At 40.3% G+C, this 60,948-nt stretch overlaps 7 protein-coding genes across 11 annotated transcripts; 5 read left to right on the plus strand and 2 right to left on the minus strand.

The window, feature by feature from the left end:
• Window positions 1-3,758: 3,758 nt before the first annotated feature.
• On the plus strand, window positions 3,759-9,206 carry LOC110982394 (uncharacterized). 2 transcript variants are annotated; one of them, XM_087131418.1, is made up of 4 exons: window positions 3,771-3,930; window positions 4,128-4,203; window positions 6,627-6,739; window positions 7,639-9,206. In XM_087131418.1, exons 2-4 carry the CDS (start codon window positions 4,161-4,163, stop codon window positions 7,858-7,860), a joined length of 378 nt encoding a protein of 125 aa, XP_086987544.1. In that variant the 5' UTR covers window positions 3,771-3,930; window positions 4,128-4,160; the 3' UTR covers window positions 7,861-9,206. The 2 variants fall into 2 exon arrangements, with proteins under 2 accessions (XP_086987545.1, XP_086987544.1); XM_087131419.1 differs by lacking the exons at window positions 6,627-6,739; window positions 7,639-9,206 and adding an exon at window positions 5,847-6,620 and having other exon boundaries at window positions 3,759-3,930.
• Window positions 9,207-11,266: 2,060 nt separating this feature from the next.
• Window positions 11,267-17,115, plus strand: LOC110982335 (uncharacterized). The gene is made up of 4 exons (XM_087131420.1): window positions 11,267-11,424; window positions 11,645-11,718; window positions 14,816-14,928; window positions 15,322-17,115. The coding sequence occupies exons 2-4, from the start codon at window positions 11,676-11,678 to the stop codon at window positions 15,541-15,543; spliced, it is 378 nt and encodes a 125-aa protein (XP_086987546.1). The 5' UTR covers window positions 11,267-11,424; window positions 11,645-11,675; the 3' UTR covers window positions 15,544-17,115.
• Window positions 17,116-21,487: 4,372 nt separating this feature from the next.
• LOC110982408 (uncharacterized) lies at window positions 21,488-29,662 on the plus strand. Its single transcript, XM_022240778.2, has 4 exons — window positions 21,488-21,626; window positions 23,121-23,201; window positions 27,450-27,562; window positions 28,680-29,662. The coding sequence occupies exons 2-4, from the start codon at window positions 23,159-23,161 to the stop codon at window positions 28,905-28,907; spliced, it is 384 nt and encodes a 127-aa protein (XP_022096470.1). The 5' UTR covers window positions 21,488-21,626; window positions 23,121-23,158; the 3' UTR covers window positions 28,908-29,662.
• Window positions 29,663-31,172: 1,510 nt separating this feature from the next.
• On the plus strand, window positions 31,173-41,914 carry LOC110982390 (uncharacterized). Of its 2 annotated transcripts, XR_015423635.1 has the most exons (8): window positions 31,173-31,780; window positions 31,918-32,024; window positions 32,554-32,707; window positions 33,215-36,326; window positions 38,310-38,391; window positions 39,897-39,984; window positions 40,217-40,329; window positions 40,591-41,914. XR_015423635.1 is itself a non-coding variant. In XM_087131102.1 (4 exons), the coding sequence occupies exons 2-4, from the start codon at window positions 38,349-38,351 to the stop codon at window positions 40,816-40,818; spliced, it is 384 nt and encodes a 127-aa protein (XP_086987228.1). In that variant the 5' UTR covers window positions 36,177-36,326; window positions 38,312-38,348; the 3' UTR covers window positions 40,819-41,914. The 2 variants fall into 2 exon arrangements, 1 of the variants encoding a protein (XP_086987228.1); XM_087131102.1 differs by lacking the exons at window positions 31,173-31,780; window positions 31,918-32,024; window positions 32,554-32,707; window positions 39,897-39,984 and having other exon boundaries at window positions 36,177-36,326; window positions 38,312-38,391.
• Window positions 41,915-42,082: 168 nt separating this feature from the next.
• Window positions 42,083-47,040, minus strand: LOC110982389 (uncharacterized). The gene is made up of 4 exons (XM_022240758.2): window positions 46,880-47,040; window positions 46,272-46,346; window positions 45,508-45,647; window positions 42,083-43,058 (listed from the first exon to the last, which is right to left on the minus strand). Exons 2-4 carry the CDS (start codon window positions 46,312-46,314, stop codon window positions 42,849-42,851), a joined length of 393 nt encoding a protein of 130 aa, XP_022096450.1. The 5' UTR covers window positions 46,315-46,346; window positions 46,880-47,040; the 3' UTR covers window positions 42,083-42,848.
• Window positions 43,300-60,657, plus strand: LOC110982388 (di-N-acetylchitobiase-like). Of its 2 annotated transcripts, none has more exons than XM_022240757.2 (7): window positions 43,300-43,996; window positions 55,845-55,986; window positions 56,530-56,732; window positions 56,934-57,105; window positions 57,398-57,498; window positions 58,272-58,436; window positions 59,034-60,657. In XM_022240757.2, the coding sequence occupies exons 2-7, from the start codon at window positions 55,914-55,916 to the stop codon at window positions 59,232-59,234; spliced, it is 915 nt and encodes a 304-aa protein (XP_022096449.1). In that variant the 5' UTR covers window positions 43,300-43,996; window positions 55,845-55,913; the 3' UTR covers window positions 59,235-60,657. The 2 variants fall into 2 exon arrangements, with proteins under 2 accessions (XP_022096449.1, XP_022096447.1); XM_022240755.2 differs by lacking the exon at window positions 43,300-43,996 and adding an exon at window positions 55,337-55,608.
• On the minus strand, window positions 47,719-55,182 carry LOC110982387 (di-N-acetylchitobiase-like). Of its 2 annotated transcripts, none has more exons than XM_022240754.2 (7): window positions 54,941-55,182; window positions 53,266-53,404; window positions 52,259-52,461; window positions 51,603-51,774; window positions 51,205-51,302; window positions 50,208-50,369; window positions 47,719-49,544 (listed from the first exon to the last, which is right to left on the minus strand). In XM_022240754.2, the coding sequence occupies exons 1-7, from the start codon at window positions 55,097-55,099 to the stop codon at window positions 49,347-49,349; spliced, it is 1,131 nt and encodes a 376-aa protein (XP_022096446.2). In that variant the 5' UTR covers window positions 55,100-55,182; the 3' UTR covers window positions 47,719-49,346. The 2 variants fall into 2 exon arrangements, with proteins under 2 accessions (XP_022096446.2, XP_022096445.2); XM_022240753.2 differs by having other exon boundaries at window positions 50,202-50,369.
• Window positions 60,658-60,948: the final 291 nt, after the last annotated feature.

Genomic DNA, 60,948 nt, shown 5'->3' on the forward strand with positions numbered 1-60,948 from the left:
TATTTTTGAGATATCACAGTACTGGTTCATTATTGTCATCACTCCTGAAAATGAAACAATATAATCCCGTTTCTGTGTGTAAACCCTGCCCCAGCAGTTGTATTCCTCATCAATTGGCGGTGCTATTGTAGTCTAAGTTATTGTTCATGAATACTAATTAAGTTGCGACAAACCGCACTTACAGCCAGTTTTCACTGATGAGTCTGCCAACAGTTTTTCAGCAGATCCGATTCAGCGCGCCGGCTTCTCGTATTTATCCAAGCAGCGGTTCATCAAACTCTATAGTTGACACGGACTACGCGCCACCGGTGTGCTGTGCATCACGGCTAGTTGCCTCCTTGTGCAGTGCAGTTTTGCATCAAACAACTCAGCGTATCTGCATAATGCAAGGTCGATGCAAATTTACCCATTCACGGACGCCCCGGTTACAAATCGGCTCTGTCAGCTGGCAGATTTTCACCGCATGAGGGCAGCATTCAAACAGCCACTACAAAAATTTCCAAAAGTCGCCTGCAGGTGACCTTTGGAGAGTCGAATTTTTCGACATACTTTTATTGATCTCTAATCCACGGGGACATTTCAGACGAAATAATTTCACACACAGGGTGATTACTACTATTACCATCTTTATACCAGTTATGCTTTTGGATAAAAATCACACAATTTCTTTTCTTTGGGATAACCAAAGTATGACCCTACTTTTATCTCCCACATGGCTTATTTCATATGCATATGTATACATATCATACTGGGCTTGCTACCAACATTAGACGGACCGATTACATAAACATTTGTTTATGGGGCATGTTGGTGTATAAAAAGTCAATTGAGCGTATATCAACAACGACCACTGTCTCGTTCATTGAAGAGGGTGTTTACATTATTCTAGAAAGAAGATTTACCATAAAAGCATCGGTAAAAGATAGTTAATAGATTTGTTCTTGAACAGTTATGTATAATTTGTCTTTAAGAATCACATTAAAAGGGATATAAATACAAGATATGAAAGAAACTGGCACAAATCAAATATTGGCATCCCTATATTTAAAATGGATGATTCTATTTTGTAGGTGAGCTACTATTGGCCCTCTCCGTAGAAACATATCAATATGCAGTATAGTTGTTGCATGCATGATATATCCTTCCAAAATCAGGTTGATCAAGTCGTTCGACGGGCACAGTGGGGTCGTTGACAGTAGTCTTGGTTTCAAGACCTTCCAGTAGTTATACCTCGACACAAACCACAAACGTACGCTGTTAGAGGGCGCTATCACCACACGAATCGTTATCGCAGTGAGATCTTGAATATTTTGTTTTCATTTCTTATGATTTTCATTGTTTTCCCTCGACGTTCCAAGGGAGCCAAGCAACAGCTTCGTTTGAGCCTTATATTGAATTATTCATATAAATTCATGACGTCTCTCAACCAAAAATTGAAAACATAAATGGCGTCAAGATCTCTAGGTCCGACAATATCTGCAGAAAATGCCATCTTGAGGTGGTTGTAACATGCCTTTAAGATGCGCCAAGAGTTTATTTTTTATAACAACTTTACATATTCAGCTATTAGTTGATCCGTTACCCTATAAATTTCCAGGTTTGGGAAAAAATGGACCAAATTTGCAGTGCTAAAGCGAGCAGGGACATCGTGCATCGTGACCTGCCGTGATGGGACATGCCAAAAATTGAAAAAAACTAAATTTCTTTTGTTATAATGCGCGCTCATGGCAACTTTTTGGCTGCTGCCCCGGGATATAGAAGCATATTTGGCGAGTACTTACAGCTGTGAACATTCATAAACGTGTTCACTCTGATGTTGGCATATGTTTAAATAAGAAAACGTAGCTTTTGAACATAAAGCATATGTTGAAAGGCATTTGCGTAACTTGCACCGATTATACGTCAAGTGATATGAATAATGCAAATCCTACCTTTATTACCATATCTGTTGCCGCCCAAAACCTTACAAAATATCCAAGACCTTCCTGTGATAACGATTCGTGAAGTGATAGCGCTCTATATATGTATGTGTACATACATGTATGTACAGTACGTGTGATGGACCAACTGGAACGTCTTGGAACCAAGACTAGGTCGTGGGTCGACGTACGTCGAAACCCAGTACTGAACAGCCCTCGACTAAGGGTCGTATCCAGGCTGAATCAGCGGGGCGCGCTGGATTGCGGGCAACGGCGAACAGTCAGCTCAGCACTCAGCATGCTGGCTCATATCGGTTGTTCTGGATGACAAACACGACCGACTACCGACTTGATTTTAAGTCTACTGGCAGCGTTGACACCTGATCCGACTACCCACCGCTGCTTATAAGCGAGGCCTGTGCAGCAAAATAGCCACGCTCTAACTGTGATGCTAAAACTTCAAAGCGTAAAGATATATTCCCCAACTGTAGAATCCCTACAGTGGCTCCTAAGTAGGCGCTTTTATGATATTCCTGAATTGTTTGTTTTCTTTCCTAAGCCAACAGTGTCTGAAATGTTTGTTCTGTTTTTCAATATCGTCTACAAATTCGAGAACAATAGCAAGTTCATTTTATAATTTGGATGGAAAATAGAAATGTTATTCTCTGAAATAGATTGAAAATTCCCCGTCTAAAATTGATCCAAAGGAGGTAAGGTCTGGTTAATGCGCCCGAGGAACTGCACTCTAAAAAGTTCCGGGTCATATTGACCCAGAATCGGGTCCCATTCGGTACGTATAACCATTTTCTGGGTCAAAATATGACCCCTTTTCGGGTCATACATCACCCTTTTGCGGTCATATTTGACCTGCCTGAGATGGTCTTCCTCTTGACTGTTAGTTTGTCTCTCTGCACAACCTCTGGGTAGGAGGTCGCAGTAAACTGGTTAGCCGTCTCTACCATGAGAGATTGTCTAATAATAATTAATTAAGACTATTTAGGCTGCATCCGGAAATACTTACATTTCTTGATATGGCGTCGTATTCTATTGAGTGTATTGTGTAACTCCCCACACTCATTATCAAGGAGGCAGGATTACGCGAAGCCTAATTCAGACACGTCAGCATCTACTGATGACAAACTGTTATCCAAGGAACAAAATCAAAACTGCACAAGAAAATAAAGTAGGTGTAATACATACGGTCTGTTGGCAGGTATATCAGAAAGTGCTTACAGAGTCCACCGACTCGGACGGTTCAGCAAGCTTGGAAAAACATATTAGCAATGCTGTGAATGGCGATCGATGTGGAAGGGGCATACCTTCAAACGCTCAGGCTGCACTCATACGGATTATCAAGCAAAAAAATGCATGAACGAAACAGAATCCAGACTATCGTAAAATTCATATCTATTAGACAAAACATAGGCATTATTTATGAATGCTAACCTTGTACTTCAATCTGTTTGTACATTTAACCCGCATAATATGCACGTACTACGGGCAAAGGGCGTCAATGAAAATGCAGTAAACAAATGGTGGGTGCATTCTGTACTCGAGTTCAAGGTCAGGATTCCTTTGACGATTACGAAGCAAAACTGAGAAAGTCTTTTACAGGAGCATTTAGAGACAAAAAACTCGTGTACGTACATGAGTTAAAACAGAAGCTGAAAATAATAATTTAGAAAATTTCAAGAAATTTCGTCTTAAATGGGACTTTCCGTTTATAATGATTTTGCACACCCCTCTTCTAAAGAGTGGAACAGACACACAGACAGTCGTATACACATGGCCCTTCCACCAGCTCCATAAACACTCTTGAATGACGTAGAATAGCCTCATTAATATTCATCCTTGACAATGCTAAACCGCATCAAGTGATAAAAGCATTCAAATCATAGGTGTTTATGCCATATGTGTCAGCGTTTGCGTTTAGGACTAATAGGGCGCTTCCCGAGAGTGATTGAGCAGTGCCAGTCGAGTCTTGAGATACCACAAACGGTGAAACGTTTAGGTGAGAATTTCAAATAATTAGCAATAACTTTATTGTGGTCCAAATGCAAGCACGTTTCCGTATGGCATATGACAAATTCCTCTAGATCGATTACAGCGTCATCATGCATGCATAATTCTACACTAATGGGTGCGGCATATTTTGTGCATGATGTTGATAATCAAAACTGGGTTGATCATTTTCTGTACTTTTTCAAGATTATACCATTACAAAAACTCAGTCCTGCGGCCATGAAGTGGAGTTTGGCAACCATCTCTCTTCTTGTTTGCCTGGGTAAGTAATGATTATTGTGATTTACGTGTCCCCTTACCAAACTGAAGAAACCTGTGGAGGGGAGACAGTTTCAGTTTTAGAGGTGGAAGAAACATTCTTGATAACCAGAATAGCTGGGCGAGACCCACCGCAATATGGAACGGGTTGGAAATCGAACCCAGGCGGTAGGGACTAGGTGAAAGGATGGTGGACATTTATGGTTAGAAACGAAAAACACATTCAACAGTCCCTAGACTGTTCCGTGTGAGTTTGGTTAAATGACGTGAGTTATTCCTAACATGAATACATGCCGAATGTTGCAGGTTTGCGGTTTTTATATTGCCGGCGGCGTCATTTATTTAGATTTTTTCTTCCGAACTTTGGCATTCGAAATTATGTGTGCCTTTTTTGTAAGTTGGTTCATTCTACCAATTTTTTTTTTCAATTTTCGATCCATTAGTTCGTTTTTTGCCTTCAGCTGTGTTTTTGCCCTTGTGTGAATTCAATTGTTACGCGGTTAAAATTTCCATTTGCCTAAGGTTGTGATCTAGACAGTCTGCACTTAATTTCATTTTACGACCTTGTGGAGCCAATTTCACACACTAAAAGGCTTCGTTTTTTGAAAAAGTAGACTGATAATGGGGTAAATGATTCAGCACTGATCCAGTTCAGGTGTTGTGCCATACAAACATTCATGCATCGATGCCTTTCCCACAGAATCAGTTGAGCAGTTTCCTTTGAAAATTCCCTGCCAATTAAATTCTACCTGGTCACTGAAAGAGCAGATGCCTGTGACTAATAACACTGGCAATGAAGTTGTCAATATCGACAGCTGCTACATTTCGCAATGAAAACATATAAAAGGAAACAGCTTTGTTGGCATTAGCTTGCATTACGTTATGTTGATGTCAAGTCAACACATTGGTGGTAGGTACGGAAGCCCTGTAGTGCCATCAGGTATATATTTTCAAAAATGAAGTAGAATTTTTTCGAAGTTCGTTTATAGGGGATTTTTTTTCAGACTTTGTTTGTACGAGGTATATTTTTTTCCAAAGTTCGTTTTTTCTAGACATGATTTCCCCAGTTCGTTCTAATGAGATCTATATTGGGAAACATTGTTTCTATGTTTGGAAACAATTGTTTGTACGAGATATATTTTTTTTATTTTCAGGGGATTTAGGTTTTCGAAAAATGAACTTGGCAAAAAGTATCTCGTAAAAAAAAATGTTTTCAAAAATAGGAACATTACTTATAGATCTTACAGGAGCGAATAGGAGAAAATATTATATCGAGTTAACGAACTTGCGAAATAATATAACAATACTGTCCATTTTCCTCCTTGATTATACCTACTGATCCAAAGCATCCAAAACGTCGGCTTATACTCTTTAAGATCAACAACTCCTTGACCTGCAAATTAGTGTTACCAGCCTCGTATAATAATTCAAGATTCCAAGAGAGTACAAACATACTCACAGACCCACACCGACCATCTCACTATTGTTTGCGTCATTGCCGTACTTAACCCATGCTTTTGCTTGAGCGTAATCGAAACATAAGTAGAACGGTCACGACGAACCGGTGCGTTTGCTGACAGAGAGCAGCACAAAAGCTGCAGACTTGTCCACGATACATCTGGGACTAGTTCTTTGTTCCATACACAGGGACAGGCTGACAAGCCACCTCGAGGAGAAGCACCCCCTCATCGGTTGAAAAGAGCCGCGTTACTCAGGAGTGTTCGATCAGTTGGAAGCGATAAAACGTGACCGTGGCGCGTGCATTTCTTTGTCGTGCTAGGACCAGTGAAGTTCAGCTCCGATCGAATGGCCTCCGTTGCTAGGAAACGGACCGTCCTCTCCTGGTTCAACTCAAGGCCCACAGATGTGGCTGTAGATCTGGAAACCCATTTTGGGCATGGTCAAAGTCTTCCAATAAGCAGTGGTTATAGAGGCTTTTGTTTGAGTTTATGTATTTTCAATACGGGATATTCACACTGCAATGCGCCACCAAGATATTGTCATAGAGAGGCTTTTACGCACTGCATTATGGGATAAATAGTCGACAAAGTCTCATTCGCTAACTGCACTGCTCGGAGGAAACCTGAATTTTTGAACTAAAGTGTTGGTTTACCTTGGTTGAAAAGCCTGAAATTTGCTCAGTGCGAATGGGTATTAGGTAGTCACAGTGACGGTTTTATGTGATGCTGGGAATGCCGTAACCAATATTCCCAAATTACGTGGGAGGTGTCGTTAATCGCAGCAGTGCTATATTCGTAAACTTGTGAGTAACCTGTCTGCGGGAACCTCCTTGTGGCGCGCTGTATAGTGAGTCACCCGTATTGATAACTAACTTGGAAATAAAAATTGCAAGGACATTGTAATATGTATCAAATGGTTAGCTTACCTGAAATTTAAGGACACCGTTTTCAAACTGCCTTCGATCAGGTGTGAGCCTTGCTCTGAATTGCTACGAGTGTGATATCGGAACATGCAATGACCCATTCAACAAAGCTCAGGCAAACAACACAGATTGCGGGTCTGTAAACGACGCATGCCTGGTACGTAAGCTTACATTTTACACCTGGGCAAAAAAGTATTTCAGCCTGACACAGATTGCCATTACGACTGGATTTTTTCTTGCTCATTCGACTTAAGTTGTGAAGAAACATCCCCCATCGATTAAACGCCATTTTGAATGCAATTGATAATCATTTGTGAACGAGCAGTTCCCACCAAAAGAGCCATCGTTTAGGAAAAAATGCGACCTCTAGTTTCTGCTCTAGTTGGATTAATGCCAGGAAGGACGAGAAACTCACGCCACGGGGAACATATTTACGTCCTTTAGTATTTTTATACATGTTATGAATTTAACGCTCGTGTCGTGAATACATATCAGCCCCGTACAACAATCAAACTCGATCTCATGCTATTTTACTGGCTGTTATCTTGCCTCGTTACTCGACCGTTGGCAATGTTAACAAGTGGCACTCCACATTTATGGTACAAAATTCGTGGGTCAGCCTTATTGTAAGTTAAATGCGAGATTAACACTTCATTTTCATTGAAGCTGAGACAAAAAAAAGAGAGCAACATAATTCACATTTATGACAAATATTGGTACCTGCCTACCCTTCTGAATAATTACAAATTAGTGCTTAAGCTAACTTTAATGTTTTCAGTCGATTACTAAAATAAAGGGGGAGCTTGGAAGCACGCCACTCTCAATCTAGTCTACGGTGCTGTTCCGCTATCAGATCACAATTTAGCACTTACTGCTCAGTCCATATCACTGGATCAATCCAAGAACATTTAGATGAAGACAATATTACCGTGAAATAAGTCAAGTGTGATGTTTATTTTTCTGATTTATTCAAATTAAACATGTGAGCAATATTTAAGCACAACATAAGTTACCATAAGCAGACAAACAGTTTCAACGTTTTTTCTATCCTTACAGAAAATCAAAGTTGGAAACTTTGTGCAGCGCCAATGTACTGTCTCTATTGGCTGCCTTGGCGCGTTGACCGGTGGGCCGAACAGCTGTAAGACCACTTCTATTTCAGGAGTAGACACAACAACCTGCTGTTGCACCTCGGCTCTTTGCAACAGCGCCACCACTCGTCGGGTCAACTACGCCGTGGTGTCTGCCACGTTGCTTTTGATCAAAGCTGCTTTTTAAACATCATAGGCAACTCTACTTGCCTATGGTATCTGAAGTAAACATGTAACAAGAATAGAACAGATCCTACACAGCTAGAAAGACAAATTCCAAATTACGCTGTTTTGATATTCCTCCCAGTAAATTTCCTTCAAAATTCTTGAAATAAATACGTAGTTCAATCTGCAGTCTTCGATTTGGTATAAAATTAAGGGGGAAAAGCTAACTGAATAATTTCTCAAATTTCTTTAATGCTTCCTTTTAATGCATTGTTCACCCTCATGATGAGGAATGGGACGCGTAGGACTTACTACAGGAGTGAAATAAAAAGAATGGAGACTCAAGTCATCGTGTGATTTTTTGGTCGGACCACTGAATTAAAAGTTCAAAGCTTACTGAAAATATAAAACCTTTGTAGACTCCCTGGTTGTTCCTAAATAGGTGTGTTTCTGATATCTCCCCTTAAACTACATTCCTAATTCATCTGGGGTTTTTTTGACTGTGACATTCCATTATGTTTCACACAGTTTCTGGAAGTTAACCTTTAATTGTCTATTTCTTCATAAAGGTCTTAGCCCAACTGCTAATTGATTCACTTTGTCATGTTAAAAACTGATCAAAAAGAAACTTTGCTCATTCCTTTATACTCGTGAGGAACTGACTAATGAAAGCCTATGACCAACTGGCATTATCAATCCGAAATCAAGTAATTTCAATAACTCTGCATGCAAGCACGTTTGAGCCATTTTGGTACGGTGAAAAGCGCATGCCCGAAAGGAAGCGCTTGTAAGGTCATTTTGGAACAGCAATACGCACGTGCCAGGTCTGCCCAAACAGCGCGGCCGTATGTCGACAGGCGCTCGAGGTTTGTTCTCGAATGACCTTGCCTTTTTGAAATATTGAACTGGCGGAATGCCCCTCAAACAACAAAATGAAACGCATTGAAATGATTCATATCAACATCGACTAAGTACTTTTAAGTAATGTTAATACTTTAATTTTTATAAAGGCTTGGTATTACTGAAGTTAAACAATTTTGTAGAATCCAGGAGACACGCACAACCCTTACAATCTACGAAAACCGAGTCTGATAACTGAAGTGTACGATTAGAATATTGCATTATAATGTCGAGTTCGAGGCTGGATCGTGGTCAGGTGCCAGACTCAGTTCCTTATGCAGACAATCGATGGCTAAAGTAATTATTGTGTTTTTCTATTCTCAAGGAAAGGAGCATTGATTGGAAAGGTAGTAAAACACATTTATATAACATCTTGTTTGATTCTTGAGAAATGGTTTTGTATCTCAAGATTCTGAAAACATTTTTCCAAGGCGATAACTTGGTGGAATAAAACAAAAAGCCTGTTCATATTGTGTCTAACATTTGGTGCTTTTATTTTCTTTTCATTATCTCAAACATCTGTGGGCATTGTCATCTTTGTATTCTAAAAACCCTAATTGCTGCAAGATTCACCCACCCCCCTCTTTTCTTAATCATTCTGTCACTAATGATCCCCACATATTAACACCAAGATTTTAAGATATCCACAAGACCTGGCTCCGCCTCTTCCAAATCAGCACCTCATAATTAAATAGCTCTGATTGGCTTATAGAAGTTCTGAAGCATAAGTTGTCCCAATCAGCCCAATCCCTCGCTGCTCTCCACCGAAAAATTGCTCTTTACAAAATTCTTTATAGGAAGCAAAAATTATTATTCTTTTCAAATTTTGTCCTTATGGACAGGCCACACACACACAAAAAGCCCAAACAAGCTTTCGGCCAGTTATATTCTTCTGAAACATCCAGATTTACTCCAATGATATCTATATCTGGGGAGGGACAGGAAATAGCCCCTTGAGAGTTTTTCGTTTGGCTCATAATGAGAAATCCCTATTATTATTTTATCCTTCTGTTAAAGCTCAATTAAAACGCATCTCTTCAGACACAAGGGGGCGCTGTTATTACAAGCGTCCGGAGCGGTATGTTGAGAGAGTAGCGCAGACTTCAGATTTTGGAACCTACATAGCTTTTCATTTTATGCGCAGTAAAGCTTAAGGTATTGCACCAAGAGAAGGCGCAAGTTTCCTAGCAACGGAGACTCCTTTGGTGGGAACTGCACTTCGCTGGTTCACGACCAACTAAAAATTCATAGGTTATGATCGCACCGCTACCAACTACATAAAAAAAAACATTCCCCACCAACAAGGCTTTTTTTTAAACCGATGAGAGAATGTGCACATGCCAGATTGTTTCCAGAGCGTAGACCAGTTCACTAATAAATTCTCATTCAAATGACCATGCGCACAAATCGCAACTGGAGGCAAGAAGCTTGAGCGGTCCATTCAAAATGTACAGGGGCAAATAATTTCAATGTCATTTTCTCTCTTCCCTTTTCCACTTTTCCCGTAAGAAAAACCCTCTAAAACTGGAAAGACATCTTTAAATCCGGAATCATAATGTGAAGTTTGAGGCTGGATTGTGGTCACATGCCACACTCAGTTCCCCAGGCAGACAATCGGGGTCTTGTGTAATTATTGTGGCCCTTTCATTCTTGGGGTTTAGAGTAATTACCTGGAAGCCAGGAGGAACGTTTATAACATTATGTTTCTGTCAGAGCCTATTGTCTTGCAAATTTATTTGAATGACTCAAATGTCGCAAATCATTTTCCCTTTTAATACAGGTTTTTGAAGTGATGTTTTAACAAAATAAAAAAGAGAAAACTGCATGTTTAGAAATAGGCGCTTTTATTTTCTTTTTCCTCATTACCGCAAATGAGTTTTAGTACACGTTGCACTGCTATTTGAAATTCTTTAGCTTCAGATTTTATCTTTCTGCTTTCTTTTCATACATCCTGGTACATACCAAAGCTAATGGTCACCCTGCTGCTAATGAACTCAAACCGTAATATTTCCCAGTCAGGAAAAGATCCAGCTTGAATACTCACACTTGAGCAACGCACGATGTCACAATTCCCCTATCAGCGAGTGTGAAAGGCATCATTGGGTCACACGAAATGTATAAATGGGTCCATCCCTTTCTACGGAAACACATTAGTGCCAGGCATGAAATATTTCAGATTGAAAATTGCAAAATAACGCAGTTTGAATGCAAAAATAATATAACAAAATCCTTTCGTAAATTCACGCAGTGCTTTTGTAAATTACAAACGATATCCCGACCCCGGGGTTTACATCCATGTCTAGAATCATCTACAAAAAACAGTTTTGTGTACATATTTGAGTTAGAACAGACCTTCAAATCATCCTACGAAATAAATTCAAGCTTTTACTCTCAATAGGGGACTTTTTGTTTGTTACAACTTTGCACACCCCTCTTAAAAAGAGTGGAACAGGCACATCGATTGTCGCACGTTTACATTTCTCCTTTCAGGGCCCACTCAACGTGTACGTGACATTGGAAAGCCGTTATTTAGCCTCAAAGCTACATCACGTGATAAAGTCTGTCCAATCATAGGTGCTTACGCACATTGTGACGGCCCATATGTTGGTACTGATAGGGCGTTTCCCGAGAGCGATTGCGCAGTTCCAGTGGAGTCTTCAGACACTGCAAACGGTGAAACTTTCAGGTAAGATTTCGATGGTTGGCGATCAGCTTTTGCGCTCTGAAATACAAACACGAATGAAGAAAATTCCGTCTTGATTTTTATAAGCGATGAAGCCCGCACAATGAAATGAATTCTGAGTCTACATGACCATACATGCACATAGCCCTTTTTCTGCATGATTCCCGTGATCAAAACTACGTCGATCATTGGTCTTACTTCACACTCTGTTTTGAATTCGTAGATAGTACCTTTGCGAATATTCTCCTCCAGTCATGAAGTGGACTTTGGCGGCCATCTCTCTTCTTGTTTCCCTGGGTAAGTTGTGACCGCTTTCCTCTGCCAAAACGGAAGAAAAATGCCGAGAGGAGACAGTAACAAGCAGTCTCGGTTTTAGAAATGGGAGAAAACATTTTGGATAAACCAGAAAAGTCTGAGTAAGACACTCTGAAATATGGAAACGGGTTGGGAATCAAACCGAGGCTGCAGGGGCTGGGTAAAAACATGGAAGACTGCCAAGAAGTGTAGATTTTATCTTTTGAGACAGAAAGCCACATTTTACACTCATGAAAGGGTCTGGGATGAGTCCTACCTTCTGCACATTTCTTCCGGTGTTTTGCAAATGTGTTTTCTTTCATTGTAAAAATGGTGTCTTCTGGTAATTTAAACGTCAAATGCATGAAAGTCAGGCCCCTGCCTTTGCCATTTTTCTAGAGACATGTTGTCCAAAAACTGCACGTTTCTACCAATGCACTGTCATACCTGTGCTATGTCGTTGCGGCGGTGTTATTAGAGGACAGTAGCCAGTCTTTGAGTGCACATGCTCAATGTATCGGTCGCCATTCGTAAAAAACTAAACTAGAAACATTAAACACTCTCTGTACGTGTTGGCGTAAATTTAAACTTTGACCTTTTCTAGAAGATTCAGTCACAAAAGACTGGCAATAAAACAGCCAACACCTTGCCAGACCGGTTGTGTGCGTGGGGACCTTCCGGTAACTCCCTTTTTGCCATTCAACAAAGATCCAAATGAGGCCCCCAATCAGATGAGGCAATTATCTAGCTTCTGACACCAACATTCTCGTGGTATATTTAGAACTTCTTTTCAGTTGCACATGCGTATAAGGGTGAGTGTCGGGGATGACCACGAGTAAGGTTCTTACTATTCCTAACATGAACAAACTTTGTCCAATAAACAAATGCATATAGGACTGCCTCATGTATGCACCCAAATTGGACGAAGAGGAGTTGCTTGAAAATATAAAAAAGACACATACTCCAAAGAGTAAAAGGCCTTTCTTGTGAAATCCATATGAATACTATTAAAATGAATGGTATATTGTATTTCCTAGACTGTTCTGAGTATGTTTTCTTGATACTGACGTACATTATTCCTATTAAACCTGAATATATGATGAATGTTGGAGGCCGAAGTTTTTATATTTCTAGCCGAGTTGTTTACTTTGATCTTTTTTCCAAATTTGATATTGGTTCTGTCATTTGACATTGTGTGGGTATTTCATTAAACGTTGACTCACATGACCAGTACTTTTCCTAAATTGTGATCAATTCGTTAGTTTCTGACATTTAGCTGGGTTTTTTTTCCTGCTGTGAATTCAATTGTTCCACAGTTACTATGACGGCTGAAAAATTCCATTTGCCCTAGGTTGTGATCTAGACACAATATAGCACCAACGTCACGTACAAAAAGGTTGTTTTGGGAGATTGGTTTTTGGTGTGTTTTTTTGCAAAGTAGACTGACAATGGAGTTACCCATTCATGAACTGACCCACGTCATGTGCCACTGAAACTTCAAGGCCTTTTGCATTGAGTCGGTTGTGCACTTTGCTTCGAAAATTCCGGGCAAATTTAAAGTTCCATTTCCTTCCTTAAAGAGCTGGTGTGTATTACAAAGAACACTGAAAAAGTTCCTCATATTGAAAGCTGCTACTTTTCACACTGCGCAAAGAAAAAGTGAAAACTTTGTTCAGTCGAAGCGTTTTGTCAGTGTTAAGCTGAGTGGAAACATTGGCCTGTGTAAACTTTGTGTGTTTGGCTAGGCCTTCCTGATTTTTTTCCCACGATGATTAGGGGTAATTATAATAAAAGCTGACATATAAAATCGGCGTATCTTAACCGTTGCGCGTGTGTTTTTCGTCTGGGAAAGTTGGGGTGCAATTATTGTAAACACGTAACACAAACACAAACTTTTAAGTATACAACAAAACTGGCCCTCTGGTCGATGTGCACGGTAGCTCTATTAGGAGAGTATTGTACTTAGAACCAACGAGCCAAGCGGTCAAGTCTCTATGTAGTACTTTTTTCTAGGTGGGAAATTCGTTGGTTGGAAGATGTTTGTATTATTTGAAAGTAAAGCCTGACATTTACCTTGGCACTGAAGTTTTTAAGTGTTCACCAAATTGGTCGAGCTTGCAGTTAACCACGCCCATACCTGAAAATTTCCCCTAACCCTCGTAGGAAAGAAAATTACGCGGCTTACGCGGCTTAAGGAATGGATTTTTGGTTGGCAGATTTGGGACCGCGTTTTGAAGACAAATATTGTACCCCAAACGTTTTGGGTCATCACAAAGTAGGTGCCAAGACGAGAGTAACTCTGCATAACTACGGTACAAGTATTGGTCGTCAGAGAGGCTCTCATCTCGTTGCACAGTGCACAGAGTTGATAGGTAGTCTGTTTCTTAGACCGACAGATTTCAACTGATAAATATTTGCAACGCATTCGTTCCAACATGGGATTGGACGACGAACAATCCATGAAATTTGTGCAAGAAAGTAATGGGGAAGTGAACCAGTCAACACAAAGCGACGTCTTTCTCCAGAATCTCCTAAGTATCTCGTTCACGTCACAGATGCATATACAGATTACACGATTGAAGACAGACGATTATTCGTGACTATTGTTATCCTGAATATTACTGTTCATCGTTGAGCAAGACGAGGACGACAAATTCTTTGTCATTCGTGTCTTTATTTAAGCATTTACAAACAAAACAGAAGCAAGTTGATATCTAAACTTAAGTCATGGATATCAAGGACACAAGATTAAAAATGAATAACAATGTGGAGAGATATTAATTTTAAAGCAAGCAAAAAAAACTCTTGCACATGTAGTGTGGATACGAATTGCAAATCCGTCGCAAATATTTATCAGGTGAAATCTGTTGGTCTAGAAATTAGACTAGTTATCAACTCTGTGCACTGTGCAACGAGATAAGAGCCTCTGACTGCTAATACTTGTACCGTGGTTATGCAGGGTGCTTTTTTTTCTTTTCTTTTTTTTGGATAATGCTACACTGACTTGGGAATAAAAAGGGCAACAACACTGTGATGTGAATCAAATTTTTAGCTTAATACCTGAATTTCAGGACACCCTTTTCAAATTGCTTTTGATTAGGTGCAGTGCATGCTCTGAATTGCTACGAGTGTGCTGCAGGAACATGCAATGACCCGTTCAACAGAGCCGACGGCACCGAAAGGGATTGTGGGTCTGCAGGCGACGCATGCTTAGTAAGTAGGCTTACATTCTACTCTTAGATGAAACTAATTAAAATCCCATCAGTAACACAGTCTAGCTCCATCCACATTATCAGATTGCAAAAGATTTGGGGAATACTATCGAAAAATGACTTCCACGGCTCACGCCTTTGAACGGTTGATCCTGAGTACAATGCTTAATTAACTAAAGTGATAATTGCAGTCGTCAATTTGTCATGCTGCCAAAGATTTACTGTTGCACTCATGAAAAAAATCAATCCAAGGACACCTCGCCGAGGAAAATATTATCCAGAAAAAAGTTAAGTTCTAACCTGTTTTGGCCAAAATTTTCATCTCAATTTAACAAGTGCGCTAATTTCAGCACAAGTAACAAGAAGCTAGTTCAATGATTTTTTACCCTGACAGAAAATCAAAGCCAAAGACGTTGTTCAGCGCCAATGTGGGGCTACCGCTGGCTGCCTTGACGCATTGACCGGTGGGATGAACAGCTGCAAGACTATTTCTGTTTTAGGAATCGACACAACAACTTGCTGTTGCACCTCTGCCCTTTGCAACAGCGCCACCACTCGTCGGGTCAGCTACGCCGTGGTGTCTGCCATGTTGCTTTTGATCAAAGCTGTTTTGTAAACGTCACAGGCAACTCTATTTGCTATGACATCTACATTAAAGTCAAAGCGTACACAGATTTCGAAAACAGAGTTTCAACAGCTCATAATTTGCAGGAGAGATTAGTCAAATTTCGTTCTTGTATTATTAGCTTTTCATCTCAATTTTCCTTCTGATTTCTTGCCAAAAGTCAGTGGTTCGGTCCACACTCGTCGAATTTTTATTGACTTCAGGAAAAAGAAAAAAATTTCTCAAACGTCGCTCCTGTTCCGTGTGATTTGCATGTATTGATTATTCTCATTTGAAATTCATTAACTTATGATTTGCACATGTGTACCAGTTTATTGCATGTTTGTGCTTTTTGTCATTTTGTCAACAACCAACACCCCGCTTTTCTTGGTGTTCCCAAGATCTTGCCTCTTTTGTAAAAGTGTAATATCATGAAGAAATCTGCGTGTAGGACAGTGCAACAGGGAAAAGATGACAAATAAACACTACGCTTCATCTCCTTTTTGTCGAACCACTGATTAAAAGCTTCCCAGCGTCCCAAAAAGTTAGCAATTGTGGAATCCCTAGTGCCCCTAAGCATGTCCTTTTCTGACATTCCTTTTAAAACAATATTCCTTGTTTTCCTGGGAGCTTCATTGACATTCAAATGTGCTCCAAACACGTTCAGGTTAATCTTTAAATTTCTTCCTCACGGTCTTACAACAACGGTTACTTTATCCACCTCGTCATGATGGAAACGTCGCTCTTTCATGCTTGTAACAGGTTGCAGATCCACTGTGTAAAACCCATCCAAAACTTTAATGCGGGTTCTTTCCTTCGTATACGCGTGAAGAACTGATTAATGAAAGCCTATGACAAACTGGCATTATCAATCCGAAATCAAGTTATTCCAATAATCCTGCATGTGAGTATGTTTAAATAATAAGCCTTTGTTTCGGCATTCGGACAGCGCATGCCCTAACTGTGGCGCGTACAAGGTCATTTGGGAACAATACACATTTGCGAGGTATGAACAATCAGACCGGCCATACGCCGACTTGTGGGCGTGCTTTGTTCTCCAATGACCTTGGCCAATTGGAACCCACTCTGCAAACGATTATGTAAAGTCCTGGGGACTCACGTAGCCTCGACAAGGGGGGGGTGATTTTTGACCATCTTGTAGACCAGTACATTTGTTTCTTACGGTATATGCACAAAGGAAGTTTCCTGTGGGACATAAAAACTGGCCAGCAAGATGGCTACCATGCAAAGCCTCGATTTACACAACTGAAGCTAATAAGGGCAGATGAGCATTCAGATCTTTAGAACCTTAAATCATAATGTCAAGTTTGAGGCTTGAATGTGGTCATATGCCGCACTCAGTTCCTTGTGCAGACAATCCACAGCTGGTATATTCATCGTGTCTTTTTTTTCTGGGCGTTTGGAGCCCATTCAGAAAATTACTGAAACTGCACTATTTTAACCAATAATACCGTGACTGTAAGAAACCATTCGTGGTGTGAACATCACATATTTCTTTGTATCTAGAACTGGTGAAATACATTTTTCTGAGGTGATCTTTAATAAAATATAACGAGAAACACACTTCAACATTTTATCAAAAATTAGTGCTTTATTTTCTGTGTCCTCATCTCAAATATCGCTGAGTGTTGTTTTCATGGTTTTTTTAAAATTTTTATATAAATATCTTTACAAAAGGATTAATGCCAAGATTGCAGATTGCAACGAGACCCAGCTGGCCCCTTATAAATGAGCCACTCTTGAGGTGAGAGCTGTCATTGGCTAACGGAGCGTCTTAACCCTGATCTGTACCAGCCAGTGAAACAGGTCCTGACATAAGAACTTAAGAACTTATTATTTAGCTGATAGAGAGAGATCCCTATAAAATGTCCTGTCCTCCATAGTTTCGGACACAAGGTGGCGCTGTTCATTACAAGCGCCCAGAGAGAGTTGCAACATGAGTTGTCTCAGTTGCTGGAACCAAAAGATGAATTACGCGCCAGTGCACATCCGCAATCAGCACACAACCCTTCACATAGTGAAATTTGTCGTTTTATGCTATGTGCATCAACGTCATCAGGATATTGTGCTACGTTCAAAACTGTTTAATCATTTCATGATGTCTGTAGCTTGAGCAATGACTCTAAAGAAGCTACTAAAAGCGGCTGGCCTTATTTTGAGAAATCAAGCTTTAAGGTTCCTTGTAACCATTTCAATGACATTACACAAAATGGCTGGCTGAAAAATTGCTAATTAAACTTCTAATTGCATCAAACAAGAATCATTCGGCCAATGGCATTAACTTGTTTTGAATAAAGGTTTTGAGAATATTTTGCCAATTATCTCCAAAACGAGTTCGGCGACATGCCTTGAGTTTTCAAAGGTCGCATCACATATCGAGACACTTTCGGTGTCCCTTTCCCTTCGCCACTGGGACACTTACGTTTCCCTGTTTAATTTAACCTGAAAAATGAGATGGAAAAATTATAGACTAAAGTTTTGTCCGCCACCCAAAAAAGTGTCTTGATGAATTTTGGATTCAAATTGAGAGTTAGCCCTCTTGAGTGCATTTTCATTTCATTTAAGTTATTTTAAACCGAAAATGTCTAAAAGATATGTTTTGGAACAATTCCCTTGAACGTTAAGCCCAATTTTGAAGTTAAACACCCACTAGGTGTAGCATGATCAAGATTTGTAGCAATTTCAATCGTCCCGAGATCGTGGTGTTAGATTCCTCTCGCTCGATGCTTGGCGTTGTATTGAAAAGGTTAGCATGAATATTAAAAGTTAAAGTAATGCCAATTCGATTATCAAATCGTTCTTTCGAAACAATAACATTCTGGGAATAAACTCAAGACATTTTTATCGAATAGTTTGGGCATATTAATATGAAATACCCTATGAATATGAAAATCTACAGAATAAGTATTGGTTTTCAGTACATTTTCAGATACATGTACTAACAAACTGTTTTTAATACGTGGGGTCATTTCTCGAACCTTAAATCAAAACGTTAGTTGTCGCTCGTTGTATTACGGTTGCATTTTTTCACAAGTCCCTTTATGCTTAGAAAATCCACTTGTACGTAAGCAAATATGAAGCCACAGAACTTGGAATGCATGCAGGCAAAGATTGTTTGCCAGTTATTGGTCACATTGAATTATTAATCAAACTCTTCCTAGGTCTTTGACGACTGGAAACATATTTTGAATAAATGCATTACACCGGTCAACAATTTTCAAATGTTTTCTGCCCTGGAGATAAAATATGGTACTTTTGATGACGTTTGCTGTCATCAATTCTAAAGAATTTAGGGGGAGGGACAGCAACTAGCCCCTAGCGAGCTTTATATTTATCTAATAAAGAGGAATCCTTATAAATACCTTATAAATCCTTCTGGTAAGGCTCAAATAAAATTCATCGATTCGGACACAAGGTGGCGCTGTTTATTATACGTGTCCAGGGCTGTTTGAAGAAAGAGTAGTAACATGAATGTGTCAGTTGTTGGAACCAAACTGGCCGATTATGCGTCAGTACCATGCGCGTCTATCCCAGGGGTGGGAGTATATATGCCCCACACACTTTTCATGTGATGAGCAAAAACAAAGCGGATTGTGAAGAATTTAGAGGATTTCCTAACTATTAACATGTTTGCAATATCACTAAAAAAGGAAAGCAATATTAATATTAATTAAAAATCCATAAATATACCTTCTGATGTAAGATTTTGGATGAATTTGAAATACATTACAGATGAACATCTTTATCATGAACCTCTCCCTCTATATAGTCTATATGGTGTCCCCCCCGCTTTTAAAATTTTTTGTGGCCGGCCAAGTGACCCCCCCCCCACACGCAGCCACCTACAAGTGAGTAAACGCCTTTAATTTCGTGGACTCCCTATTGTTCCTCTTTTGTTCAGACCTCCCATATGTTTTGTACACGTTTTCCATCCGTGGACTCTTCGGCAACCGTGGACCCTATTGTCCCCTATTGTTATAAGTCCAGATTTGAATATATATACAAACTCACTCACACCTTTCCCCACCCCCACCCCCCGTTTCCAACACAGATTTAGCTCACAGTAGATGCAGGATGTACCGCACACACGATGTACAGATATTTTAGATCTACACTTGCGCCACTTTCTCTTTCTCTCTCTCTCTGTATCCATCTCTGCGCCTTCTTTTTCTAATCGAGCAGCGGGAAATCGATCCAAGAACACCGTTCTTGGATCACGATCACACACCGCTTCCTTATCAGGGTTTTAAAGGAACACACGGGAAAACTCTTGAGAGTTTGATTTCTGAGAATGCTCACGAAGTCGGAGAATATGCGAACTTTAGCAAATTAACATTAGTAATTTTTCTAACAGAGAAATAAATTTAAATAAATAGAAATTCAGCCCAGTTATCCAAACATTAACCCTCAAAGGACGTACATGGACGTCGCCGCGTTGCATGTTGCTTGCCACTCACTGTCAGCGATAACTGGCTGTACGTTCCCAATGTTCGAGCGGCCGACCCACGAACAACTAATCGGGCTCTTTATAACAAACGAGAACAAGCCGCCCGAACTCAGTTTTGTGTCCAGAGCTTCATACGCACAGCTCCTCTACTCAGAGTGAGTGGAGGCAATAGGACGCCATCACTCGGCAGTCAACCACACGCAGTTATTTTCAAATTGGTGCTTTACTGGTCAAATCGTCTATGGCTTTATTTTCACAGGTTGCAAAAGGTGATATTTTCGCTGCACAAGGACACCATCGGCGAACCAGCGAATCCCAAGCACCATCACAATGATGATTACATCGTTGAAAACAAACACTTGTAGTGTGGGATTGCCTAGATCTTAGAGCGGTCAAGGGCAGATCCAAACGGTGCAGCTGCATCTTGTGGATAACAGTTCTCATAGTAACTTCGTTCTAATCTCACACCAAAATCTTTAAATCCTGTGCAATTACATGCCCAGCTTGTCCAAATTGTTTTCTTTCTTGTAGTCATACATATATGTGATGGCCAAAAACAAACAACTAAGCAAACAAGATTTGATCTGACTGTCCGTAGCCTCCAGTGTATGCCCTTTTGAACTGTACACAACGAGTGTGTAAGTGACCTCGTTGCTGGCTTTGTAAGTTATCATAAACTGTATAACCATGCAGCGTGCCAATTAAAGGTTTCACAAGACCGTCTTACGGTTTCAGTTTCATTCATTCGTGCGTTCGCTCAAACTTTCTTTCCGGTCGTGTGACTTTCTGATACATGATTGTCCAATGTATGATAAATGGCTATTCATTATTTCAAAGGTTCTCACCAACGTCAATTCTACGGACCTAAATCTATTTAGGGAACGGTTATCTCGAACAGCGTGAACCAATCATGTGAAAACGCGTAGATGACGTAGGGTCATTGTTTCTTTTCATCCTTATTTCCGTCGTCGCTTAGAGAATTCACGTCTCGTGATAGGTGCGCACACTTGACCTTTAAGCTGGGGGTGTTTCCAGAGAGCAATTGCACAATTCCGGTCATTCGTCAGAGCACGAGGTGCTTTAGGGGTAAGAATTTCAAACAGTTGTCAATGTGGGGTCCCCCCCCCAGTCAAAATGGCTTTAACGCCATTTATCCACCTGAAGCAAATTTCGTTTTGTTTTTGGCAATGTATTGGAAACTACATGGCTTGATAAAAATCTGGCCCATTTACCTCGTCTGTGTTGAAGGTACAACCTATCCTAAAACCGTCCTTCACTTCGGATAGCCCCAAACACTATCGCCAAAATAAATCTTGAATAAGCAGCGTCAGCCAATAGCAGAGGAATGACGTCAGCTATTCACATAATGCTGATCTTGACCGAGTAGTTTTCTTTTTATGTTTTTATTATTCGTTATTTACCCATTCCCTTATCTGATATCCGGTCCTTATTCGGAACAAACATCACGTGATCACTTTGGTCCAATCACGAAGGATTGAACTCGGATCCAGGCCTTTTAGCATTGGGTCTGAATGGGCGTTTCTCACAGTTCCAGTCGAGTCTTCAGGTAATCCGGACGCTGTCGCTCTGTTGCTTTTCAGTTGGTGCCTAAATCCCAACTTTTGAGGTAAGAATCATAGTGTCCAAGATTCATAAACCGGTTGCGGAACTTCACTTTGGCGTTCCTATATACCACGACCCCCCCTCCACACTTTGCCACTGCGACACTTGCATTTCCCGGTTCATTTATCCTTTGCATGACAAAATAGTTGATGGAAAATTGTCAACTAGACTGCATTTTCATTTTATTCATATCAGGATTTTCAAAACCTATGCCACACGGAATTCCTTATAATGATCTTTCCATTTCGTCCTCAAGTATCGTTGAACTGTAATTCCAATGTCGATTTCAGACAGTTACCATTAGATTTCATTTGAAGGTACGTAATGATTAAAATCTGTTGCAATTTGATTCGTCATAACTGCAGTGTTCAAATTCGTCTTACTTTGAGACCGGCGTTATGTTGAAAACGTTAAAACGAATAAGAACTGATTATTATCTGTTATTAGTTATTTGTAACTACAGTGATGAAAATTTGACTATCGAATTGCTCTTTCAGAGGAAACTGAAGGCAGTTTCTATGGAAAAGTTCATTCATGTCAACATGAATCTTCAATTACCCGGGAAAATCTACGGGAAAATGTGCTACAAAATGTACTATAAAAACTCTTTTCGGGGGGGTCATTTCTTGAACATGTTAGTTGTTGGTCAGTTGCACTGTCTCACATTCTGCTTACAAAATCCACTTTTACATATATATGTAAACACGAATCGTACCAAAGAACTTTGAATGCAATGAGGCAAAATCTTTTGTCATTTATTGGTCACATTGAATTCTTAACCGAATTCTTCCTAGGTCTTTAACAAAATATCATCTGAATTTATGTATTACACCGGTCAACAATTTTCAAAAGTTTGCTGCTTAATTAAGATGAATTTTGATGAGACGAATTCAAATAATATGACAAAATTGGTTGTTGTTTGAAAAATATTTGAGTTTACTTCTTGGGTACCATTATGAATTTTCTAATGAATTGAAAATTTAGGTATTTCACATACGTTCACAAATGTACGTGTAAATACTGGCAAAGTACCATATCTTGGATAACTGATCCAGTCGTTACTTTTGAGCATCCTTTCAAGTCTAAGTGGCAAGAATTGGTCAATTTTGACATTTTTTTCAAAATAGTTTTGCCTGTAGGGTGGTCTTAGGAAAAACCACGAAAAAACACCCCGATTTTTTATGACTAAATACTAAATGCCGAATGAGCAAGATGTTAAACTAAAAACAAACTTCTTGGTGAAAGGGTCAAAAAGTATATTGAGGGCCAAGATTCATCCTGCAGTTTGAATTTATACCATATGAAATGTGTTCGTGCTTAGTACAGTCTTGTATCGGTGTTTGCTGTCTTGTCTAGTTTATTCTTGTCTTGATTTCTGTTGTTTTTTTTGTTTTTTTGCTTCAGTCTGCTTTTCTTTTGTTTTTCACCTTTTATTGCGTTAAATAATTAGGCAATCCTTTTTAACAAAGAGACCCACTATCTTTTACGACTGCCACAGAGTTCTCAACGTGTGAGGAAACTTTTGCTTCGCCAGCCATGAAGTGGACTTTGCTGTTCGTCTCCTTTCTAGTTTGCCTGGGTAAGTAAAAGTACATTTATTTTTGTTTCAATTTGAAGCACGATTTAATGTCATAGAACATTCTTATAACTGTTGTCAACGTAACATCATTGTTAGATATCCTTGATTACATCGCTGCATACCACTAAATCAGGGAAGAAAACCAGGGTAATTCCTGCTTCGTGTTCTCTGTCGCAGTCTTACTTATTTCTCAATCTTCAGATTATAGGGGTGTAAAATGGTCCCATTTTACAAATTTCTCGGACAAACTTGATCCAAAATAGGATGATATATATAGACATATGTATAGACGAATGATATCGACATTTTCCTATGAAAAATCAGGGTTGTGGATAAGGATTGATTATGAGACATATGTACGATTTGACTCCATCTTTGCAAGCCCTAAAACTAGGAAATGTGTCCACATTCATATCTTATTAACTCAGTTTGAATGCCTGTTTACTGGACCATATATCTGGATCTCAAATGAAATGAAATGGACAGTTACATTGTTCTCTTTAAAACCACTAACTTAAAAATACTCTCAGTTTACATTTAATGTGACACGTGAAAGTTATTTCCTTGCACAATATTAGAGGGACAGAATTTGTATTTTATCTTGCCATTCTTGAGAAAGGAGACTTCTTTGGAAATCCATACAACTAGTCTTTGCTAACAGGGTACATATACGGTAGGGGAGTAAGGACATGTGTTTAAAGATTTCTATTCTAGTTTTGTTTGACTAGTGTGTTCTAGTTTTGGAACGGCCCTGACCCAAAACAACTTTGCCTTACCTCTGATGCCGTTTAGGGCCACGGTCACACTTGTTTTCTAGAAATACAAGTGTTTTATTGAAAAGTCAACACTGCCTGTTTATTGATATTAAAATTCCACTTTAGGAAGCGAGTGATAAATTGACATTTCCGCGAGATAAAATATTGGTTTACTTTTGTACCATTTTATACTGAGAGATTACGAACTGCGCAGTTGAGCGACGAATCGCTAGAGCGTTCTTGCCATATGGTGGCCTCACAGGGTATGACTTATTGGATTAACAGGCATAGATGCAAGTTACCCCATCGTCCTTGCGTTGGTTCCGTCGAAGAATCAGAACTTTGCTTGTTTATAATAATAATAATATGAATTATTTAAAAACGCTTTCCATGTCAACGACATCACAAAGCACTGTACACTAAATACCATTTTTAAAAATTGAAAAGAAAGACAATTACTTACAATATCATAAGCTAAAAGCAGATACGTAAGAAATACAAAACTTTCAAATTATACAATTAGATGTACAATCAAATCAAATAAAAGGCTTCCTAGTTAGCAAAATCAGACTATATTGCTGAAAAGTAATTCTGGAAGAGGTGAGTTTTGAAGCTGGTTTTAAAATGATTTAAACTTCCAGCGGATCGAACTGCCTTTGGAAGCGCATTCCATACACGAGGGGCATGCACTGAAAAAGATTTGTCGCCATAATAATTTGTTTTAGTGAGTGGCTGTTGTAAGCAGACCACACCTGACATGTATAGACGTGAGACATCGCCAAAACTGCTTCCTGTTATCAGTCGTCTGTGTCAATATGCCCTTCGGCTTTTCACTAAGCAGTTCCACCGTAACTTCTCACGTATGTTCGGTGCCCATAAATTGCGCATGCATTTAACTTGTGTATCCGCGCATGCACAATAGTGGCATAATGGTCATCGGCCTGAAAAATTATTCTAGCGTCGACACATATCGGTGGTGACCAATGTGAGGGGTTTGTACTGCCATTTACCTTGCAGATCTCGTGTGTAAAGAAATTGCCAAGAGTCTATCAAACTGTTATATTCAATAGCTTCTGGTAAGAAAGATCGCCGGGAAATAACCAAAGAAAGTGAAAAATGTCAATTTAACGACAAAGTGTAATTATAAAGGATTATCGCTTTTTACATAGCTTTGTGTCTAATTTTCACAATTTTGCTGAGTTAACCTTCATATAACTTTGATGCCACATGAAATGCTAGTAACTCTTATATACAAAAAAATTTTTTTACGTCTAGGAAGAAAACCGTTTTTTGAAATTCATTTCCTTTTTCATTGGGACCCATTTTCATCATTATTCCGTGTTTTTCATTTTACTACTAGTGCCTAATTTTCACACTTTTGTTGAATTTCCCGCAGATCATCAGTGATACTGTCTGGAAGACTGATACATGTTTTGTATCTATCAGCTCATTTTTTCAAGATTAGAGCCATTTGTCTGAAATGCTGTTCGTTTTTCATGCGGATTCAAATTTCTGCACTGAGTTTGGCAGCGGTCAAAAATGAGATGTCCGGATTTTGGGTATGGTGCATGCACGTACATGTACGTACACAGACATGGATAAGAGTGCGTTTGGGTACGAGTTACCTACTGCACTGCACGAATTCGTACAATCACGTCAAATTGCTTGACTATCAGGCACAAACAAAACTTTCTGTTTTCATCCATACGTTTTCCTTCTTGTATGATACTTTCTCATTAGAGCTTCATGATATTGTTAACCATTCACAAGTAGAGAATGTCAGGGAAAATCCGGCAAAACTGAAAAAAATCCCCTCTAAAATGTTGGCTTCACTTCCAACCTCTGACTCTCATACTTTGGAGGTACGTGACAAAGACGAGCAGAAATTTGAAATTTGGCAGAATTTGGATTTTTATAGTGTGCAAGTTAGCAAAAGGTACTTTGAGTGTTTAAATTCTAATCGGTATGTAAATAAGGGGTAAACAATTTTATCGGAGCGTGATGATGTTGATCGATTACTTTTAGGGTCCACCTGCCCTAGTCAAGAGCCATTTTATGGCTTCTGGCGCTGTAGTGGGATTCAGTGCGCATGTGTACCAACAAAGTGAGGGGCATAAACATACGTGTGCTCCGGCAAAGGGATAAAAAGCCGTTACAATGATGCATGATATCTGTCTTGTTTGCGGGTTAACGTGCGTGTTTGCGGGTATCGTACCCCAACAGTACCAAGGCCTGTATACGTATCTTCGAATCCACACCTGGTCGAAGTGCGCCCTCACCGGCTATGAAGATACGGGCTGGTGGGAGGGTTTTCAACTGAGTTTGTGCACGCAACTGGCGGTTACGCAGACAGTACATGTACATTCCAAAATTATAGTGCCGCATCCAGGATTCTAAAAATCACGGTTCTTTTTTGTTTTTAATCTCTACAAATTTCTTACTGCCCCCTCTTCCTTGAAGACGATAACACTATTTTAAATTAAAAGCATTACTGCTATCAGTTCTGCGAAAATCTCCAGGGAGCAATTCCCCCCCGCCAGCTTGGTAGGCCCCTCCCCACTGCTGTATTATTAAAATAGACGTAGTTTCACAACTTGAGGACATTTTTGATTGATCATGGCATTCTTCACCTCTGAAAACATCCCTTGATTAGCTGACACCGGTACTGAAAAAACCTTTCAAATATTTATCTCATGGCGCATTGCCGAAAACCACAGTGTGCATGGCGTGCGGTTTTTGGTAGCGCGTACTTGCAATAAGCCTTGGTAACTTGTGCACGTGAGGTATGCTCAGACTTTTTGGTAAAGGCGACTTTCCGCAAGTACTTTTTAGGGGTGCGTTGCGTACACGATGCGTTTATCCATTTCACCTTTGCGGACACAAAACACAAAAATCAACACCATTAACTTAACATAACACAGATGTGTGTTGCTTTTGGCGGTCAAAATCGCCCCAAGAGCGATTCTGACGGATACCCAACGCTTGACGCCAGTGTTGACGCACGTATGGAAAGGTGGCTTCAGGCCTGCCAGATTTTACAAGACTGGTTTCTGGCAGTTCGTCTCTTGTGAATAAAGCGCCCTCTACCGGTACATGTACTACTATTTGGCTGTGCTCGCCAGCGCCAGCGCCTGCACGTGGTGTGCACCGGCCAAAACAGTAAAAACGAGTCTTGGGGCAACACTACATACTATACAGAATGCGGTATTACAATAGCCATTAAAGGAAGTACAGAGATTTAAAAAAAAAATTTCCGTAGTGGTTTCATTTGTTCGTGTAAAATGTTTGGCCTGCACGTTTTCCATCCAGTCGGAAGTTCTGAATCAAGTTCATCACTACTTACTCCAATGGGTTTCCTAAGAAGCTTAACAACTAAAACCTGAAATCGGAAGGCAAGAGGCAATAATGTCTCCAGGCAATGTGATAAGAAAACGAAACAAGCCACCATTTCATGAAAACCACAATCCTGTCATGTGCAATGTTCTTTTACCAGGCGCAAGTCAAGCGAGGAAGTGCTATGTCTGCGCCACCGGAACGTGTAATGACCCATTCAGCAAAGCTGACGCCACTGAAACGGACTGTGGGTCTCAGTTCGATACATGCGTGGTGAGTACAGTGTTGTCTATACTCAGCAAGAAATGAGACTGAGGGGTACCCCCAACTTGTCCAATCGCTATACGATACACAATACCCGGCACAATATGTCGGAAAGGGGGGCCAGTGTGATGCGCAAACTGTATACCCTAAGGCCATTGTGCTTACTGCACCCTTCCCTCTCAGAAATCTGAAAGGAATTCCAAAGATTCCATCAACACAAAAAAGACACAATAGAGGGGGTACGTCCCCCTTTCCCACACATCTTGCATCATATGCAACACAAAATCTAGACTACTGTGAACCCCCCCCATGTCTTAAAAGAATTCCTCAGATTCCAGTGAAACAATGACCAACACAAAGAATTGGGGTTCTCTCCGTCTCAAATTTTGCTTCCTGTGGTGTGTTGTCCAGTCAGGTTTCATTCCGCGTTTTAGGATTACCAGCAGAGCGTCATGTATTCCTTTTTTCTTAATAAAGAAATGATGTCCATCCAGGAGTAGACACAATGATGACGTCAAAATCCGTCATATTGACGTCACCATACCGCAGAACAATATGTCCCAAATCTGCGGAGCTGAACAATAATGATTAAGTACTGCAATTTTGCTGTGTATAAATGAATACGGGCGTTTCACAATAGTGCGCCTCCAAGAGTTGGCAACTCGTGGGCCAATCACAGTGCGCGAAATCTGTTGACCCAATGCACGTTTGAAAAGGGTTGACAAATTTTGTGCGTTGTAATTGGCCAACGCATTTCAGACTCTTGGAGGCGCACTATTGTGAATCGCCCGAATTGCATTATTTTCAACAATTAGTTGGAGTAATATCCCTTTTGTTTGTCACAAGGAAATTCAAAGCAAAGAACCGCAACAATAACAATCGTTGGCATGGTGTTAAATGGCATTGTAGATCGCTCAGCTCTCCTTGTTTTGCTTCCTTCGTAAGCTCATCTACAGTGTTGGGCGGAGAATATGAGGATAAAACTCCCCATGAGTCAGATGGATTCAAAAATTCACTTTTTGTTTAGAGTGCAGTGCTCAGCACCATTGAGGCAAGTGTGAATATATCAATCTCCTTGGAATTTGACGAATTTGACCCGAGTTTTGATTTCACCTTCTCTCCGCAGAAACAAAAAGTTGGTGACATCGTTACTGGGCGAACATGTGGTGCTTCAGACACCTGCACTGACTTGGTGAGCGGGGGTCCAAATAGCTGCCGGACTATTTCTGTGCCGTTAGTTGGGGACACGACAACTTGCTGCTGCAACACGGACCTCTGCAACAGCGCCACCACTCGACAAGTCAGCTACGTACTGTTGTCCGCCATGTTGCTTGTGATCAAAGCTGCTTTTTAAGGAACGTATGCCGCTGTAGTTTAAACCTTACGGTCAATGAAAATAGATTACAAAATAGAAACTCCGAAAGTTCACCTTTTCCTAGCAAAAGTACACTCCTTTGTTATGCTCTAAGATAGATTGAAAATTTAATTTGTAGATTAATAATCCAAAAAGAATTTAGGTTCGATTTCTTTCATAATACGCATGAAGAACTGATGAATGAAAGCTTATGACAAACTAGCATTACCTTTTCGAAATCGAGTAACTTCAATGGCTTAACTACCATGTCGAAGTGCCCCTCAGATAGTAAATTTAGCTGCAATAAAGTGATTTATACCAACCCATTTGATCGACCATTTTGCTGAAAGATTGTATGTCGAAAGGGACTTGAACACTTCAGTTTTTTCAAAGGGTTACTGCTAACCAAAGTAAACGATTATGTACAAAGAAAAGTATGGACTCTCACAACCCTTGCTATCTACACTAATCGAGGGTGACCAAATCAACTAACCCTTTCGAGTCAAAATATTTGAAATCTGGAATAATAATGCCAAGTTCGAGGCTGGATTGTGGTCATGTGCCACACTCAGTTCCTTATGCAGACAATCAAAAGTTCTTGTAATTAATATCTTTGTTTCTGTTCAAGCCCGATTTTACTGTGATTGCTGGAACATTTAGTTGAATGTTAAAACGCACTTAAATAAACACTTCAATCCATTTTGTTACAAGAATGTTTTTAAAGCAATAAATACGCCGTATTGATGTAAGATTTAGCAGGAATGTAATGCTTATAATAACAGTTTTACGGCTGTTTCATGAACATAGCCCCTTGGTGTCATATGGGTTTCAGCTTCCCTCCCCCTTTCAAATTTGCGTTTTTGGTCCAAAGTCTGTTTTGACCTTACTTTTAATTCACTCAAATTTATGTTTTCAAAGCACCTTTTTTGTTTGTTTATTTTAACTCCTATTTCACACAGGGATCCTAGGAACGGTACTTAAATTTGGGCCCACGTTTTAATTCCACTTTTGTTTTTGAACAGCCACCGATTAAAATTTGAAAGTGGATGTAGCATCTCAACTCATAGGAATGAGAGACTTTGAGACGCTGGGGGCATACTAAGCCTTCAGCTGAACCCCTGCATTCTTTCGTTTCGTTCCAACAACTGCGTAAATAGATTTTCTGAACAGAATCGAGTACATAAATTACCAGAGATGACAAACGCAAACGCTCTCCACAAGTTGTCCTGCAGTTGTTTTGTTTTAATAATTTGGGTGGAAAGAGCGAACATTTTGCCGTCAGGGATGGGTGCAGACCACTAATTCAAGTGAGAATTTCTGGCCAGCTCATTAGCATTAAAAGTGCCCCCCACAGTATCTTTTGAAAAAGGAGATTGTTTGGCCCCAAAAATGGTGAGATTGTGTAAATCCTTGCCAGGATCAACTCCCTGGGTCTTTGAGCTTTCATATGAGAGCAGAATGGCTAAAAACTACGGTTGAAAAATGGTACTCGGTACAAGAGAAAGTTGAGGGTTGCCACTTGAAAAACGGCTGCAATCAGACTTCGGAAAAATCACTTTTCGGGAGGTGATTTTGTTTTGTTGGAATAATTAAAAATATAATTGTTTAACCCACAAAAAAAATTGAAAAGAAATTGAAAGATAAGTGACCAGACAAGAATTTCATCTGTGTTTCAGAAATCTCAGGGATGTTGGTGTGCATGTGATTAGGCCTTGAACAGTGCTGATTTTACACTGTTTTCAATGGGGATTGAATTAGTGGACTGTACCCATAAGTGCGAAATTCGCCACGTTTAAAAATCGTTCGCGAACGATGTAATGTTACCACGTGATGTAAATTGTCCAATCTGAGCCCAGAACGAAGGTCGTGGGTTGGTATATGGTAATGACACGAAGCAGTAAACATGCCGACATCCGACGATGCGGACGGCATGAGCCTCAACGTCGACATCGACGAATTTCAAGAGTTCAGTGCGTGTAAAATCAGACAAGTTTGAAAAAGTAAAAGCCCTTATGAATGCCTGGTGGAGAAAGGTCACTTCATGTGATCGCGAAATCACCGAACAAACCAAGTGCGAGGGATTACTTGCACGCTGCACAGACTATGCCAGCTGTGGCGAAGCACGTACATGTACATACATGTACATGTACATGTATTGTGACGCTATGCCCCCACGACGAAGGCGAGGGCGCCCTCCTCCTTGAGGCGCGGTGCGTCGGACGGCACGCCGGAGAGTCCCTGAGCGACTAGAGACGTGTCCGTTGGGACCGAAGTATACCGTCCCCGAAGAAAGTTAGTCTTCGTCGAGATGATGGCTAATCTGATTGGTCGAAACTTAATGACGAAACCTGGACAGACCTGACTTGAAACAAACTTCGCCTGGACTCCTGACTTATATACAACAATTAACAAGCGGGCCGAAGCGGCTGGTTTATTCATCAACACACTCAACCAATACACCAGTAGAGGGCGCTATTGACGGGGAAACTGCGTGATTATACGTGACTGGACTTCGCCCAGAGCAGTGAACGCCACAATTAAGTGCGGGCATCCAGTGCCGAATCAGGGACAGCAAGTCTACGGGGCTTATTGTCAGGGCTGTGCTACACGCAACTCACGTCACGAGATAGCAATCCACCCTTGCATCGACCGCAAGCTCCTATCAGGAACTATACCGCACCACCAATCAGCCCCTCAACCTACCGAGCCCCTCAACAGCACATGCACCGTTCGGACTTAGGCACAGTCACACTAGGCTAGGTGACTTTAACCCTCGCACAGGATTCTCGACCCTTACCTCAGGATCAGCCCTTGATCAGGACGACTAGTCCTAGCCTACGCGCATTGTTGCAGCGCAGAAATTTCTAATGGAGGTAAGCTGCCTAACTATTACATTACAATGATCAGGCAAGGGCATGTTGGTTGAAGTTCAAGTACTAAGTAGCTTTCAAAATTAAATGAATAATAATTTACAATGTAGGTAAGGTCTATGTTGTTATTTTAATTTTAGCCCATCATGCCCACCACTGAAGCTATTTCTAGTAACATGGAGTCAACGAGTGGCCCTTTCCCATGAAATATACAAATGAGGCAGGAGCATGCACATTACTACCACAGGTTTGCAAAGTTGCTATAAATCTACAGATGTAATAATAAAAATCCTCATGCTACAGTGTGGTTCAATCTGACCAGAGCTGGCAGCATTAAGCAGTAGACCTATAAACAAGACCCTTCTCTTGGGTCCTTGATACGGATACATGTACATGTACACTTTTTAAAGTTTCACCCACCGACACCTGCATATTCCCTTGAAATGACAACCTGCGAATAGCTGATCGCACTAGTAATGAACGTGCTGGTGGAATTTCAGCTCATAAAATTTAGCGGATGTCAGCGGGTGAAACTTTTGAATATTTGAAAGCTGTTTTTATACATTCATCCTGGGCCTAAGCATTGACAGAGTACACGAAGAGCCCTGATTAAGGTTCCACATTAAGTAGCAGCCTTTATTTGGACTAATAACACAGACAGCACAAACTATCATTCCAAAAATGTCTAGCAACAAATTGCATTTAAAAAGGGTTAGAAGATTAAGAGCACAAGCAAGATGGTTTAAATTGTTTTTTCTTTTAAATTTCTTTTTCAGGAATTCTTTGTCAAGCAGCAGAGAGCAAAAGAGACGAGAATGTCTTGGTACGCATTTGGGATAAAGACTGTGTTATTCTAGAGGTTTGATATCGCACCTCTGGTTACAAATCATACAGTCAGTTCCTGACAAGGAGAAGCAAGGATCCTGAAGGGTACGCTGTAGACAATAATTGATTGATGTGTTTTCCTAGTTTGACTCAGGTTAAAAATATCTTCTTTATTTGGGGGAGAATGAAACAATTGTGGCCTTTCAGTGCCCTTAACATTATTTGAGGCTCCTTTCAAAATTAGGGTGGTGTTCATAATCCTGGTGAATAATGCTGACAACGGTGAAGGAAATCATTTTTATATTTCATTCAAAACTCTGATTAAAACCACAATTTGTGATGATTGGAAACCAGCACTTGTTCCAGCTCCCACTGTGCTGTAGTGTCCTCATTTGCATGTCAGACACTTTTAATATTGGCAAGTTGAAGTACATACATGCAAAACTTCTTGTACTCGTAGTTATCTTTCGTGCAGGGCTTTCTGCAGAGTTGCAAGCAAGTGCCCGCATATCACCATGCTGACTCATTGAATTGAACAAGCATAATTCCACAGTAAGGCCAAATCACTCCTTTCCATTTTTCTCTTCCATTTTTCTCAAAATGGATTCAAAGGGTTGTGATGGGAAGATCTGTTTGGATGAAGTGTCCAGTATAAAGAGCGTTGCTTACTGTCAGATTGTATTAAAGGAGTGAACTTCAGATGGAGCACCAAGAGGCCTACGAGATGTTCAACAGAGATAGTGATTGATGGCTAGGTTGAAGTGCTGGCTCAAAAGAGATTATCCTCAGCTCTGCTCCCACAAGCCTTTCTGGAGAAACAAGTGTAAGATTGTCAACTCCTCCACATCGTCATCAAGAACTTTGGCCGAATCTTTGGACATTTCAGAGCATGATTCATTAACCGACATGTCTGACTTGGAAACTGGTACAGATGCTCCCACGTCTTCATACATTGTTACATGACAGGATGACACTCTGTAGTTAATAATTTTTGATTGATAATAATGAAAAAATGCTCCGGGGTTCCAATTTGTAGCCCTCTTCAGCGTTGTCTTTTGAAGGAAGCACGAAGCATCTTGATTTCATAGCTGTCCTGTTCATTAGAGTTGCTTCCTTTACCTTTGCATTATGAATTTGATTTATAAAAATAGCATTACATCTGAATTAAATGTGCTCTTTTGATAATCAACGTAACCGGTGAAATTAACCTTTTGGGGACATTTTTCTAAATGCCTTGTGTCATAATCGTATGGCCCGTTCTAGATAATAACACCAAAGTATGAATAAGTCACTTGATTTGGAATTGGGTGCCATTTTTAGCACAAAATGATTGGCTCTAACAAAGGGGGCCTCGGTCGGAAACAAAATTACATTAGGAGTACATTGAGTGAAGTTCCCTACATGTACATTGTATTTCCCCTGCTGTCAGCAAGTTATTACATTTTCATCTCCATTTTGGACATCACAGCCTCCTGGTATCTGTACAGAACAAAACCAATTATCTCTCCTTTTGCATTTTATTTTTTTATTCTAATAAGCCAGATTGTTAAAGAATAACAATGGTGGTGTCTACCAGATCAAAAATGGTTCAAGAAAAACATAGTAAAGCCTTTCTGTGGTGTGAACTGACAAAAATCATGTGCTTTCTTAATGTGGTTCTTAATTTGTCACATATATTCATAATACAAATTAAAATTTACAATATCGAAGGTTTGACATAATCGCAGTTCTCTAATTTTTTGGAAGTGCCCAAAAAAAGCTTTAGAAATGCATACATATATGTGTATTTTGCATTGTAGCATACAAGACTATGACAAACTTTGAGATGGAATTACAAAAAAACTGCAGGATTTTTTGATGACTTTTTGACATAACGTTTGGGTCGTTCAGAACCTCACATTTATGCATTCAAAAAGTAGTCCCTGCGTTGCTGGAAGGGAATTCATTTTTACAGCCTGTTCCTTAGTCTCAGCTGAAGGCCTATTGGAGAGAGTTTTGCATGCAGTGATCAAACAAGCTTTACATAAATGTTTGTGTTCAGTCCGACATTACAGCTTTTAATGGAATAGAATTTTAACGAGACCTACTCAGTGGCGTAACCGGGGGGGAACGTGCCCCGCAGCAAGTGCCCATGCCCCCCGTGCCCCCTTAGAAATCCATGAACAACCACTGCTGCTGCTCATTGTCTTTTGGTACCCCCTTGAAAAAAATATGTGCATCCCCGGGTGCCCCCCCCCACACACACACTAGCCCTAGTTACGCCTCTCGACTTACTTTGAAACCAACGCAATGTCATCAAGGGTCATGATTAGAGTAAAACGCGCCAACAGCTTGGTTAAAAATTAACGAAGGTGTAGGTTGTAAATTTGCAGGTACATTTATTTGCCTCGCCACACCTCTAAGTCCAAAGTGTAACACCTTCACGGATGAAACATTTTCCCCAGGAAACTATGACTCGGAGATTAAGCGATCGGGGTTCGTTCACCTTTGAAATGGAAAGAAGTAATTAATAAGTTGAAATAAATAACCGACCCCCAAGTCCAGAGTTTGCTGCAGCAAACAAGACAGACACACTCGCTGCTGCTCATGGAAATGAGCGATACTCACATGAAAGACCTGTCTGTTGTTACAAAGCCCATTTTCCTGCAATATGAATGGCCACACGTGTAAATGTGCATCAGTAGTCTGTAATTACATTTCACTATAAAAAAATAGTCATGTGGACTTATAAATGTTAGTACGGCTCTGTGTCTAAAATGACCAATGTGAATAAGACAGGCTAATGACTACAATTATTCAGACAGGCCAATGACTAACATTTTATCCGTCAAATACTAGTCAAATTAGACCAAGGTCAGTCACTGTTGACTGAAAATTAGTCATCCTGATTTAATCAATCAAACAGGAACCATCGGAGATTCAAGGAAAAGTTGACATCATTTCGCAATGCAGTGAGGACTTCCGAAAGGTGAAACGTGAAAGGAGAATAAGAAAATGCTGGAATTTTTATGTTTGTTTCTTTGATTTTTTTTTATTATTACCTTTTCTGCGTAGGCCTATAAGTTTTGGCCCGCAATACCGAACCATTCTGTGCGGTTGGTCACCATACGTCTGAATGTCGGCTAGAGCTCTGAATGAGTGCGTGCATCCTTGACTGAAAATCGCCATCCTGAACGAACGCCACACCGAACTTTTTGTGTCAACCCCATCGTGTTACAGCGACGTTCTACCGTGTTGGCATAGTGATGAAGTGATCATGCCCTGGCTGTCTCCGATGTTACAAACTACGTAGCTATGAACAGTTTGAGAGCATGGGACGCCTATGGCATGGTTTACACTTCTGTGAAGTTCATAATTCGGGCACTCTCTCACAGTATCTTAATTATGTGGCTATCTGATTACCAATTATTGTTCTATCCACGAACAACAGAGGACAATTAATTTATGTGGTTTGTACTGAAGTCAACATGACGCATCTAAATCTGTTTGCGTTGAGTCAATAACAGGATGATGAGTGAATGACATGGACTGCAAGTTTCACCTCATCCCTATTTATAATTGAAGCGTGGAAATTTCACCACGTGACAGCGTTAGTCCAATCATTGCTGCTTGCCCTTGAACCCCGTCCTTACGCTGCGCATGGGCACTGGTTAGGCGTTTCTATGTAAAACAAAGCCACATTTCCAGCCGTGTCTTCCCTGAGTTCGCAGGGCGCAGTTTTGAGGTAAGAATTTCCGACAATTATTGTGAATCAATTTTTGTGCTGGAAACTCTTACATCATTCAGCTAACTGAAGTGGGCTTTTTGCTTTGTTTTGAATGCGGTATTTCCAATCCGTCCATTTTAGTGTTAGAAATGCTGATTATTATTTAATAAACATGTTGGTAACCAACCGTTTCCTTTCTCTGAGAGATATAAAGATGTGATATAACATAGAGCAACCTGGATCACTCTCATCCTCGGAATCCAAGAGTGGAGGTGTCCCCCATACACATTTCCTCCGATACCGTCAAAGCCCAATCTTTGTTATTGCGCTTCGCCTTTGGGTCTTTTTGTAGGACTTCTTTCAGTCATTTTGACACCAAACGTATGAAAAAATGATCAGTAGTGTAAGCAAATGCTGAATCCCCAAACTAGTCGGCTGAACATAATTATTTTTCCAACTTGGCTTTGAGGCGTTTTAGGGCTTACCTTTCAGGGTTAATCCTAAAAGAACTGGGGCGGAGTCCACCCCCCCCATTTGATTTTTTTTCTGATATCCCTGTAGTACATTTTTCAGTAACTCAACTTAAAGGAGTGTTTAGAGTTGCTCCTTGCGATCCTTTTGACACCAATTTTGTAAAAATTGAATACAGCGTTCTTGCGCAGTGCCCATTTTGCCGAGACGGATCAGCCGAAAATGTACACTTTTTTCACCGTGCCTGCGGTGCCTCACTGCACGCTGACTGGTGCGCGCGCAATCCTTAGATTCTCTACATGTGACTGTACACATGCATGCATGCGAAGCCTAAAAAAACGACCTTGGCACAGCCGAGTTCTTGAGGGTTGAATCTGCCCTTCCTGGCGGTGAGATTGGCTGAAGTAACCCGGCTCGTTGATGGTTAAGTTCATAGATGTGGATTCAGTCTTCCCTGGTCTGTAAGTCTGTCTCAAATGCCGGTCAATCAGACAATATTACGTATACGTCCACCATGATTCTGCCTCAGCCAAAGCCCTGTTTATAATGGGTTCAGCAGCCATGGCTTCGCCCGTCTTCAGGTTCGGCATGGAGCCTAGCATTTGTAATGATAAAAGACCACAACTTTAGTTTAAGACACACGATTTAGAACACACCAATGGAGCGTTCTGTTCTCGAGGGCGGCGTAACGTCACTCAATCCACAGCAGCAGTGTGTGCGTTCCATTAGCGTCTACGAGGTGACCCGTATCGTACCCACCGTCTAGCTTGACAAAGCACACACTTTCAATGACGGGGGGGGGGCTTGTTTGTAGATCTCATGCTACACACGATACTGCTCAACTTCATATACCTCATGACTCGAATGCAAATCTTGAGCAAAGTCCATTGGGTTTATCGTGTTAGTGATTAACAATGTACAACTATACAGTCAAACCGATGTCATCTAAATTGTTTCGACTATAAAAGGCAAGATGGAGAACTTGGCCAAGAAGATGTTATCACCACGGGCGCCATTTGAGTGTATGCACGTACGACGTTTAACGCGTATTTACGGTGAAGTTCTCCATCTTGCGCCGCTACTCGGCGCTTTACGATCTTTGGTAAAAAGTATTCACACATCAGTATTCGGGAAACGGGTTTGAAATTTTATGAAATGTACACTATTAGGGCTCCAGGATTTTTCGTCGCGAATCACAATCTATTTTTTGCTGAGACCCATGGCAGATCATTTTGTACCGAATCGGTAACCCAGTGTAAATAAACAATTATACAACATGTGAAAAACAAGATGTCTACAATAAGTTTGGATTACATTTGTTCAAACCTTATAAATTAATGTTACTAAATTAGTCTTGTTTTATCTTCTCCTGTTGGTCTCGCTTTTTCCTCTCATGAGTTCTGTTGTGTCGTCTTGTGTGTGTGTGTGTGTTCTTCCCCTTTGTTTTCCATTTAGGGCCTATACTTGTGTTGTGTAAGACAGACAATCCTTTGTTAAATGACTGCCTACTTTTTGTTTTGCCACTGTCAGAGAGTTATCCGCATGTGAGTCATTTTTGCTGTGTCAGCCATGAAGTGTATTTTGATGCTTGCGTCCCTTCTGGTTTGTCTAAGTAAGTAAACTATTGTTTAGTTTTGTTTTAATTTGGGGTATGATTATACTTCATGGATTATTGGTATGCTCAATGTGCACATACGTAGCACTGTTAGATAATATCGACTACCTGTACATGTACTTGATCCATATCCGGTTCGTAAGTGACTTCGTCGCAAAGGTGGACGCGCCACGATTTGCAGGCTCCCATTGGACAATCGCTGAAGTTACGGTGACAATATAAGTGTATTCATAACCTTAATTATTCAGAATCACATTACGGAGTTTGGAAGAAGGTCCAGTTTTTATGGAATTCCATATCTGCCGTCGTGCGTCGTCCGTCGCCCGTCTTCCGTCGGCCGTCGCGCGTCACCCGTCGCCCGTCGCGCGTCACCCGTCGTGCGTCGCCCGTCGTGCGTTGCCCGTGGTTTTTTTTCACGATTGCGCAGTGGTATTTTTAACTTTGACCCTTGATCGTTTCACATGTACATGTCTTTGTTCGATCCATCCACCATGCCCGACTCTCATTTTAGCAATAGAACTAGAAGATGTACATGTATTTGTTTTTGCAGTTGCGCCAAACTCCAATTGAAAGAAGAAATAATATCCTGACATCGGCTAAGTAACGTGTATATGAAATAATACCATTTCGGTTACATAAATAAATTAACAAAATAGACTTTTGTTAGGATAGATTGTTTTTCTCGATATTAGTTACTCTAGACGTAACTTTACTCGTTAGCAGCCTGACCTTAGGTCAATAGCCTATGCAATATTTCTGTCTGTCCCTGCACGATATCTCAAAGAACGGAATGTAAATACTAGATTATTTACAATGTTTGATTCCTTAATAGTTTTCATAAGAGACGATCTGATTCAACATTATTTTGAGGGCGGGTATACCTATGATGAAATCTGCTGTATACTCCAAATTAGACATGACTTTAGTTGCAGGTTGGCTCACAGAAGTCAGGTTAAACAGTAATTTTACTTGTTAGCCCCATAAATAATGCTGATGTGCTGGACCACCTGTTCTCATTGGTCTATCCACCATGGCATACACACCCAAGAAAACCAACATGTCATATTTTCTGAAACTTAAACCACGTGGTAATTGCCCCCTAACAATACATTTAATAAACAGTTTGTTATCCACAGCACGTCTAGTATTCCCGGATTTCAAGGTGAAATTGAGAGGACAAGATGGAATATCTGTATCGGTTGGCAGATTTCTTCCTGGAATTTGATGAAAACAGGTCGGCACATTTTTATAGTAGGCAAATTAGAATAACACTGTGGATAAGTTGGCCGGCACATTTTTGCTGAAAATGTTTTTCCCCCCAAAACACTTGGTTGAATTCTCAGAGAGGCGATATTTTCTTGTCAATGGGCAGCATTATTGGAAATAATTATGTGACTAGTATATACTTTGCAGGTGGGATTTGTACTTGCCTTATTCGGAAAAGATCTTTAGAAGTGAATGGAATCATCACATTGTCATTTGTTAAACTCCGGCTTTTGCAGGTCCTATGCAACCCATTTGATGGACGACGGGCGACGCACGACGGACGACGCACGACGGACGGCGCACGACGATTGGCTAGCCAAAAAAGTAAATAACGCTTCGCTAACAGGAAGCGATAATCTTGCAGTCACATGTCGTGCGCAATTAATGTAGCCAATCACAGTGCAAAGCCATCGGTCCTTCCCAACACCCCTGGGTGCTGGGTGACGAGCGAAGCTCATGCAGACATCACAAAAAAAGGGACCGTTGTATCTGCCGCCACCATGCGTCTCAAGGTCCCCCACTCTGTTGATGTGCAATGTTCTCTCTGTCTTTCCAGTTGCTGCTCAAGCGATAAAATGCTACACCTGTAACCCCAGAACATGCAATGACCCATTCAACAAAGCTAATGCCAACGAAACAGACTGTGGTCCTGTGTCCGATGTATGCGTGGTAAGTACAGTGTTCTACAGCCCTGAGGGGACTAATTTCATGGAATGAATGTTTTAGAATGTATTTAGCTTCCTATTGGTTAGCATTACAATCACATCTGCAATGATGCAAAAAACTATGAAAATTGCCCGTGACTATTATATGGATTTGCATTTTCACTTTTGTCTAGAGTAAAATGCAGAGTTTGCTGAGAAGCAAGCTTGAACATTTATAACCTAGGCATACTTGACCCAAGTTTCACTTTGACTTTCTATTCCGCAGAAACAAAAAACCGGTGGCGTAGTCTTTGTTCGAGGTTGTGGCGTTTCAACGTCTTGCACAGACTCCCAGACCGGCGGTAAAGACAGCTGCAAGACTATTTCCGTGCCCGTATTAGGAGACTCGACTACCTGCTGCTGCACCAAGGAGTTTTGCAACAGCGCCACCACTCGGCACGGCAATTACGCACTGACATTCGCCATGTTACTTTTCCTCAAAGCTGCGTTCTAAACGTCATCAGCAACCGTAGATTGATCTGTGTTAAATGTTGTTTGAATAAGTTCAAAATAAAATACTCAGATTTAGATATTCAATGTAGGACCGAAGGAGGGGATCCACAAAGGCTAGTTTATTGAATATCTTATTAATCCTACTTTCCGACGGTATACCCGAAGTCATACTGAAATTGGAGGTTATAGACTGCTAGGATTCCAGTAGAATCTCTAGAAAACATGGTGATGGACAATGATGCTTAGTGTGTTGTTTTGAGATAAACTCCAGAAGGGGGACTTTTGGATCCACTGACTAGTGTTTTTTTTAGAATCTTATTACGTAACGTACGTCACTTTGAAACATCTTTTGTTTCGAATGGTTGTTTGCAACAAACACATGCGACAATTGAGCAGATTTAGCACGACCCATGAATTCTCACACATGATTGGGTTTATAAGCAAAACTGTAGACGATGTGACTGCAGGTTCGTACTTTGGGCCAAACGAGTTTAATTCTGAGGGGACTTTTAAATTTAATGCAGTGTTCGAGGCTAGATTGTGGTCACCTACAACATTGGTTCCGTAGGCTACAACGGATGATAATTGACATGTGGGGAAGCCGCTGGTTCCGTCCAATTCATATTTTTCACCGAAACACCCAGAAAATGGAAGCGGAACAAGACTAACCTACATGATGTGTGTCTTTAAATTTGCATTTTGCAAACAATAGTGGCAACAAAATATTTGTCTGTTTTCTTTGAGAATCTGTAGTGATTTGTATTTTGGTTTTGAATGTTGTCATTTGCAGCTTTTGCTCGATATAATTACGACCTTGAGATTTGAATTCTACTAGAGAAGGGAAAACATACACGGTTGACGATTAGCGTTTGATCAAGTCTTATGACGTCTTTCAGATCGCGGCCAATATTAATTTACGATTTGGAAGGCATTACTGCAATGGAGTTCTCACAGTAAACTAAAAATAAACAGCGAAATTTACCATCCTTAGAATTCTCGTTTGTGACGAAACTATTCAAAATAAAAAGGATAGCATAAATCGCTGGTTGACCTTGGTAGAATGATGTGAAAGGATAAAAACAGCAGTTTTTCCTTGATCTATCTTCGAAAGTGTCTCCTAATTTTGATTTACGGCGAGCAATCAAAAACCTGATCCCGAATGGCAATAAAGATTATTGAAAATTTTCAAAGGAAAAACCAATCAATAAGAGATCAGGGTCACGCCACAAGCACTCGATATCCATTGAATACATGTACAGTATATATACATTTTATGTTGATCGATCCATTGTCTTATTTCGTGAATCATCTATCACAAATATCAGTATATTATACACAAGTATCACTTTAAATTTTGCAAACATCTGGTAACAAATTACCACCTTTACTAGGGGCCACTGTACTATAAAAATATTTAAAAAGTTGAAGGAAAACGTCAAAGATAGTACCGATTTCTTTGCTATAAAAGTGACTAAAGCTAAACACACAAAAAGGGACTCTTCACTCTAGGGAATTCCTGTGGCCTTTAAAACTCAAGAAGTTTACTCCAAGTACAAATCTTTGAGTGTGTTTCCGAATTGGAGACTTTCTTGAGATGCCATAACGGTGTCCAACAGATATTAAATATATTTTCTTATCTTCATTGATTTTACATTAACCAAGTTTACTTTTCAATCCAACTACAAAGAATGTTTGATCAAACTTTCTGAAGTTGAGCTAAGCCAGTAAGTACCATTCTTAATGCAATTTATCTGACAAGCTCGCTCAAGCAAACATCGAGCAAGCCCTTTATCGTCTATCAATTTATGGCATCAAGTAGCAACAACTCATAACCATCGAGGCATGTATGCTCAATGGGATTCATTTGTAAACTCAGCTGCTATTTATCCATCAAGTGAATAGTTATTAACAAGATTGGCACAATAGACATTTATGACCAACCTTAACCTTCCTTGACATTTCATATTATGCTTAATAACTATCAATTATGCGACACCAAAGCATATTTACAAAAGTGTAGAAACTTTCCATTCAGTGCAATAGAAAGGTTAGTCCGACAGTTATTACTGCCACAATGAAGTCAAAGGTCAATACACCTGCGCCGTTGCACATATCTCCATAGCAGCAGTGGTGGCACACTGTTTGGCCGTCATACGTCTTGCATCCCTTGTCAACGCAGTCCTGTTCTGCGCATGAGCGAACGATGCTGATCTTGTCATTGGCCAAGTAAGTCTTGGTTTTCTAAATGTTAGAAAAATATTTAAGAAGGTAACATTCGTTAAAATAAATCGGCCATTCAAGACAGACAAAAATTACATGTAATCAAGTTAATCAAATTAAGCTGCAAATGAACCAACGGGGAATACTGGAAGAAGTGTGATTTCTTTTCGGTATCACACGACAGATGCGCTCTTTGAGCGCTTACGTAATAACGTTCTTTAGGCTATTCATTGCTTCTGTATGTAAGATTTGTTGCTTGCGCATCGCTTCACTCTTGGTTGAGCACGCACACACCTCGCTGTCTGGTTAACGCCGCATCACCAGGTGCATATTTCCAATCAAGAAATCTTCAACGCAATTCAACTTCTCCAGAAGAAAATTGAATCGACGTCTAAGAAGCAGAAGATTTCCGAGACTGCTGTCCCTTTCAAGAGCGAGGGCAACCGTCAGCAGTGCATTCAAACCGAATCCATCATAACTGTTACTAGTGGAATCAGCATTGAATTCCTTGGACCGGGGCGATTTCAACGGCGTGGAAGCAAGCCTACAAGAGGACCCGGCTCCCTAACTCTTTCGGAATCGACCGCGGAGTGTGTTTCCAGTGTGGCATTAGCGGTCACGTTCGAGCCAATTACCCCAGCCTACTAGATCACCGAACGATTCAACAGCCACAGTGGCCAGAGTTTCCTTCGCATAACACCCAGCAAATCCCACACTCTGAACCTGTTTTCTTGACCCTGCCATTTTCAGCAGCATCGCCAGTCAACGCCCAGCCCACGCCATCAATCACGGGACACGGACCGAGCGGGATTTCACCCGCGCCTGATCTTGCGTCCCAACCACCTGGTTCCGAGCCCTTTTCTAGCTACTGTACTGCAGTCGGATCATCCGGAGTTGCCTCCCCTTAGAGACTGGGAAGTTTCATTGCCCATGGCGACGCCCCAAGACAGGTCTTAAAGGTAGATTGAAGCTTTGTTTTCCTTTTTGCCCCGAAACTGGAAAGCACTTTGCGTCATGGTGATGTTATCCCATTTTTGGAACCGCTGACTCCATTTAGTTTGGCTAAAAAATAATAAATCCAGTCTGGATCATCCCAAATTAATTTTGTGCAAACTGCCATTTCAGAACTTGGGTGTAAACGCTGCATAACCGAACTTGATCGCATTCCTCACTATTAAAATCCTTTTACGTAGCGGAAGGGAAAAACTTGCACCTGGTTTTAGACCTTCGGCACCCCAACAAATTAATTTCCTTTGCGCCTTTCAAATAATTATGAGCATTTATATCACTTCGCACAGTTTTCTTATTTCGAATCCGGGTATCATCACGTAGAAATAATTTCCTCACCACATGTACCTTGGTTTTTCATGGTGTCATAAACAGATTACGAAATATTACGTTTTTACCGTACGTACGTTTGGCTTGAGCTCCGCTAGTTATGCGTTTACAAATGTCGTTCGCCCCCTCGTTTATCATTGACGCGCGCGCCAAAGGTATTCTGTCTTTTGGGTATATGTACATTGATGATAGACTCATCCTCGGTTCGACATTCCACTCTTCAGAGTATCGAGATCTTGAGGGATTCCTTAGTTCGTAGCGGGTTTTTCAGTAGAAAAATGTCTGGAATCCTACTTCGTCCATTCAATATTTGGGTTTCATTATAGACTCGAACTCATCTTTTACCTTAATAGATTCCAGATGGGGACCGCACACAATCGCTCGTTTCGCCTCGCCTCGAAATAGAAAGCTTCACAGGTTTAATACCCGGTCCAGGTGCAGTAGACGCTTCGTTAAGACTGGACTTTCGATAACACTCGTTAACTCCGTGATTCGGCGCATTCAAGCTTCTCAGACCCTCAGTACTTAGGTTGTCGCGAAATGGCCTTCCTCACATTTTGGCCCTTGATTTGCCACGACGGTTTGCATCTTTCTAAACACGTACACGCTTGGAGGCTGATAAAGCATCTTTTACTCCCCGTTGCTTAGGGGTCGGTTCTCCCTTTGTTCCCAATCCAAATGTCCTCAATCTGGCATTGCATTGCTATACCAAACCGCCCAGAACGACTGATCGCAGTTTTTATTGTCCAGATTGTTCATCTTGATTACTCTGCACTGATAGTTTTCAAACCATTTCTCTCCCTTTGCGGCTACTCGTCTATTTGTTGATGAGACAGGGGATTTGAGTGGTATTGTTTATTTTACTTTACGCTTTCCATGGCCAACTTGCGTGCCTGGCATCCGATCTGCGAACTCTGACCATTTGGTGTCATGGGCGTCACTCTTTATCCCCACTAATGTCTATGGCGTTTTTTTCTCTTTTGGGCTAGTGTAGTTGCTCAGACAAGCCCCATATTGTTCAGCCGACACACGTCTGTTGCCTGCTTTGTTTCATTTCATTTCATATTACGAGGGAGGCATAGAGAAGAAATAAACTTTCTGATGTAGGAACGTAGGAAGAAAGATAGCTTACCGAACATTTCTTGTAAATCTCGGAATCGCAATCTCTCAGATAAGGAGGTTCAGGCTTGTAGAAGGGGTCAGCGCACTTTGAATCACCTGCCCCGACGGAAGTCACCGTGCACTCGTAACATCGGATAGCAGCACAGCACGCTACAGACATTCAAATACATAGCTAACATCAACCATATTTTTCGACGGTATGGTCAACAAAACTTCTCTTCTGAAGCGAATTGTAGTTCTATCAACTGATACGACGAACAAAATGTGGAAGAATAAGTACTGTTAAATGTAAGAAAAATAGAAAGGTTCATTTCCACTGGTGCTTGAGTGCTAAAGGTCAGACTTTCACAGAGGATCATACATAAAGCTACTCAGCTGGGGTAAAGTGACTTGCCCAAGGACACAAACTGTGCCTGTGAATGGATAGAAACCCCCTTATCCCATGACTGGGAATTGTAACCCTGACTACTTGATCACTAGCCTACTTGCAACGCATTTGCCAATTATTACGTGCGAAATCGGCCATTTCTAAACGCGCGTTGAGCCGACAGATTTCGTGCATTGTGATTGGCCAACGCCTTGCAAACTCTTGGAGGCACACTATTGTGAAACGCCAGTATTTAACCCTAACCCCCAAGGTGTATGTAAATCATATTGAAATTGGGACTTTTAGGGCAAATTGAAATTTGTTGGGGACAAAAACGAAAACCAGAATATGATTACACACATCTTCACTAAATCAGACTTACTAATGTAGGCCTATACTTGACTTACTGAGAGCTGAGGCAAAGGCAACCAACGTCAATGCAGCATTCATGGTTTTTGACGGATTCCTCCACTGAGTGAGAACTGTAGATCAACATGATAAATAGTTTTCTGTGGACTTTTTGTGGGTTAATACATTTCGTCCACATCAACATAAGCCAGCAATCTAATCAGGGTAAGCGACATTAAACGACCCTATCAAGTAGGGATAGCTGACTTTTCAGGGCAGTGCAGATCGACGTTTACGCCGATCGTGTCAAACACCATGATCATGGAAGATATTAGAAAATTAACATAAAATTACACAGTTATGATTTTTTAATTTAAGGTTATGAATTCCCAAATCTCGATTATCGGCTTCATTGATGCTATCGCGTCATCATCTCCGCTATACAGACTAAAACCTTGGCCCTCGCAGAGGCGTTCGAGATAAGTCCCTTATTTCGTCAAGTTTGACACACTATGAAATATGGATAGATTAAACTTGGCCATGCACTTTGTATTATTCAAAGTAGTATTTTGAAAATATCACTATTTTCAAAGTGAGCTCCTGTACTTATTGCGTAATATTCTCCTGACATACAACAAACTGCCAAAAAGATACATACGAAACAAACCTTCGTTTTTGAAGACATCAATCAAAGCATTGGCGTTTCTTAAAAAATACACTAAAATTACAACACATCAGTCGTGTCGGCGCGCTGGATTTTACATTCAAATGCGACACTGCATTAGGACAGCACCAGCGGCCATTTTGTAGACTTTGGACTTCAGTTCGCGAGCTGGTACAAAGCGATGTTTTTGGTTAATGGTTAACAATCAATCTGATAATCTGGATGCACTGCAGGCTGGGATCAATATGTGAGGTTCAGTAAACATTTTGCGGGTTCACGGTACTACCAGGGACAGCGATGTTTTAGCTCGTACCAAGTAGCCTACGCAATGGTGGTTGCGACAACAAATCGATCTCTTTCCACAAAATTGTGTGACGGAAACTAATTTAGCGTTGCGCGTGGTATTGTGGGTAGCTTACTGGCATGATCAATGGATAGAAGTGCAATGCGCAGGCGCTGGAAGCAGTTAAAAATGAAACAGGTGATCTTTAGAATCTTTTCCTGCAGTCACTGTTTCTTCTGAAATCTTCTAAAGTGTTTCTAATAATGGACACAAAAACTTAACGCTCGGCACTGTATATAAAAAATAATACGCGTCGTAGACAGTCACTTCTCATCTTTATCAATGGGTTGCAGGCTTCCAACTGAATTTGACCGTTAACCCTAACCCTCCTCAATCCTTCACCTGTTGGAGGACTGAGGAGTGTTAGGGTTAATAACGTCTAGTGCAAACTTTAGACCATATAAAGCACAGAAAGTAGAACAAGGGAATTGATTAGATCTTTATAGCACAAATAGGTACCGAAAATACATCGATAAAAAAAATAATCAACTGCTGGTGATGTGATTACTGCTTCTTTATTACAAACAACATAAATTAGCAAGGAATACTGTCCTTGATGATTATGGCATCTTTTGACCACATTTAATGAAAGTTGAACCACGAGGGTTTCATTTTACAACGGACTACATCATCTCCCCACACCTGTATTTCAATTAGTCTAAGATTACAAAGGCTAATATACAAAACATCATGTTAAATTTCAGTTAGTTCGTAGTGCAACTTGTACCGAATTTCCAACCTTTTCACTTTCTGTTTCACAAGAAGTGATGTATACGAGTATAAAATCGTAGTTTAACAAAGCAATATACATCAAAATATATAGATATAACAGAAAACTTGTAAAAATTGGCTCTATTTCAATACAAGAATGTGATGTATGTAATTCAAAGCGTGAGGGGAAATTACAAAGGCAACTACATGTACTTATAGGCAAAAAATGTCTTATAAGGAACGAAGTGTGGTTTAAGATAATTGAAGATACAGACTGAGAGGTAACTGTGGTTTACATGAACTTAAACTTCTCTGGTTATCCACAACACTTACATTAATACAGCATTAATTTCAACGCTGACGTTTCGCAGTTGATGTGTCTTTTTCACAGTGGAGACGATTCATTCAAACTGAGAGAAACCTTTACCAGTTCTCGGCAATTATAATGAAATACTTATATAGAATTTCTGTTTGCATGTTGTGCAAACAACGCAAAATCCTTGGTGAGGTTTTTCTGCTTGAAGAACTAGGTCTGAAATTTCACATTCAAAGCCTTGCACCGCGCATGAAGATGTACCAAGGTTCTCCAAGGATTTGGTCAAGATAATACTATAGACAGTTTAGCCATTCTTGAGAAGGCACTGGCTAGCTGGGCGCGACATCACTCGGTACGTGCCACGCACGTGAGATTTTGCTTACGATCGCTCGCAATGAATATTCCATAACATGGCACAGGGGTTTTTCAAAAAATGAAGTAAACTGTTTCACAAGATCATGGTAAAAATAGCGTGGCCGTGACGTCATTCAGACACCTCGAAATTCCAAGAAAGATGCAACAATTTCACTCAAAAAACCTGATATAACTGTATGCAGTATATAAATATATAATCTCGTACATCTGCAAATTATATACAACTATTTACTCTCGAGTTAATTATAGGGTAGGCCTATCATCCGACAATCAAAATTTCAAACAAACTCATGAGTAGGTTATAAGCCGATATTTCTTCCTCCTTGCAATAACTGTCCCAAGTTCTGTTTCTGTGTTTCGTACTTTCCCTCCCGTCATATCTTTCTTTCTCTCTTTCTGCCTCCTTACGAAATCGGGAAATATTTTCCACTTTAAAGCTTCATTGAAGTTTGCCCTAAATCACTGATTCCCAGGTACGAAAACTTCAATACCTATTTGAAGGTTTAGAAAGGCGTGAGTCTATATCCTGGTTCCCGATCCTCCCTAAAAACGTGTGGAGGGAACCAGTTCCAACCACTCCCATCAGTCAAAAAGTCCCTAACAAATCCACTATTCCTGAAGTTGTAACATGGAAGACGGTGACTTTCTCATAGCCAATGGCCTGTCCATATAATATTGTTCACGAGGAAATGAATGTCCAAGTGGATCACTACCAACTACCAGTCTCAGTGAAGGAATTTATCAATAGCCTCCCACATGGCGCGTGTTTGATTCTCGGCTACCGGCGTCTGACTGTAGTTCAGGCTATCCACGGTCCACATGCCAACCCCGTGCAGGTTTACGTGCTTAGCATACTCATAGCGGAGAGTCAGAGACTCGACATCGTCATACCAGACTTGTCTGATCTGGCCAATCACATCACTCTGCCAAAACACATGGGCAAGAGTCTGTAAAAAGGTGTGCATAACAATTGCTGACAGGACATGTCGTCCCAAAATTGCAATCATAACTTATGCTTAATGTAATTATCTCTTCATTCCTTTCCAGAAACAAATTTCGCATATCAAGACCGAGAGACATGCCCCAAACTGAAAAACCATTGGGCTTTCTCGTAACTCTTTATGTCTAAAATACATAAAGAGAACTTATCAGCCGAAATAAAGTGCTGACAAAGTTTGTATCTTTTCCATCAAATACCAATTTCTACAGTTTAGATAATTTATATCAAGACTGTAGGAAACTGCAAGTAAGAAAGTTTGAAAGAATCACGAAAAACCGAAAAGAACCAGAAGTGCAAAATTTTACAGTTTTGAGAAGATAGAGTTTGGATGCTCAAGCTCAGTCACAAAAATAACTTGGTTGTCGTGTTTGGTCAAAAATTGCTTGTAGTACCAAATGACCGAAACTGACCGAGACTTGACTGTCTTTTGGACCCAATGACCATTTGCACAGGTAGTTTATAGTTTATGCACATGTATATTTGGCATTGGAAAAATATCATTCTTGCTGAGACACTATTGCCTATCTTTTCAATGTGTACAGTGCCATAAATTGAGTTTGATTGGATCTGAGTGACTTACAGTCACCTTGTAGTTATAGTACGGCGAGGCATAAGTCGCGTTGTAAAGTCTACCGGTCGTTGAATCTAGCAGTTTAGTCTGAATGAAGGAGTAGGTTCTCTCTTTGGCAGGTGCGTCACTACACGGAGCACCTCGGAAAGGAACATGTTCAATGTAACACACGTTGTCCTGAAAGATGGAAATAGGATGCGGTGTAAGTCACAACCTAAGATTATAAAAAATCAAGAGGTTAAGGCAAACTCATTGAAACTTACATTTGGGTAATTCTATAAATTAGGGGTTCAATTTTTTCGTGTCCCTGTCACATCTGACATGTGATTTGTAAGTTCAAACAATTTTTCTGATTTTCAGGAGTGATGAATTGATGCTAATTACATGTACCTGCCAAACAACCAGAATTTGTTTGAAATCAATTATACTGATATGTCCATGTCAAATTACACAGTTCAGGTGTATGACAGGGAACATAAATATGTCACATTTTTGGACCCCGAATTTATAGAATGACCCATGTGCTTACATGTTACAAACTGTCTGTGGGTTGATGTTCAATTTTTGAGGTGGGGAAACCCATGATTTAATACATTCCATGGAAATCCACAGAATAAGGTAGGGACTAGACAAAGCAATCAACTGCTGATTTTGGTTGGATTCGAACCTGGATCACAGATGTCAAAGACAAGTAACAATACACCAACATTCCAAGAAACATGCTCAAGCAAAGAACATTTTGCTTTATATTTTCTTCTTGGCCAATTGTTGGTATTCTCCTTTGAGCTGCATGTAACTTATTCATGAGAAAATCTTATTTTGTGTCCGCAGGTAAGGACAGTAATTCTACAGTGAACAAAGGTGAAGTTCAGTACATGTATCCCAAAGGCAATGACTTCCAAAAGGTCGTTTCTTACTTCCCTGTAATTATTTTCCAAGACAAACTAAATTGAATGATGAACCTTGTAAAGACTGTTTCTTGACAGGTCGGAGTGTCTGCTTAAAATCCCACCTTTGAGATGTTCAGGCAAACATAGTCCACACCGTCCCAAGCCACTCCCAAGACCAGCTTGTCAGAAGGAATACCCAATGCCAAATATCCTTGAATTCCTGCAATTAAAACATATGGTTTTTCTGATGATAGGAGGCACTGTCACTCGGATTTATCCAGCAATTTGTTTACTCGAATATTGAAAAATTTGAGATTTCTGCTATTTTTATAAAACAGGGAAATGTTAGATAAAAGAAATGATACTGCACACAAAACTACATGTATTCTGAAGAACTTGAAACATGAAGTTGTAATCAGGCAAAATGATCTACCTGTTACTATACATGTAAATAGGCTTCAATTTTTGTTCAAGTTTTGTCAAGCTGTTGTTATAAAAGCAACTGAAATTGCATTCTTACCTTTTACTGTCTTGTTATAAGGTGCATTAGCCATGGCAATACAGGGACCATATATCTGACTTTGCTCCGAATACGCCATGATGAAGACAAAGTCACTTGCTTCAGCGATGCCTTTGTAGTCATAGCAACGCTCATCAATGCAGTCAGGTGACCAAGCAACGTCAAATGTCACCTGACAAAACAAAAATCATGTCTTCTTGCTTAAATTTAACAACTGTGGATTTCATGATCACTCGTCTTATCTTTCCCAACCATTCCAATCGTGATTAAATATCGATATTTTCGAATATTCAGCACAGCTGAACAACCGACAGCTAGGTTGGCAGGTCTGCGTATAGATAACACTGAACAAATGTTCAGCTGTAGTCTGTTTGGGATCACAGAGCAGGTTTCATCTACCATCCCTTCAAAGCTTCCAAGCTAAGATTATAAACTCCTTGTCCTCTGCCAAGAAGGTTCCAAACTGACATCTACATTTGCACAGCACCCAGAGTTTTGGTGGAAAAAGTTTCATCAGTCATGATCAGTGTTGACGATTTATGCAAAAATTGATGGCTTGTAACTTTTGATCGATTAAAAAACCTGCCCGTCCTCAAGACAGTTGGAAAATGGGCCGGATGAAACACGGGATGAGAGAAAGTTTGGTTTCTTCTCACCTGGGAGTTTGGAATTGCAGTGTGGAAAGCTTTGGTAGTTTCTGCGACGAGATCAGTCAGCAAATGTGCTTCTGATTTATTCAGCGGGTACTCAATATCTATATTAATACCATCCAGATGTTCTTCCATTGTCTCGTTCACTCTGGCCATTATCCAAGCACTACGAGCGGTCACGTTGGAAAGACTCCCAGCCGGAAACACACCTGCAATGAGACATACAAATATTTTTCTTAATGGATTTGAAGAATGATCTCTTACATTGAAGCTGTAATCAACTGATGCTAGAATGTCAAGTTTGTACACGTACAACTAGGACTGTCGGCAAGATCCGCATTACCAGAAACTGGGGGTAGCATTTACAGCCGATGGAATGGAGGGGTGTCCCAAATGCAATTAAACCCAAACATATACAGATGAACCTCATTGTTAACACACGATTCTCCATAAGAAAATGTTTAGGTCCAAATCCTTTGTTTATTCATTGTTTTCATTCCTGATAATTTGCCAAGTCCGAGGGGACTTCTTATGAACGAGGTTCGACTGTTTTCCTACTACTACTGGTAACTGTCCAGTGATTGGAAAATTTCTCTTTCAGAAAAGACCAAATATAACTGAAATATGATCTCCAAAAGCTAATTATTGTATGCAACCCTGCACAAACCAACCAACCCCTGGCGCACAAAAAAGAAATGAACAAAAACAAAACCAAAACACTGACACTTTCTTGTTTTTTCTACGGTTCCCTTTTAAAATTTGACGAGTCTCTGGACTATAAATTTGCAGGTTTGTTTGTCTAATACTTGCACAGGTTAATTAGCAAAGACCAAACTCTTCACACACAGATGAAAGCACATGTATGCTGCACTCCCTTTCAGTTTCAGTGAAATTACCAAGAAAACCAGAGATTATTTTATTTTTTTCAGCAAGTCATTACAATAAATTCTTCACTACTGACATAGACCAAGGACATGAAGATTTAGTTTTCATTTGAGATACACTTGACTAACCCATGCTTACGACTCGAACGCCTCTCGCGTGGGCATAGCACATCAGCTGTGAATCATGTCGATGGAACATGACAATGGTGGTGATCCGCGTCCAATCAAAATGTTTCCATACAGTTGAGCCAACCCAAAAGCCAAAAACCTGCGACCAATCAAAATAATGATCTGTATTTGACTGCACGCAATAACTCTTCATATCACTTCAACAAGGACTGATATTGGCTTTATTTGTAGCACAGTATAAATTTTGCCATGATGTAGAATCACATTGTAAAATACCACCAGAGTTGAAGCAATGGCTACATGTACATACATGTACATACATTTAGATAAAGTAGGCCTAAACACGAATTATAAGATGTGACCGGCTCCACAAAAATGGGTATTATGGGACGTTTTAGTTTTCAAGAAAGAGTTACATACACATTTGATTTGGTTACATTAACAGTATAAGCTTTAACTTGGTGTAGGTTTGAACTCTGAGGGACTTTGCAATCTGGAGACATATTTGCATAATCATATCATACACATTTACAGAAGTGCTGTCAGAGATAAAACCCTTTAAACACAGGAAGTGGAAAAAGAAATCAGCCAAGATGCCCATGACAACAGTTAGCTTTCTTGTATGAATAAGCTGATATAATAGAAGCCAATAAACCAAGAAGTAAAAATCCCCCTGTCCACCTAAAAAGCCCTTAATGTGAAATAGCAGTGTCCCTTCATACCCTTTTTTGCAAAGCGGGTCACAAGTTATATACAATTCGTGGTTAGAGCCTGTAATTCCCAGCACCTGGGCCCAGAATTCCAATCCACCATCCCAAATCCTATTTTGCGTCTTACCCCAAAAGTCGCAATTATTACAAAAATCCATTTATTGCTTCAAATGTCATATTCCATCAAAACATCATTCATCGTGTCTGCTCAGAAAGCAAAAGTTTATAAATCAGCACCAATTAATGGTCTCTGGATACCCCCAGAACTGTGGAGTCCAACGTCTACCCTGCTCCTGCCAACGGGAAGCGGGGCGGACGTCAGACCCCACAGTACTGGGGTAGTCTATGGATACTTCCTTACATAACTTCCACTTGTGAATTTTACAGTCCAAGGGCAATCGTTTATTTTGAAACACCTAGTACATTTCCCAATATAAGTTTTAAGAATACACAGCTGACAAAAAATGGTAGGAATTTCAAATTTTCTGTTATCATCAAGAGTGTAATTGTAAACACAAAACCAACATCAGTACCGTAATGTTTTTTTTTTACCCAACATTTAAGGGCAAAACCTGTGATACAAATTTACATCTCTCCAACGCAAAGTACATCTTGTATGAAGTTATGAAGATTGTTAAGCAACAAGGATAGTTTTGGGGTCATACATAACCTGTAATAAATATTTTTACACAATTCTGTAGAACAAAAAGTAATCACTCATACATGTGACCTTCGACTAGAGTTATTAGATAATGATTACAAGGCTGCACCGTTATTGATTTTTTTTAATTTTTTTTTTTAACGAGAACCGAAAAGAAGCAATCATTTTGTGCACACCAAATATTGTGGCAATGCACTTTCCCGTACTTACTTTCGCTTTCACGGCCTTAGGCCTAAAATATGTTTCTTTTCCACACACACAAGATAAAAGTGTCATTAGGCCAAACAAGAATTTGGAAACCTACTTCTTTTCGAGGAGGTGATGAAATGACTTTGCAGTGATCGGGGTCTGGGCAAGGACAACCGCCATTGTCGGTGGAGCTGTGTGTTCCCAAACTTCCACCTTCCCAGAACACCACCAGGCACAACAAAGAGACACAGAAGACACGAGAAAGATTAGCCATTCTGAGCTTCTCTGCTGACTGATGTGCTTGTATTTTTATTACCAAGCAGTAAGTTTGCCAGCTGAAGCCGGAGACTGGTGACCTGACTTCAACCAATAGGAATCGTAGTAGTAAAATAACTGAGAAGACCTGACTATATGTTGGGCACCAACGTATAGATGGTGACAACACAGGTTACCTTCCAGCCTGCAAGTTGTCTATGAACATGTACTACATGTTAAATATCCCAGTAGAGCACCTGACACAAGCACGTGACGCGAAGAGAGGGGTGTTACGCTGTTGCCGTTTTCCGCGTCGCTGATGCTGCAAACATAAACAAGGAAGTTCTGTGGTAAAAACGATAATCAAATTGTGCCATCAGGAAAATGGCGACTTCTTTTCGAGTGGTTCTTGTCTTTGCTGTCGTTTGCCAAGGATGGTGTTTGGATGTCTTCAGTAGGTCAAATGGAGACTGTCCGTGTGAGGATCCGGCGCTTTGTAATGTGATTAAAACGCCGCCGCGAAAAGAGGTGGGCTACTAGGCCTAAGCATGCCAGTGCATGCCTAGTGCTCCTGACGTTAGTTTGCACGTGTGACGGTTTACTGCAAAATTGTTCAAATGTTGGTAATTGTTGCAGATTTTACTTCTTTTGTCATTGTCGTAACCAGCAAAGCTTTACCGAATGTTAACGTTGGTCCGTCTGATTTTCGATGTTAGGGAGAACTTTTGGGTGTTTTATCAGTTGAATCTGTTTTTTAAACATAGTTGTTTGCATTCTGGGTGGGCGGAACTCACTGGAAGGAGTATGATTGGTCAAAGCTGACGACAGTTGTGATGTTTGGAAGTCATTATGAGGCCGACCTGATGTGTTATGCACACTCAAAGGGCGTCAGAGTCACTTTGCTTGGTAGGTTGAGTTCTTTTCAACCTTCATTACACGTGCGTCCTTTGTTGTTTGCTGGTCGTTCAATTTTTAGGGATTGGGATTCCATGGGATTGTCCTTTAAAGGGAGGGATTGGATCCAGGGGAGAAGTTTAAGTAAAATTTGTTCCATCTGTAACTGAAGATTTTTCCAGATCATGTTTAATACAAAACTGCTACAAATTTCTTGCTGACTACAGTGACCTAATATACAAATCACAAAGTATGGAGGATGTGGCATTTTGATCTGAGCAGAATCTTTCTCAAGATTCTCGCCTTTGAGAAAGATTCTGCCGGGATCGAAATGTCAGTCCCTCCATTAGGCTTTTTTTTTCAGTTTTTCATTAGATTGGGTCCCTTGACAAGGTTAATAAATGATTCTTTGTACATTATGAATTGCTTCAATTGAACGTTTTTACTCAATGATGATCAAATAAATTTTAACTTTAAAACAAAATATATATTTTGGTCAAAACCAGACTCAGATGACTGAATACATGATGCATGCATTCCATTTGGTTTGGGCAGGTGAGTTTCCCGCTGCCAATCTGACCAGTGTGGCTGACCGCAGTGCATGGGTCATGCAGCAGGTGGACCGGGCCATCCAAGGTCACATGGACGGCATTAATTTTGACATTGAGTACCCACTGGATGCCAGTAAAGCTAAATACTTGACTGCACTTGTCGATGAAACAACTAAAGCTTTCCATCTTTCAATTCCTGGCTCTCAGGTAAGCCTAATTATTCATTTTCTCTTTTATTTTTTTGTTTTTAAGTAAATTGTCTTTATCGCCAATTCACTGTACATTAAAGATTTTTTAAAGTTCAGAAAACAAGGACAAACATGTCCGCTACACATTTGTGTTTTTATTGAGTTCATGACAAATCCTTTCACGAGTTCACTCACAAATTTCTTCTACATGTACATGTAGGTCACATTTGACGTTGCCTGGTCACCTAACTGCATTGATGGCCGTTGCTATGACTACAAAGGCATCGCCGATTCGTGCGACTTTCTCTTTGTGATGTCATATGATGAACAGAGCCAGATATTTGGACCGTGCATTGCCATGGCCAACTCACCCTACAACAAAACAGCCGGGGGTTAGTTTATTTTCTGTGAAATTTATTATGGGCATGACAGTCAGGGGTAGAGAGTTACCTTAAGCTGGGCATACCTGCTGATCAACTTGTCATTTGACATGTTATTTCATCCAAACGGCTCTGACAGGTGTAGAGAGTTACCTTAAGCTTGGCATGATCAACTTGTCATTTGACATGTTATTTCATCCAAACTGCTCCGACAGGTGTAGAGAGTTACATGTACCTTAAGCTGGGCATACCTGCTGATCAACTTGTCATTTGACATGTTATTTCTTCCAAACTGCTCTAACAGGTGTAGAGAGTTACCTTAAGCTGGGCATACCTGCTGATCAACTTGTGCTGGGCGTGCCTTGGTATGGGTATAACTACAACTGTACCAGCCTGAGTACCAAGGTAAATCATTGATTGCCTCAGTAACCAGTTCAGTAAATTGTCCAAGTGTTCCAGTTTTTTTAACACTCGGGATGTGTGGTGTAGTGGTGACAGTTTGAGGTTCCCAGTTATAGGGTCCGAGGTTCGAATCCAGCAGGTGGTTACGTGTTATTTTCCTTTCCTTTCCTCCCTATTGTCTCCCTCCACCTAGCAGTAGAAAGGAATACCTGAGAAAGTAAAGATCAGATACTGGCTTTGAAAATTGATTTCATGGCCAGATGAACAGGGGTAATATACATTGTACATTTAGAGCCTTTTCCAATTTACATATGTATCTTTAATTTTTCAGGGGGGTGTAGCTGAGTCCAGTCCATTTCATTTATTATTTCACAGGACAATCAAAGCATCGTGGACTAACAGAAAATACAAAGACAGTTTACAAATACAGGACCTTCCCCGAAGGATTACCAAAAGCGAACCTATATACATGCTTGTAGAGGACATGTGACAGAATATATATAGCACATGTGACCAAAAGATGACAGGTGATGGACTGAATAGAGGACATTTGATGGAAAGTAAAGAGGACATGTCGTGGACTGTATAGAGGACATGTAACAGACTGTATAGGAGACATTTGATGGAATGTAAAAAAGATGTGACGTACTGTAGAGAGGACGTGATGGACTATGTAGAGGACATTTGATGTAATATAAAGAGGACATGCAATGGACTGTATAGAGGACATGTGCTGCTTAACTAATTCAGCCTCATTTTCATCTTGTTACCTCCAGACCAATGTATGCCACATTCCTCATGTACCATTCCGTGGTGTGAATTGCAGTGATGCTGCTGGCAAGCAGGTTAGTTACCAAGGAATCATACAGTTGCTGATGCAAAACTCCACAAGTGGACGCCTCTACAACACAACCTACCAGGCCCCTTACTTCAACTACGTGGTAAGAATTTTTGAGACTCTTCCATGTGCATGTAAGACGCGTGACGTCTGTAGCAACTAGTCTAGTGCTTCATCACAGATAGATTTTTCATTATTAACAGCGTGGTTATCTGTCCTGTCCTGCACAAAAATGATGCCCCTGAAGCATTACATTGCTGAAATTCTTAAATAACCTGGTTCTGTTGAGATTTATCTATTAAAAAGATAATTTATACCGCAGGCAATCCCAGTACTGTGACTTCATTTATGCAAGGCCCAGAATCAAAATGAGGCTGAACTTGCAAGACCTCTGCAAGTTGCAATGTATTTTTTCTCATAGCCAGTGCCACATCACAAGACCTGTCACAAGGCCAGACGTAAGACTAGACTTAAGATCAGACACAAGACCAGTCACAAGACCCACCATTACATAGGAGTGCTTTCAATGCTGTTCATTTGAATAGTCTGTGACTTGACTTCAAAATGGAGGACTAGTGTTGGTCTTTTGATCGTCTTGTTGGGTCTTCTTACAATCTCAGTGGTTGTCTACTGCATCCTGCCCTTTTAGGTTGAACTACAGTGTTGCAATTTAGGTGTCATGCTCTTTCTGTAAATGCAGGATGCAACAACGGGAGACCATCATCAAGTCTGGTATGACAATCCACAGAGTCTGACTACACGCTACAAGTATGCTCAGAAGATGAAGTTACGAGGCGTAGGCATGTGGAACGCAGACACTCTGGACTACAGAGATAACCCAACATCCAAAAAATTGACCAAAGAAATGTGGGATGCCATTGGAAAGTTCTTTTTGCCCTAAGGATGGTACATTGGAGTCAAATCGAAGAAAAATTGAGGAGACAATAAGATATGATTTCTACTTGACATAGCATTTGACAATAGAGTATGATTTCTACATTCTAGGATGAAAATTCAACCAAAACGAATATTCAGAAATTAGTATTTTTAATTTTAGTTTCTTCCATTTGGGTATTTCTCTCACATGTCATCAGAGTCTGTAACTAACCACAAAACTCTTCTTTTTATCATTTCATCTTTGAGTCAAAAAATGAGCTTCTTTCCATCTTAAACAATTTCTCCAGACGTTTCTCGAAAGAAATGAGTATTACATAAGCACGAAATATTGTTTGGTCTTGACCCTTTCATCACAGTAGTCTACTTGTTTGCACATGTTGTCTGCCTTTTTCTTATTTCTAGCCAAGGGCAGATCTTTGGGACCAACGTGGGCCATGCCCCTCCCCCAACCATTTTGTCTTGGGAGGAGGGAGGAAAAATAACTTTGTGGTTTATTTCAGTTTCCTTCAAAAAGTGTGTAAAATGCCTCAAATGTAGACTACTTCCCAGAAAGTCTATAAAAGATTACATGAAAACTTTTCGCTTGAATTTTTTAGCCCCTCCCCAAAAGAACTTGTAGGATCCTCTAAAATTCTTTGGATCTGCCCTTGTTTCTAAAGCGTGTCCTTGCCATCTATACCTTGATTATAGAAATATGATTGTTTCCTTTTCAAATCAAAGCAAAGGTACTAAAATTCACTGTCCTTTGACAGAGAATTATGCACAAAAAGACTAGTTATTGATGGAAACTTGCGTATCTTTTGCCTTCCTTCATTTCTGGGTGCTGCTTTTGGCTGACGAAGTTGTTCATTGCTTTGCTTTGTAACATGTTGCTGTTTGTTCATTAAACTTGTTGGTGGGTTATGATACAGTTCATGAAACGCCTTTAACATGGTTTCGAAATATTGAGATTGTAGACGTATATACGTTTTATTTCTTGACCTTTGAAACTGACTAGCTTAGCCAACAATTTCTTCTGGTCTTCATCTTGTTTTGTTGTTAAGCTGAAACTTCCCTGTTTTTGAACCTGGAAGATTAAGCTTCCGAATCTGTCTCTTTTAGAAAACGTAGGCTCAGTTAGCTTCTTCAAGAATAGATTTCGAAAACGTAGCCAGTAAACAACAAGTTACTTGGCACAAGTTTTAGATTTGGACTATATTGAAAGTGACGTATTTTTGCAAAAAGGATTTCGTGCGATTTAGTTGAAATTGCAGAATTTGGAACAAATTTTATATAAGATGTACAAATTCCACGGTCGTGCATGTATATTGTTGTGGCAATACCCTTTAAAAAAAGGAATATGAAGTATTATTTGAAGTAAAATAAAATGTTGTTTTGTGATTTCATCTATTCTCAAATAAAGGTGTACGCAGAATGTGATATCGGTACGGATTGGGCGCCCACGTGAGAACTCTTCGTGTAAAACTGTACATAAAACAGTCGTCTGAGTGCTCATCAACTATCATTTCCTGGCGGTGTTTCTCGTCCCGCCCAAATTTGTTGGTAATTGCGCCAACGCAGTGGCAAGCGAGGTTGCGTAATGCATGTTCGTCACTGTCGCTCTCCTCAAGCAAACAAAAGCTCGTTTCCTAGAAATCAGGATTCTCGTCTAGAAAAATGATATGTCTGAAGGGTACAATACATTTCCCTACTTCAAGGCCCATCCACTGTCTCCAAAA

Source organism: Acanthaster planci, linkage group LG21, assembly GCF_054643075.1.
Source record: "Acanthaster planci isolate LZ-2023a linkage group LG21, COTS_SCS, whole genome shotgun sequence".
In the NCBI taxonomy this organism is placed as follows: Eukaryota; Metazoa; Echinodermata; class Asteroidea; order Valvatida; family Acanthasteridae; genus Acanthaster; species Acanthaster planci.

Bases quoted from the DNA above. Each gene is read 5' to 3' on its own strand.
- LOC110982390 (XM_087131102.1), top strand. From the start codon at position 38,349: ATGAAGTGTATTTTGATGCTTGCGTCCCTTCTGGTTTGTCTAA. The intron at 38,392-40,216 runs GTAAGTAAACTA...CTGTCTTTCCAG, and splicing joins GTCCCTTCTGGTTTGTCTAA to TTGCTGCTCAAGCGATAAAA. The intron at 40,330-40,590 runs GTAAGTACAGTG...TCTATTCCGCAG, and splicing joins CTGTGTCCGATGTATGCGTG to AAACAAAAAACCGGTGGCGT.
- LOC110982388 (XM_022240755.2), top strand. From the start codon at position 55,465: ATGGCGACTTCTTTTCGAGTGGTTCTTGTCTTTGCTGTCGTTTGCCAA. The intron at 56,733-56,933 runs GTAAGCCTAATT...ATGTACATGTAG, and splicing joins TTTCAATTCCTGGCTCTCAG to GTCACATTTGACGTTGCCTG. The intron at 57,106-57,397 runs GTTAGTTTATTT...CTGCTCTAACAG, and splicing joins CTACAACAAAACAGCCGGGG to GTGTAGAGAGTTACCTTAAG.
- LOC110982389 (XM_022240758.2), bottom strand. From the start codon at position 46,314: ATGAATGCTGCATTGACGTTGGTTGCCTTTGCCTCAGCTCTCA. The intron at 45,648-46,271 runs GTAAGTCAAGTA...GAATGTCTGTAG, and splicing joins TGCCTTTGCCTCAGCTCTCA to CGTGCTGTGCTGCTATCCGA. The intron at 43,059-45,507 runs GTAAGCTATCTT...TCTAACATTTAG, and splicing joins AGATTTACAAGAAATGTTCG to AAAACCAAGACTTACTTGGC.
- LOC110982408 (XM_022240778.2), top strand. From the start codon at position 23,159: ATGAAGTGGACTTTGCTGTTCGTCTCCTTTCTAGTTTGCCTGG. The intron at 23,202-27,449 runs GTAAGTAAAAGT...TTCTTTTACCAG, and splicing joins CTCCTTTCTAGTTTGCCTGG to GCGCAAGTCAAGCGAGGAAG. The intron at 27,563-28,679 runs GTGAGTACAGTG...TTCTCTCCGCAG, and splicing joins CTCAGTTCGATACATGCGTG to AAACAAAAAGTTGGTGACAT.
- LOC110982394 (XM_087131418.1), top strand. From the start codon at position 4,161: ATGAAGTGGAGTTTGGCAACCATCTCTCTTCTTGTTTGCCTGG. The intron at 4,204-6,626 runs GTAAGTAATGAT...GCCTTCGATCAG, and splicing joins CTCTCTTCTTGTTTGCCTGG to GTGTGAGCCTTGCTCTGAAT. The intron at 6,740-7,638 runs GTACGTAAGCTT...CTATCCTTACAG, and splicing joins CTGTAAACGACGCATGCCTG to AAAATCAAAGTTGGAAACTT.
- LOC110982387 (XM_022240753.2), bottom strand. From the start codon at position 55,099: ATGGCTAATCTTTCTCGTGTCTTCTGTGTCTCTTTGTTGTGCCTGGTG. The intron at 50,370-51,204 runs GTGGGATTTTAA...TCCATCTTTCAG, and splicing joins TTTGCCTGAACATCTCAAAG to GACAACGTGTGTTACATTGA. The intron at 49,545-50,201 runs GTAAGTCACTCA...GTGTTTTGGCAG, and splicing joins ACTATAACTACAAGGTGACT to AGTGATGTGATTGGCCAGAT.
- LOC110982335 (XM_087131420.1), top strand. From the start codon at position 11,676: ATGAAGTGGACTTTGGCGGCCATCTCTCTTCTTGTTTCCCTGG. The intron at 11,719-14,815 runs GTAAGTTGTGAC...GCTTTTGATTAG, and splicing joins CTCTCTTCTTGTTTCCCTGG to GTGCAGTGCATGCTCTGAAT. The intron at 14,929-15,321 runs GTAAGTAGGCTT...TTACCCTGACAG, and splicing joins CTGCAGGCGACGCATGCTTA to AAAATCAAAGCCAAAGACGT.